At 41.9% G+C, this 72,089-nt stretch overlaps 1 protein-coding gene across 2 annotated transcripts; it reads left to right on the top strand.

The window, feature by feature from the left end:
* Positions 1-31,087: 31,087 nt before the first annotated feature.
* PTGFR (prostaglandin F receptor) lies at positions 31,088-65,650 on the top strand. Of its 2 annotated transcripts, none has more exons than XM_034779428.1 (3): positions 31,088-31,222; positions 34,100-34,938; positions 64,785-65,650. In XM_034779428.1, the coding sequence occupies exons 2-3, from the start codon at positions 34,159-34,161 to the stop codon at positions 65,088-65,090; spliced, it is 1,086 nt and encodes a 361-aa protein (XP_034635319.1). In that variant the 5' UTR covers positions 31,088-31,222; positions 34,100-34,158; the 3' UTR covers positions 65,091-65,650. The 2 variants fall into 2 exon arrangements, with proteins under 2 accessions (XP_034635319.1, XP_034635320.1); XM_034779429.1 differs by lacking the exon at positions 31,088-31,222 and adding an exon at positions 32,958-33,127.
* The last annotated feature ends 6,439 nt before the right edge of the window (positions 65,651-72,089 follow it).

Here is a 72,089-nt window from a genome sequence, read left to right as displayed (position 1 = left end):
AGAAAGCAGTCTGTGATAGTCTGTACTCCTATGTTCACTCCTTTCACAGGACTATGATACATTTTGTACAAAGTATGCCTTATGAGGTATCATTCAAAACCTCATAATTTGCTGACTATTATTGTCATGGTAAAAGTATGTAAAGTTATAACATTCTACATTCTAGTATGGTATTACTATGTTCCAAGCCTGTGGAGCAGCCACAAACCAGTTCCCCAGAGACAAAAGCAAGCTGATGCCTCAGCCAGGTGTCAACAAAATCAAATGGACCATCACCTGGTTAAGTGGCCATTCTTTGGCAGGAAAGAAGGTGTGGGTGAAAAATCTACATCTTGACAAAGAAACAGCGTGGGGTCCCATCCACACAGATTTCTGTCTCCTGAACCTCAGCTAGAGATGCTTCTTGAAGAAGACGGGAGCACAGATGCCCCAAATTATTTCTCTCTTTCTTTCTTCCCATGGTATCCACAACACCTGAAGAACAAAGGAAGCTGCATTGGACTGGGGGAGGGCTCCTGAAAGACAGTCAACAAGTAAGACATGGTGAGAGAGACTTTGTTTTGAATTCATTTAGCTTGTTAAGTTAGGCATTAGTTGCATTTTACTTTAATTTTCTTGTAACCAATTCTGACTTTTATGCCCCATTATTCATATTCACTTAAAATCTATCTTTTGTAATTAATAACTTTGTTTTATCTAATCCAGTGTGTTTGAACTGAAGTGTTTGGGAAACTCTATTTGAGATATTGTACATATCATTTTCTATTAATAAAATGACAGACTTTATATGATCTTGCATTGTCCAGGAGAAAGTTGGCTAGTACAAGACATAGATTTCTGGGGAAAGTCTGGGACTGGGAGTTTGCTAGTGTTGCTCTGCAGCGTAACTCAAGAGTGGTTGGTTGCAGCACTCATACGATAATTGGGAGTAACTTACCTGCTGGAGGCTGTGTGAGAGCAGACCAGAAGTGGGAAGTTCTCACAGTGAAGCAGTGTAAGAGGTATTCCAAGTTGGAGAATTGAGGGGACACAGCTGTTCATCAGTCCAGATTGTACTCTGGGTAATGTCACAATGATTTATCCCACGAGAACATATAGTTGCATTTCACATGGTAAAACTATATACAAAGGCTTTTAACATTGGAACTATTCTTCCAGTGTGGCAGACATTTTTGGATCACATACAATGCCTGTGACTGAAAAGATATAGAAAAGGCAGTAGAAGCAAAAGTTTAACACTGAAGATATAGAATAAATCTGCTCCACATCTCCATAGGGTTCACCCCCAGGTACTCTCTTAACTTTATTTTCAAATGAAATATGGGCATCTATTGATCTTCTGTAGGCAGCAACTCAAAAACAGTGACCTTTGTTGGCCTTGTGATGGTGCCATGGAGCATGCATTATTAGAATGCAGCTTCAGTATGTTCCTGATTTTTGTATTCAGGTCTGGAACTTTGTTAAAAAAATTGTTCACTATTGATCTTAATAAGATGCGAAGATATTTTTGTGAAATAAGCAGTTCCAGCAGATTAATATGGACCCAATTTGAAGAAGTTGCTTGATATTATCTACTGCCCTCAAATCAATACTGTGATGTTGGAAACAGTCTTCAGAATTAAATATCAAAAGCATAGCTTAATTCAGTGGTGAGCAACTTGTGGGCTGCACATGGCCCATCAGGGCAAGCCACTAGCGGGCCTCCAGACTGTTTGTTTACATTTGCATGGCCAGTGGACGTGGTTCACTGTTCCCAGCCAATGGAAGCTGCGCGTGGCTGTGCAAATGTAAACAAATGGTCTGGTGGTCTGCCAGCGGCTTGCTCTGATGGGCTGCATGCGGCCCGCAGGTTGCCCATCACTGCTCTATGCAATCAAAAAGGTACATGCTTGTAGGTCCCTGGCCTTGATGAGTACTAAATCTAATCTTTCTCCATAAACATGGACAGATCATACCCTGTTTGCATATAAAACTTCATTAAAGACTTAGCTCCAGCTTCTCAGATGGTGTAAATTGATCTCAATAGAGCATGGGTAGGCAACCTATGGCACGCGTGCCGAAGGCGGCACACGAGCTGATTTTCAGTGGCACTCACGCTGCCTGGGTCCTGGCCACTGGTCCGGGGGGCTCTGCATTTTAATTTAATTTTAAATGAAGCTTCTTAAAAATTTTAAAAACCTTATTTACTTTACATACAACAATAGTTTAGTTATATATTATAGACTTAGAGAAAGAGACCTTCTAAAAACTTTAAAATGTATTACTGGCACGCGAAACCTTAAATTAGAGTGAATGACTGAAGACTCGGCACCCCACTTCTGAAAGGTTGCTAACCCCTGCAATAGAGGTATGCAAATTTACACCAGCTGAGGCTCTAACCCTTAATAGAAACTGTAACAATACAGCCATCTAAAAAAAACTGAAAACAAACACTGATGGAACCTTGCACTGCAGAACAGATCTTTAGCTTACCATAAAGGAGCCATAAAACAAACTTAACCATCCTGCCCAGGATTCTACCACTTCCCTTGAGAGAACATTCCACAGTCCAACAGCTCTCACTAGCAGTACATTATTGTTCTGATATTCAACCTAAATTTTCCATTACTCAGTTTAGTTCAGTTAATCCTAATTATATTTCCTTGGCTCCACTCTAAACAATTTGTCTCCCACCTTGGTGTTTATACTCCAGAAATACTTGTAGAAGGTAATCACACACACCCTCCCCACTTATTTGCTGTTTTGCAAACCTAAACCAATCTAGTTCTTTTAATATTTCCTCAGATTTTATGTTAGTCACTCCAGGCCATTGGTCATTTTTGTGGCTCTAATCTTAATTCTTTCTAGTTTGTAGGTCATCCTTCTGTTAATGAGGTGCCCAAAACCCGATACAGTTTTGTAGGTGTGCTGTCATCAGTGGAGAACAGAGAGTGACTTTTATTTTCCTAAAATGTGACATGATTCCTTTTTCAACTAGCTCCCATTAAGCACACTGTGAGGTCTTAAAGGGACCTCTGAAGAGACTGAATTGGCAACAAACAAGCTAATGTAAACAAATGTTAGGGGAAGACTTATTCTCTTGAAAAACAAATCAAAGGGCAAAGAACCAGTCAAACTGGGAACAGGGAAATTCACTGACAGTATTTATTCCTTAAGCACAGCACAAGTACAATAAGACCCTAAGTGACAAAGCCAGATATTTGGCCTTCATCCTAAAGACTAAGTACTTCTCAGAAAGTAATAAATCTGACAACATATTGGCCAATTACCTAAAGGCAGAAAAGAAAATAACAGCGTCAAAGCCATTACACTGGGTAAGATAAAATATCCCTTAATAAAGGTCTCGATATTTGATCTAAATTTCAAGTTTCACCAGAAGTATTGCTCCTCCAAAGTGCTTAAGGAGACATCCAAATTCAACACCATCTTTCACTCTCACTTTGTCTCTTATCTCATTAGTGATGGTAATGTGTTTACATTATAGAGCCATATGATAAATTGTATTATCGTGACCCTTTGATGACCTGCACTTTTCTCATTAACCCATCTCTGAAGGACTACTTCTAATGAGTGAAGCGCTTGGGGGAAATGCATAGGGCACAGGACGACAAAGCAGGAGACTTGGATGATATACTTGGGTTTGCCATTGCCTTGCTATGCGACCATGGGAAAATCATTTAACCTCTGTGCCTGAGTTTTTCCACCTATGAAATGGGAATATTATTGCTTAATCACTTTTTATTAGAACTGTTGATTAATCACAGTTAACTCACATATTAACTCAAAAAATTATTTGTGATTAATTTTATTAATCATGATTAATCGCTGTTTTAATCACACTGTTAAACAATAGAATACCAATTGAAATTTATTAAATATTTTGGACATTTTTCTACATTTTTCAAATATATTGATTTCAGTTATAATACAGAATACAAAGTGTACAGTGCTCACTTGATATTATTTGTATTACAAATATTTGCATTGTAAAAATGATAAAAGAAATAGTATTTTTCAGTTCACCTCATACAAGTATCATAGTGCAATCTCTTTATCATAAAAGTGCAACTTATAAATGTAGATTTTTTTGTTATATATATAACTGCACTCAAAAACAAAATAATGTAAAGCTTTAGAACCTACAAGTCCACTCAGTCCTACTTCTTGTGCAGCCAATCGCTGAAAGTTTGTTTACATTTGCGGGAAATAATGCTGCCCACTTCTTATTTACAATGTCACTTGAAAGTGAGAACAGATGTTTGCATGGCACTTTTGTAGCTAACATTGCAAGGTATTTACGTGCCAGATAGGCTAAACATTTGTATGACCCTTCATGCTTTGGCCACCATTCCAGAGGACATGCTTCCATGCTGATGATGTTCATTAAAAAAATGTGTTAATTAAATTGGTGACTGAACTCCTTCGGGGAGAATTGTATGTCTCCTTCTTTGTGTTTTACCTGCATTCTGCCATATATTTCATGTTATAGAAGTCTCAGATTCTGACCCAGCATGTTGTTCATTTTAAGAACACTTTCACTGCAGATTTGACAAAATGCAAAGAAGGTACCAATGTGAGATTTCTAAAGATAGCTACAGTAATCAACCCAAGTTTTAAGAATCTGAAGTGCCTTCTAAAATCTGAGAGGGATGAGGTGTGGCGCATGCTTCAGAAGTCTTAAAAGAGCAACACTATGATGCGGAAACTAAGAAAATCAACCTTCTGCTGGTGACATCTGACTCAGATGATGAAAATGAACATGCATTGGTCTGTACTGCTTTGTATTGTTATCGAGCAGAACCCGTCATCAGCATGGACGCATGTCCTTAGGAATGGTGGTTGAAGCATGAAGGGACATATGAATCTTTAGAGGATCTGGCACGTAAATATCTTGCGATGCCAGCTACAACAGTGCCATGTGAATGCCTGTTCTCACTTTCAGGTGACATTGTAAACAAGAAGCGGGCAGCTTTATCTCCTGCAAATGTAAACAAACTTGTCTGTCTGAGCAATTGGCTGAACAAGAAGTAGGACTGAGTGGACTTGTAGGCTCTAAAGTTTTACATTGTTTTGTTTTTGAATGCAGTTCTTTTTGTACATAACTCTACATTTGTAAATTCAACTTTCATGATAAAGAGATTGCACTATGGTAAATTTAAAAATACTATTTCTTTTATTTTTACAGTGCAAATATTTATAATAAAAATAAATATAAAGTGAGCACTGTACACTTTGGATTCCATATTGTAATTGCAATCAATATATTTGAAAATGTGGAAAACATCCAAAAATATTTATATAAATGGTATTCTATTATTGTTTAACAGCACAATTAATTGTGATTAATTTTTTAAATCATGATTAATTGTTTTAATTGCTTGACAGCCCTACTTTTTATAAAGTTCTTTGAGCTCAACAGATTAAAAGAACAATATAAATGCTAAGTATTTAATAGTATTTCATCTGTATACATTCCAAACTTCTCAGCAGCTTAAACTTTTCTTTTTAAAATTTTCTTCAAAATTACATTGATTTCACAGCAAGACAAGCAGAATTCAATCCTGGACCAGTGACAAATTTACTGTCAATTATCTCACAACTCATAGGTCTAGAGATGGGTGACAGATACAGCTGGAAAGGGGAAGTTTTCAGCTTTCCACTGGACATTCAGCAATTACTTCTAGCCCTGGAAGATCAGAAGGTGTCAGGCTTTAAAACTACAGAATACTGTATTGGGAGAAGTCACTGTAGTCATTTGTAGAGGTTTTGAAAGTGCATTAGTTATAATTTTCCTTCTTTTCTAGAGCTTGTACAACTGATCTCATAGTACAAAGGCACTTTATGAACAGAAAGATGAGAAAATTAGCACCAATCCAATGTTTTAACATATTAAAATATTTGTAAAATATTTTTCTCTATAAAATATGTAGCAGTCACATGATTGTGTGGTGTTACTGGCACTCGTTTAAAATCATCTGCATAACTCACTCACGGTGAATGCAGTCATTCCATAGTGAGGCTGGGATAACCCTTATACCATACCATCAGGCATTCTATTTTTTCCAATTGTATAACACACATAGAATTTGGACTGAAGAAAGAGATCCCTAATGCTGCAAGCTAGAGAACACAACACTAATGAGCCTGTGTGATGAGCCCTTTCAATTCTGTTTGATCCCTCTCAACAAAACCAAGCCAACCAACCAAATAAAACTACTTGCAAGCCAAAAATGTGTAATAAACTGATGTCTGAAAAAAAATCATAATTCCCTTCTTGGAAAACTTGGAACAAATGACATTGTAAAACCAAAATTGTGTTCAAGGAGTTTTGCAGAAGTATATACATAGGGAAACTTTGTGATAAAAGTAAAATGTCAGATAGTATAGCAGGCTAATGAGACACAATGGAAAATTTAAATCTACCTATTTATTTTATAAAGATGAAACGTAGAGTTTCACTGATGTTCAAAGCAAAGCAACATTACAGAGAAATGATTACTGGCAATAATTATTACCAAGAGAATGTTAAAAGTCTTAAGATGGGCGTCAGCATATGTCTCAAAATTCTATTAAAAATCAAAATACAAAATGTAGTGGTTGTAGCACAAATGTATCACCCTTATATAATATGTTACTAAAGCCCCAGTGTAATAAATATATATATCTCAGAGAATTAAAACTGTACAGGAAAATTAAGAATTTTCTATAAGCTGTCCTGAACTCCAGCCTGCATTAATAGGTTTAGTTTGTGAGACAAAGTGGGGGCTATGGGGAGCAGTACCAAGGAAATGGCAGAACCCTTCTATTCCATGTAAAGAGGTTCCTCTCTAATGCTGCACATGGATTTAGGGAACAAAATTTGGGCCATTATAATTAATATTGGCTTTAGACCTTGATGCGATAGAATTAATAACATTGCAGACACAAAGATTAATTCATGTCTTGTGTGTTTTTAGATGTCACTTTTATGTGGATGATATTTTTGTTTTCTTTAACAAACTTTAGATTTTGGTCCAACATTTACTGAATGCTGTTGAATTTGGGTTAAATTTCATTGGGCCTCAACCTGGCCTCTATTTATGGGGATACAGTATTAATAATAGGAATTAGCAATCTACCCAATTTGCAGGTGGAATCAGGTAGCCAGAAGGCTATGTTTTATAATGTACACTTGCAAAAAATTATTGGACCACAAAATATGGGTCCAAATATTTCAGAGCATAAACATGTGTCTCAAAATGAGAGGTCACCTTTAAAATTGTCCTTTATCTTCAGTATCTGGTTGTAAGATAAATTAGTCAAAGGTGAGGCTTGCCCTTTAAATTAAGGTTGTTTCCAAACATTTTCAATCATTTTACATTTAATTAAACCTCAGGTGGCTTAATGTGCCCAGGAGTTTTTACCAATTACTCACACAGCTGGAGCAAACAATTGAATTAAATTCGGAACAGATTCTGATTGTAATCTGTAATGTCTCTTTAATGTGGTCTTTTCTCAACTTTACTTGCTGGGACAGGATGGGTTCAATACTAATGGTCCTCACCTAACACATCCTTGGTATTCTGAACACATTGTCATTTGGTTTTCCACTGCATTCTTCAGTGAAGTTTGTATCAGCATCAGCATGAACAGGTTCCATTGGCATGAAAAACCCCTGTGTTTTAAAAAAAAAAAACGAGGGAAAAGTTCTTCTTGATATATAAGAAATTAGGAGTAGTACAAAAAAAGGTCAAACTTTCTAACTTTTGTGCAGTCTGTGTATTCCCCCTTAGCCCCTGTCTAGCTGCTGTATGAAGACTAAAAAGCATTTTCCTTTCCTTTCTCATCCTTTTGCATTAGGCATTCATTCTGCTCTAGATGAAATACTGGTATTTATGTACTAAAATGTACGACTTGTCTTTTAGAACATCCCAATATGACTTATTTGGGGGCAAATTCTGTTTTGTATATTTAAAGTCAAATCCTTATGCCAAGCAGGAGTAAACAGGGGACTTGGATATAATCCTCCTGCTCCAGATCACGCAGAGACAGTGGAGCTTCTCTTTGGCCACTACTTCAACTTCATCTAGGTCAGTGACTACTGCGTCCCCTAATCTGGCTGGAGATTTGGCTGGTGAATTGAGGCAGTCAGAGATCTACAGTGCTCAGACCCCTTCCCTGGCCTGTTCCTAACCCAACGTTCTACTACTCTCAAGCAAATAGAACCTGGAGCTATGTGGAGTCCCCTGTGCCGGCTTCCTCAACCCTATGCTCTAGTGCTGGATGGCCCAATTCCACTCCAAATAACGCAAGCAAATGAACAAAATACAACCCCTCCACCTCCCCAAAGAAACCAAACAAAGCAAACCCCAAACAAGCTCTAGTAAGCATATTATTTGGAACTGTAGTTGTCCTTCGAATAGTATTGTAGATCATGATTAAATAGTACAATGACTTTTCTGGGGTAAATTAGCTACTTGGTTTACGGATATAGCTGTACAGATCTTGTTAATGTTAATGGGAGTTGCATGATTACATTGCTGCATACCTCATTGAAAACAAAGTCTCTTCTAATCAAGACAGCAAGTTTGTTTACCAGTTTTCCTCATTCGCAATTCTACTTTGTATATGTCAAAATTGTGACAATGACCTTAAACCATAGATCAGATAATTCTAAATGAAACACATTGGAATGTGTGAGTGAATTTTCTCTGATGTACAAAGAAAACAAAGCTGTCTGCCTTCTTTTATAGTGCTATAGCCAAGATTTTATTAATGAAGGTTACAGTGACAGGCTGTATAATTACAAGACAAAACAAATCTAATACATCAAAGTTCTGCCCCTGTACACAGTGCAGATATACACCAGAGCTCTATAACACAGCATTGACATTATAGTAACTAAGACCTCAAACTTATGAGTTCTCACTATTTAAAAATGATCCAGGTGTCAAAGTCTTTTAGAAAAAGATAGAAGAGAGAATAAAAACCCAAGGGCTATTGGCTAGATTTCTTCAGTAAGTCTGAGGGAAATTCAACCTTTGGCAACCTTTGGCAAGACTGCACAGTTGCTGCACCTAAAGGGAGTTCCCCTTTTCCCCCTGTTTATGAATGAATTACGAATAATATTAAATGAATATCAAACATTGATATTATATGATGTGCCAGATACAGTAGTAAAATGGGAGAATTTGATAGAATCTAATATGATAATTAAAATATGTATAAAAGGGAAGTCAGCTATAAGTGATACGGCTTTGGGCCAAATCTTGTTAACTTTTAATGCCTAGGTTTACCTCAGGGGCAATCTTGTTAGGGAAATAAGTGTTGCATTCATACTGATTTCTTTTAGTGTAGTGACAAAGTGAAGCAGTAAGGCTAATATTTACAATCAAGCATGCCTATGCTATCAAGTTAGTGAAATACACCTGGGTAGAAAGAGGCACTCAGTAAAAGGAACCGAAACCTTTGGTATTTGTGAAACCAAATAGTGTGTTTATAAGGGCACTTGCTCACAGAATGGAATAATAGAAATGTGGCTCTTTAATTAATGCTGCATTGAGTCTGTGCATTCATATATCCCAAAGGTTCCACCATTGTTAAAACAAGGTGAATGGGAATGGAAGATTTATACATCTGTTCCAGCCCGCTGGAGAACAATAGTTCTTAAAATGACTTTGCATTGTGTAATGGACTGTTAAAACAAGTTTAAAAAGTATCAAAAAATATGTGTAAATTATATGAACTTTAAACTGGACATTTCAGCAGCTAGCAGAGCATTGGTGGAGAAACTGAAACTTGAGCAAGCAGAACTGCAAAATTGGCCAAGGGATGCACCACAGAGGGGTGCACAGAAGGTAAGTTGCGGACCAGCTGATGTTCAAGGTATGCCTCAGATAGTTGTACCATCAATTATTGCCTAACTTGTCTTACACCAGTTGGTGTGACAAAATGTGTTACACAAAGAGCCTGGGAAATTCCAGTACCTGTTGCAAGAACTCAGAAGTTGAAGTCTTGTTCCATGATTGGATAATGAGAGAGGTCGACTGTCATTTTGGTTGGATAGTCAAAATCTTTGGAAGAAGTTTGGGTCACCATCTGATTGATCCACACCCGCACTTCCAGGAAGAATAACCAAGCGAGACCGCCTAGAAGAAATAGGATAAAATGGCTTGTCTTCTTCAGCATGTTGCTTCCTGAGACCTTCTGGTGACATCACATACCTATCTTGGATAGGCACATCTAGTGGTCTCTGTTTTCCAGCAATTCAGGTTACTTACTAATGACTTCAACAATTAATTTCTTTCCAATATTAGATGTCTGGGACTAAATCCTGATAACATGAGACCTCTTTTTTATTAATAAGTGGTAACAATTATTCAAGTAAAAATAATGCTACAAGTCAGATGTTCCCCATGTATCTTTACATTTGGTGCAGGCTACGTCTTTTAAATTGACCAATGGTGTATGATTTTTCTTTTTCACCTACATCTTTCAAAAGAGACATGATTGTTGTGTACATCTTCAGAGAAATACATTTATACTGAATTTGTAGAGTGAAAAATATAGGATAAAAAGATCTGTTCTGGTCCATTTTCGGTGGTGGGTATACTCTCGGGAATCCATGCAGAGATAGTATTATCATAGTATCACCAATAATAAATACTATTTCCATTTTTCTTTTGAGCCAACCTCCTTTTATTGAGGGCCATTACTCCCTGAGTGGGTATAATACATCTTCTTGAAGAAGATTGCTATTAGTGCTGCTTGTGTAGTAGCTCACAGACTCTTTCATGACTTGTCAGTACAGAACAGGATTTAGGAAACCACAGGTAGTGACGATAGAGCACAATTTTTGTTTAGTCAGCATGGATCCATTCCAAAACCCATTGACTTCAATGGGCTTTGGATCAGGTCCTTTGTGAGTTACAAAGCTGGAAAGGTTTGTAGGGGCTTGTCTATGTTCCACAGCCCAAATAATCACCTTCATATTCACTACAGCCAAGTCTTGTCTCTCTTCTATCACAAGGGACACTACATTGCCACTCCAGTAAAGAGTGGCAGAATGAAGTGAAGCTGGAGATCAAGCGTATTACTTTCCCAGTGTGCCTCATGTTAGCCTGTATGGACAGACTTGAGCTTTTGTCTAAAACTGCTGGGCATCTGCTCTAAGCTGGACCTAAAGGATGCTTTAAAGTTGTGCCAGAAAGTGCAGTTCATCATATGGCGATGCACAGGAAGTATTATGAAAAATGTTTACACCACCCGTGTTCGGAAACTTTAGAGTTTGATCCCCAGCCTGAGCACAAACATCTACACAACTATTTTTAGTGCTGTAGTGTGAGCCCAAGTCTGCAGACCAGGGCTCTGAGGCTCCCTGCTGCTTGCCACGTAGATGTACCCTTTGGTTTGTTTTTCTGTTTTGTATACGGGGGATTGAGAATAGTTCTTACCTACCTACCTCACAGGGTTGTATGACTTAGTCACATTTTCAAAATTTAATGCAATATAATTAGTCCGCTATTTCAAAATATAATGCAACTTTGGGCACAATCAAAGCCCTTTGAAGTTAAGGGACAGTGTCGTGTTGCTTTCAGGGGGCTTTGGGTATCTAATAACCAATAGTTGTATATAAAAGAGAATTTAGTGAGAACATATCCAAGTCTTTTGTACATCCACCTAAATCCTACCCTCAACTTGAAGTCTTTATTGAATTTTTGATGTTGGCATGACACAATACATGTCTAGTACAAAGTTGATCCATAGGCAATGACATACTACACAAATATTAGCTCTGATATCATGGCCCAGCATAAACAAAAATGAGGAAATGGTCCCACTTCAGATAGTGTTATTTTAAAATAAAACTACTGGTAAATTGTGTAGATTATTCTTAATTCATAGCACCCCATTAATATATTCTTAATGTGAAATTCTGTGTGCTTTTACACCAAAAAGAAATGGTTGCTGTTTTTTAAAAAAAGTAGCTGTGTTCTGTTTCCTGTCGCTTTCAGTAATCAGAGCAGCTATTATTCATCCAACCACCTTTCTGTCACAGAACCGGAATTTGGAAAAGCATGCTCTTTTTTTTTTTTTTTCAAACACAAGCAACATTAGTTACAGATTATTAAACCACAAAGAAGAATTTCACTCAGTCACAGCTCTGACAAACCTAGAGTTATGCTCTCATATGCAACACTAAAACCCATACTGACACTGAATCGCATTTTGCATTTTTCACACAGGCCACTTCCTTGAAGACTTATTCAGTTTAAAACCCACTCCCATTCATCTAAATCACAATACATGTTCCTGAATATAATGACTTGTATGTAGAAAACAAAAGAAATTATTAACATCGTACTTCTTCTTCATTTGTTTTAGAGTTTGAGAGGCAGTGAGGTTTAGTGCATGGGGCCCTGGACTGGGAGTCAAGAGACCTGGTTTCTCTTCCTGTCCTTATGCAACTCACATTACCACTCTTTCCCACTATTTTTATATTTAGATTGTAAACTCTTTGGGGAGGGGCTTTTTCTACTATGTGTCTATACAATGTAACCTGATCTTGATTGGGGCTCCTATGCATTGCTGTAATATAAATAATAAGACCATCATGTACACCTTCTTCCTTCTACCCTGGCCCTTCCCTCAATAAGGAACTTTGTGTGGGATGCTACATGAGTTGGAATGACTAGAATCCACCTAACCTAAAGATAATCTTTGGGAAATGAGGATCTAGGAAATGTTTTGAAAATGCCTTCCATGTGGTTAAATCTTGTTCTTTTCAAAAGCAGAAGACTTGTTTTTGAGATTAATTATTATATGCACCTCAGGAATAAGTCATCTGTGTCAGGGATGATCCAGAATCCAGAGAGGAATGAACTCCTGGAGACGCAGAGAAATGAAGCCAACCTTCTAGTTTGGTGGAAGAATTTTAACAAGAGGCTTGTGGGAACCACCAGGAGGCTTCTGGGACCTATTCCAGCATGTCACTACAAAAAAATTATTGGGCAATAAGATTGTCAAGAATTAACTTCTTCCTATAAAATCACAATATTGTTTTAAATATTGTCTCCTTTCTTAATGACTAGAAAAGCTCGCTGCATTAGTACCCGCCCTCATTTAGTAGTTGTCCCTTTACCAACAGACCAGCAAAGGAAAGCAATTATATTTAACAGAAGCCCCCATTGTTTTGAGTTCCCCTCCTTGATTTAAAGCTGCGGAGGGTTATAATTAAGTGTAACACATGGCGCATCCTCCAAAGCTATGTGGTATTACACAATTAAAAATAAGAAAGAGCTCACAGAAACAACTGATCATAGTTAAATGTATTTATATGTTAGTGTTTTATCCTCAGGCATATAATGAAAGAGTACAATTATAATATTGTTTCTTGAAGTGCTGAGAGAATCTTAATTTGTTGTAAAATTACTTAAGTGACAAAATCCTATAGGATAGTCTTCTATCTTCTGGATAAAGCTAGAAATTAAATTGTGTAATAATACAGGATTTTAATTAGATCTATAATGTATGGGCCATCAATTTTTAAGGAGAACTCTTCACTGAAATGACTGGGGAATTCTCGTTGAAAGTGACAGAACAATAGGGCCCTCTGCATTTATTTTAAAATACCATTTTTTAGTGTTTGAACCATATATTAAATCTTTGAAAATGCTGCAGTAGCCAAATAAATAATACCACATAACTTGATGAGGGCGTACAGCAGACATACACTAATGAGATTTATTCGCATAATAGACTTATTTTAGCAGTTATGTCACATGTCATAAACATAATATGTTAAGACAGTTTGAAGGAAATGATTTCTTTATTTAATTTCATCTAAGCAGAATGATTGAAGAGAATAATGGATGATTCCTTCTGGTTTAGACTTCCAAGAGAGCCTATTTCTTGCTATGTCTCCATTCTGGAAAAGAATTAATATGACACAGCATTTAATATCATGTTGCAGGTTTTTTGTTCTTATGCATCAGAATATTAAAGAGGTGATCCATAAGACCGAATATTTTGTACTGAATATTTAAAATGATCTCAACTATGTTATAGTGACACCATAGTTATAGATAGTATAGTACTTCCACCCTGATGTGGAGGGCTTACCCAATGATCAGAATAGGTAAGATTCAGACCTACAGCGTGCAGTGACAACTTCTCTATACATAAAAATGATTCAGCTCTGAAGTCTAATTTCTCATGGCCCCGCAGTGCTAAAAATAGGAACTTTATATAATTGGAAGGGGAGAGTCTTTGCTTCTATCCGTTGAGATTCCATCATATTGGACTTTAAAACCATACCTTTGAAGACATTTTGTGTCATTTCTGGAGATGTTTATGGCTCCCTGTGAGTCCTGTACAGTTGGGCTAAATGACCAAGATTTTCAAAAAGTAGGAGCTGGAAGTCAGGCTTATAAATCCACATGTAAATGTAATAAACAACAAATATTTTTAAAGTCCATTAGAATTTTCTATTGATTATGGCCAATAAGGTGCTTGGGGAGACAGGTATCAAATTATAGCATGAAAATCTCTAGAAATGTCCATAGGAAGTGCATAAATCCAAAGGTAATCAAGACTCCATTCAATCAACTTGAAATAGAGTTAATTAAAAAAAGTAGTTAAAAGAGGTACCTGGGACTATACCTGTTCCCCTGCCTATTTTTTATGATTTTATAATCACATTTTCTTATTTTTTTTAAATATTCCTCCCCTCCCCCTTCTTCTGTTTGAAAGATCCACATAAACAGCAAGGAACATTCACTGACAGCACAAGAAAAAAGTTAAATTCATTATATACAAGGGACTGGGTATCCTCTCACAAGTTTTGCAATGATGTAATAAAAAAAGAATCCGTTTCAACTTCCAAAGTGTTATTAAATATACAAACTAAGCAAACCCCAGAAAAAAAACCAAGATTTTTTTTTTCAACCCTTTTTGGTTATAGTAATTTTAGGTGTCCCCTGTAACTATAGTAGGTCAAACAATTTTGAGGAAAAGTATCATTATTAAATTGACCATGTCCCTATAAGTAGAAAGAAATGTCATTTTAAAAAACCTGATATAATGAAAGGCTTCAGTGGCCACCTCCGATATTTACTATTGGCTGCAGCACTCTGTTAGTTATTTTTGTTTGCAGTGGTTTGTAGCTATGTTGGGCCCAGGATATGAGAGAGAGAAAAAGTAGGTGAGATAATATATTTTATTGGACTAACTTCTGTTGGTTAAATGGACAAGCATTTGAGCTACACAGAGCTCTTCTTCAGGTCTGGGATATACTCCTTGTATTTAGCTGACACATGCTGATTACTATTCCAAGACCTTCAGAAGAGCTCTGTGTATCTCGAAAGCTTCTCTCCTTCATCAACAGATAATTGGTTGAATTAAAGTCAAGATATTACCTTACCCACTTAGGAAAGTTTCATCTCAGATGAGGTAAGAGGCTTTAACTACCCTTTGCTAAACCACTGTATAATGATAATATAATAATAATAACTTGGAGCCTCTCAGGCTCTCTCTTAAATGAGACATATTCTCTATAAATCACAGACACAATAGTTTATTGTCTTAGTGCAAAGTAACCAAATTTGTTTGAAAGGATTCATCACTGCATGCCTCATTGTTAATGTTTCTAGTTGTCTGTTGCAGATTTTTCTTAACTAGTGCCAGTGCATAGCGTTACTGACACCCCCACTCCCTTCTCTCTCTCTCTCTCTCAATTATCTACTACACCCACCATTATGGTATCTGAGAGCAGTATGTATCCCAACTGCTTACACATTCCTGGCTTTTTCTGGTCTCTATTCTGACAGTTCAGATGATGTCCAGCTCCTCATAGTCTCCAGACAATGCTGGTTTGAAGGGAAAAACTGAGGGCCCCCCATCTTTTTCACAATTCTCAAATGTCTTGAAAGGGCTGTCTCCCTCATCTCATCCATTCAGCATGGTTTGTACAAGTTGGGAGCAAAATAACTAAAGCTGGGATTTTCAAAGGTGCTCAACTCCCATTGGAATTTGATGGTAGCTAGGTGCCCAGCTCCCTTAAACAGCTATGAAAATCCCAGCCTAAAGGAATGAAAACAGGGTCTTGTCTTGCATGCCCCTGAAAAGACTTCTGGGTTGGTGCCTCTGCTTTGACAAGGTCAAGACTTAGGTTAAGACCCTTAATTTAATATAGTTTTCTGTTTGTAATATCAATAAAAAGTATTCTAGCATGGATGCCCCACCCTCCAGCAAAGAGAACCACACTGTTCTTTTTGTGATGACTCTAAAACTCACCATGTGTATTATACACATTTTTTTTCTTAGCTCTATAAAAGGCAGCGATTCTTTTGTTTTTCAGAAGACATACGTCACCACTGGAATGGTCAGACTAAACTTCTTAGCTGCGATACTTGGGAATGGAGGGAAGGAGAGGATGACAAAAACCTAGCAACCCCCGCAAAACTCCCACAGTTGTACTTCCAGTACAAACAAACATACCTTGCTCCTTTTCAGCAGATAGAGATTGCATCAGAAAGATGTATGTTTATTCAGACTATTTCTGATGACATTTTGTTTTTTATTCCAATTGGTAGGAAACGAACACTGGTGTGTTTTTACTTCCTGAGTTAATTTAGGGCTTGTTGTTACAAACTGCCAATTATTTATATTTAATTACCTAGGAATTTCCTCCACCAAGAACACAGGAAATATTCAGTCCAGGATTAGTGACCTGTATCTCAGAACCCACCGGGACCACTATGTACATGGTATATACAGAATACCCTGATGGTGTGGCATAAAAATTTGAGTGGCTTAGATAAAGGCTGGTCACATTACCTGAGTGGCAAAGCCAAGAATAAATTATTCAGGAAATCCCAAATGAGCGTATTCTGCTATGCAAACATATTTTACAGAAAAAGCATTTTTTAAAAATGTTAGCGAGGGCTTTAGAAATTGTTATTGATAGTATTTATTTTACCCTATTGCCTCTAAAACCAGGCAACCCTATTACCATGAGATCAGCTGTACAGACCGATGAAGGAGAAATTCCAACTCACTCTATGTACTAAGTATTTAATGCAGTATTTCTGACATGAGTGCACACAAGAAGTAACTTTGCTCTATTTACACAGCCCTACAGCCTTTATTTTCTAACTCAGGTAGGAACTTATAACTGTCAAACCAGCACAGAATTCACAAATGGTAATTGATCTTAAAAAGGGCTATCATGAATGGATAACTCTTTAAAGAATGGGGTTTTTTTGTTTGTTTTTGTTACAGTATTTTGTGCTTTTGAAGACTTACGGATTGGTGACATATTGTAGTAACAAGCTAAATACACTTGTTAGAGCAATATTATTATATACTTTGTCACCTGCCATATCACTGGCCTCATTTCCTGACAACATATTCCAGTCATGAGGTAAACTTAATTTTTTATGCAAATTCAGTCCAGTCTTAGGGCAGGTCTGCACTTAAAATGCTTCATTGGTGCAGCTGCACCAGTGTAGCTGCACCTCTGTAGCATTTTAATGAAGATGCTCTACTCTGACAGGGGAGAGCTCCCCGTCTGTGTAGTTAATCCACCTCCACGAGCAACAGCAGCAGCTATGTTAGTGGGAGAAGCTCTCCCGCTGACATAGCACTGTCTCCACTGGCTCTTAGGTCGGCATAATTATGTTGCTCAGGGGTATGGATTATTCATACCCCTGAGCAACGTAGTTATAGTGAAGTAATTTTGTAGTGTAGACCAGGGCTTGGTTGTTTCAGGAAATGATGATGTGAATTATCCTTCACTGGCAAATTATTTAAATTAAATTTCTCTTTTAAAATAGGATGAAAAGCCCAGATAAAGTAAGACATCCATGTATTGTAAAGCACATTTATCTTATTTTTTGCATACTATTAATAATTCTAAATGGATTAATTGTGCTTTTTGTTTTTCTTTTAATAATGAATCTATTCAATTTATAGTCCTCCATGAATGTAATTGCTCACCCCACCCATGTTTGTATGTCTGCCTACTACTAGCTCCAGAACATTGTGAGAGTTCAATATCTTGATCTTGCCTCCACTTACATTTCAATTCATGCATTAGTCACTGCCCATCTTGAATATTTCAGTTGTCTCTTTTAAGGGTCTTCCTGAAGTTGTAATTGCGCTCATGCAGACTCTCACTGAACCCAACCCTCTCTCTGAACCACTAAGAGTCAGATTTACAATGGTATTTAGGCACCTTAAGTTGCAGATAGGCACCTTATGGGATTCACAAGTGCCTAAGATTACTGGCAACAGTATGTGATCAGACAGGTAAAGCATATTCAAGTATTGGACAGGTGAGGCATGTTGAGCAGGATGTTATTTTCAGTGTCCTAACACATGAACCCAATTGGTACTGGTAATACATCAGAAAAGAGTCAATCTCTTCTTTCCTTTGGCTGCCACCTTTCTGACATGTGGTCTGTGGTGAGACAGTGTCCTCCCTCCAAACCTGATGGGGAGGGATGGCCCCATGCCCCCTAGTTGGCGGAGCCAGGCCAGTCCTGCCCCCCACGCTGGAAGAGAGGTGCAGGATAGGAAATATAAGAGGTGGGCCCTCCAGGTCAATTGGGCTGGAAACAGGGAAGGAGGCAGACATCTCTCCCTTATTGCAGAACTCCAGACCAGGCACAGAGCTGTGCATCACCCTACCCCGAGAGGAGACCAACTGCGGTAAGGAGTTGCTGGGACTGCAGTCCGCTGTTTACCCTGAGGAGATAGAGGACCCATAGATTATGTAGCCATGCCAAGGAAGGGTGGTAGGAAGTAGCCCAGGGGAACCAGGCATTAGTCTGGTTATAGTGGATCCCCAGTGACCCAGTGGTGGGACTACCTGCCACTGTTAGGGCCCTGGGCAGGACCCAATGTAGTAGAATGGGCCTGGGCCCCCCATCTCCTGCTGTGAACCCCACCCTGGGGTGGCATCCTACTCATCCTAGGCCGGAAGGCCTGTGCCTTATCTGTGGCTTGCCCCAGCCAGAAGTCTGTGAGCCCCAGACTCTCTTGTTTGCTGTCCGCAGTAGACAGGAGGCTTAGGCTATAGACTGCTCCCTGCTCTGCTCCACCCCAAGGGGCAGAATTCCAGACTGTAGTCCCTATCTGCCCTAGACAAGAGACTAGACTAAAGATGACTTGTTACTCTGCCCTGCCCCAAAGGGCCCAGGTGGTAGACTGTTGTTTGTTGTCTGCCTAGCCAAGAGTCTAGGTCAAAGACTGCTAATCTCCTGTAAATTCACTGTTTGATGGAGTGAGGCAGAGTGGCCTCCCTCTGAGCCTGACTGCTGGCCATGGAACACTGCATAGTCCAAAACTTAGTCCTGTGTTCAAGGTCACCCCCAGGATATTTCAAGTTCCTCTCAATCATATGGCAATACCTTCTCCATCCAACGTCAGTTTTAGACTGTAGTTGAATGTCCTGTGATTAGTGGTAAAATAGGTGGAATTTATTTTTGCTGGATTCAGCTGGAATTTATGTTCCTTTGCCCATCTAATTACAATTTCCAAGTCCTCATTCAATCATTTTCCAATACTTCTATTTCATAACCAGTGATGAAGCACAATAACACCTGCATACATGTACACAGTTTATTTCAAGCCACCTGACAGTCCAGAGGAGTATAGTAGGAAAAGAAGAAAACTTCAAACTGAGTCCTGAGGAACTCCCACCCTGAGTGGCCTAGTCTCCGAAAAAGTACTGTTTAATCTTTTTTATTTTCCTATATGGTAGGAAATCTCTTATCTAAAGGTACATTTTTACCACAGATCCCCATCTCACTGAGTTTCACTAAGAGCTTATCGTGTCAAACCTATCAAATGCCATACTGAGATCCAAAAAGACTCCTATTGATGACTGGTGGCTTTTGTTGGAATCCATCAATAATAGTCTGACAGAAGGCCAACTATAAGTCCATAGTTGAATGCAAGAGCCTGTATGCCTTTGGGTAGGTTCTATTTTCTTTTCTTTTAAAAGCCATCACAGAAGCTTTGTTTGAATCATTCTTTCCATTGTCTTTCAAAGGTGACTTGAAGATTCAGGCTGATAGCTGCCCGGAGAAGTGGCATCCTTGCCAGTCTTAAGAAGTGGGACAATAACTGCTAACTTTCACCATTTAGGTATCTTCCCTTTTAGCCATGATTTGTTTATGATGTTGTGATGGAAGGCACCCCTGTATTCACACCCTACACACTACTGTAATAATCTTTGTACAAGGCATGCCTTGAGACGTATCGTTTGAAAATTCATAACTTGCTGATCAGTAATATCGTGGTAAAATGCATGTAGGAACATTATATGTAAAGTTATGATCATGGGCTTAAATCATGACTGGCGTGTGTTTCCCAGATAAGTCTGGGGAATGGCTCAGTTTCTCCAAGACAAAGGGCAAACTGATGCCTCAACCAGGTGTCAACAAAGCTGATGAGCCATTACCTATCAAGTGGCCATTCTTTGGCAAGAAAGGAGGGCAGGGACAAAGAGATCTGCCTCTTAGTAAAGAAACAGCAAGAGGTCTCCTTCCTTCGCCAGACCCTGTCTCTTGGTTCTCAGCTGGTAATGCTTTTCAAAGTGGGACTGAAACTATAAAAAGGAGGGGCAAACACCCCAAGGAACTTCTTTCTTTCCCGTTCATCTTATTCTCCGCACCTGAGAAGACAAAGGAAACAGCTGCCAGACACAGAGGGAGGGGTCCTGACCTGAAAGTTTGGTCAGTAATGCTGTTGGAAGCACGTGGTGAGAAACTTTGCTTTGAATCTAATATAGTTTGTTAAGCAAGGCACTAGAAAGCATTTTTAATCTTTATTTTCTTGTAACTATTTCTAACTTTTATGCCGTATTGCTTGCACTCACTTAAAATCTGTCTTAGTAATTAATAAACTTGTTTTATTGTTTTATCTAATCTATTGTGTTTAAATTAAAATGTCTAGGTAACTCCATTTAAGATGGTGTATATTATTCCTTTAAGGAATGACAGATTTAATATATTTGGACTGTCCAGGAGAGGATTGGGCAATATAAAAAATATATTTCTGGGGGGAAATCCAGGACTGGGAGTGTATTGGGGTCACCCTGCAATATAGCCAACATTAGTGAGAGCTGGAGTGTAATCCAAGTGTGGCTAGCAGACTGAAGTTACGCACAGATACTCAGAGTGTGACTTGCATAGTGGAAGGCTGTTTGTGAGCGGCCCAAGCTGGGAGCTACTACCAGCAAGTAAGGCACCCAAGGTTGTAGGGCAAAGGTGACACAGTTCCTCACTGATCTGGATTGCACCTCGGTATTTCACAGATGTCCAACTACCTGGCTTCAACCTTCTTCCTAAAGTGGAACTATATGGCCAAACTGAAAGCTATTCTCACTGAATAATAAATAAATAGAGCAGAAATGGAGGCAGATGTGATTTTTTTTGACTTGTCAGTTTCTTTAGAAGAAACCAGAATGCTGTCAACAATGCAACTCATAAGGAGGCTTGAAGGATTGAAAACTGAAGCAATAAATTGATTTTTCAATGGATTACATCACACCATGGTAAATACAGTAGTGAATAGCTGATGACCTGTCTAAAAGTAGATGATCAGAAATTCAGGTTAGAATGAGAACAGTTGAGGATATTGATGCCCTATGATGGAAAATAAATGGTTCAAAGATGAAAGATCCACTGATTTGATATCAAAGTATCTTGGACAATAACATCCACTGTCATGAGATTGCAGACAGAGCACACTGCAGGAATGAAAATCAAAAGAGATGTGACCAAGATATAGCCACTCTTCAAGATGTGTTGGGCGTGGACTTTAACATATGCTTTTGAAAGTAGTGTAGTTTTAGCTGTGTTGGTCCCAGGATAGTGGAGATACAAGGTGGGTGAGGTAGTATCTTTTATTGGACCAACTTCTCTTGGTCCAGTAAAAGATATTATCTTCCCCACATTGTCGCTCATGCTTTTGAATGCAATATTGTAAGGAAAGTGAAACTTTTTGGATTGGTCACCTTGCAGCAAACCCTTAAAAAGGACTCTGTGCCAGTTGCCAAATTCATTCTTGAACTGCATAGTGTAGGCCAGCTTACCTCTATTATATTCACTGCTTTGCATTATTTTCTGTTTTATTATATTCAGCAGTAATGCAAGGAACATACAGGTGTGTATCCTGTAAGACATTGGCTTCAGCAGTTAGCATGAGGCTTGAGGCCTATGAACTTTGGCATAGATAAACTTAAGTAACTCATAAGTTTTGGGGAACTGGAAGCAGAGTGTAGGGGGGAATTTTGTCCATAATGACATCAGCCAACCACAGAACATGAACGGACATTAGCTTCTGGAAAGTTTTGGACAGAACATCCGACTGCAAAAGTGTCATGGCAACAAATTGATGTATATGGTAATGGGGTGAAATGATAAATACACTAACCTATAGAAGAAGAACACCTTAACATTGGTAAGGGGAGGAAATGCAAATAAGGAAGAGGGGAGAAACCCCTATTGAATATGTATTAGACATAGTAACATCAGCGTAAATATTATGAAAGTGGCATCCCAGAGCAGTAGGAGAGAGAGATGTAGCTCTTGGGAGGGGCCAGAATGATGGCCACTGGTAAAGATGAGGAAGGGGATGGTGACGAGGAAGATAATGGTTAACATTTCAGGTTGTTCTTCAAGGGATGGTGTGAGTATGGATGTTCAGATGTAATTTCTGTATTATCTCTATCTACCTTATTGAGTTAGAGAGTGTGTGACTTTGCTAAATGAATTAATAAATTATTTATTTGTAAATATAAAGGAGTTCCTATAGTGTGAGTATTGCACCTGTGCACATTGGGGTTCCCAACTATATAATAATTTTAATAATACTGGGCCTGATCTTGGGACAAGAACCTGCCAACCCTCAAAGTGATAACTGGGAATTTTTATTCATAATCTATAGATCAGGCTACAATAGTCTGCTATGATTATTACAGGACACACACCGACCACCACAAGGCTAGGTGCCTTACTCCCATTTTGTTTCAACTTCCTTTATTTTCTCACATAAATACCTTGCTTTTTCACATGAATTTATGATTCACACTGTAAAATATGATCCTTTATATAAATGACTCTACCTGGGTAACACTAGTTCTCAGGGTATGGGAGAGCCTGGAGAAAGCACTACTATCGAAAAGTTTGGTGACCCATCATGAAAACAGATACAGCCAGATTCATTCATGGTCTAGGAGACCTCAAGTCTTTTCTGTCTCAAATGTTTACAGGCCAAATTATGTGGTTCTCAATCAAAGAAATTTCAATGAGAGTTTGGTTCAGTTAAGGACTACAATATCTGACCACTGTTAATGTAACCCACACACCTCCTGGCTGTGCCGTTCTGTCTCAGTTAGTGGTACTGAGACCAGTTAGAGAGAGGGTAAGCAATTAATGAGTCTACTCTCCAGCCTTAACTAAGGCCTTGGCTACACTTGCAGATGTATAGCGCTGTGAGTTAAACCTGACTTCGTGCAGCTGAGTAGGGAAAGTGCTGCAGTCTGTCCACACTGACAGCTGCCCAGCACACTGTCGTGGCCACATATGCGGCAATTGCAGTGCTATTGGGAGCGGTGCATTATGGGCAGCTATCCCACAGAGCACCTCTTTCCATTCTGGTGCCATAGGTTGTGGGAAGGGGGCGTAAGTGCGGGGCATTCTGGGTCCTGTCCCAACGCCTCGTGATGCAAAGCTTCGCATCCCAGAAATCCCTTTGTTTCCGTCCACCTTTGGCACCATCTTTCAACGGTTTCTGTGCCGTGCGATCTGTCTGCAGGAAATGGAGCCCGAACTGCTGAGGCGTATGCTGACTTATGTCGCCAGCACGTCACGTTTGGCTGTCGAACTATTCCTTAAGATCCAAAGTGACAGTGAGAGTGAGGATGAGGAGTCCGACGATACTATCGAGCCGCGTAACGCGTACGACACGAAATTGCTTGTGGCATTCACAGACATGCTCAGCACTCTGGAACGCCGCTTTTGGGCTCGGGAAACAAGCACCGAGTGGTGGGATCACATTGTCATGGAAGTCTGGGATGACGAGCAGTGGCTGCAGAACTTTCGGATGAGAAAAGCCACTTTCATGGGACTGTATGAGGAGCTCGCCCCCACCCTGCGGCGCAAGGACACGAGATTGAGAGCTGCCCTGCCAGTGTAGAAGCACGTGGCTACTGCAATCTGGAAGCTGGCAACTCCAGACAGCTACCGGTCTGTCGCAAACCAGTTTGGAGTGGGAAAGTCAACCGTTGGATTCGTGTTGATGCAAGTTTGCAAGGCCATTAATCGCATCCTACTCAGAAGAACCATGACTCTGGGTAACGTGCAGGAAATAGTGGATGGCTTTGCACAAATGGGGCTCCCTAACTGTGGAGGGGTGATAGATGGGACGCACATTCCTATTCTGGCACCACCCCACCTAGGATCCGAGTACGTTAATCGGAAGGGGTATTTCTCTATGGTTCTCCAGTGGATCACCGTAGGCGTTTCATTGACATTAACACAGGCTGGCCCGGAAAGGTGCATGACGCACGCATCTTTTGGAACACTTGGCTGTTCAGGAAGATGCAGGTCGGGACTTTTTTCCCAGAGCGGAAGATCACAATAGGGGAAGTTGAAATGCCCATTGTGATCCTTGGAGATCCCGCTTACATGTTAATGCCGTGGCTCATGAAACCCTACACAGGAAGCCTTGATAGCAGCAAGGAACGGTTCAACTACAGGCTGAGCCGGTGCTGAATGATTGTGGAGTGTGCCTTTGGCCGTTTAAAGGGCCGCTGGTGGTCTCTGTATGGGAAGCTGGACTTGGCTGAAAAGAGCATCCCCGCGGTTATATCCGTGTGCTGTGCCCTCCATAATATTTGTGAAGGGAAGGGTGAAAGCTTCACTCAGGCATGGACCTCTGAGGTTCAACACCTGGAGGCTGAATTTGCACAGCCAGAGAGCAGGGCTATTACAGGGGCCCAGTGCAGGGCTGCAAGGATTAGGGATGCCTTGAGGGAGCAATTTGAGGCTGAAAACCAGCAGTGATATCTGGTGCCCTGCACGGGAGTGAAGTGCAGTAGTTCCAATCTTTGGGAATCAGTGTTTGCTAAGCAGACAAGCAGACTTGCAGTGCCTATTTATTTCCTGGGCTAAGGAGTCTTTTATTTTATGCAATAATAAAGAATGTTTTCAAAGCCAAAAAATCCATTTATTGAAAAGAAAAAAAAATATTTATTGAAAAGAAACAAGGGGGTGGAGTGGGGAATGGTACAATCACAGATTCGCGTATGTCCTGTCTGGTGTGCTATGCAGTGAGTGCTGCACTTCAGGATAGCTATACTGCATGGTGATGGGGGATGAGTGCAGAGGGTAAGGGTCGTGGTTTTCAGGGCTGGGTGGTGAAGATACTGGTGTTGGAGGCAGCAGGTGGCGTGAAGAACACAGAAGTTGGGGAAAGTGGGTTGGAGGTGACAGTAGGGCACAACGGAAAGAGTTTTGGGATAAGGGCTGTAGGGGGGGTGGCATTTGCGGTACTGCTCCTCTTTCTGCATGGCTACGAGCTCCTGGAAAGCGTCTGCTTGGTGCTCCAGGATGCTTATGAGCCGATCCGTGCTTTGCTGCCGGTGTGCTGCATTTTCCTGGCGGATCCTGCTTTCTCTCTTCCTCCAGTTTTGTGCTTTCTCATTCTCTTTAATAGATTGCCGCATCACTTCTTGCAGCATGTCTTCTTTGCTTTTTCGCGGTCTCTTCCTGAGTCTTTGCAGGTGATAAGAGGGATGGCTGAGGTCTCAAGGTTGATGCAGCTGTAAAGGCAAAATGCAACATTTAACAGAGACAGCATTGTTTATACCAGACAGAGTAATGATTCCCCTCGCACTTAAGGAGTAGAAAACACACATGGTCTACACAATAGCATAATTTTCCCGTCTGAAACAGAGCACACATATCCCATGGGAGCCTCAAAATGGTGAGTAAGGGGGACTGATTGTTTCAGGGCTGCCCTGTCCTCTGGGTTTCTGTGCCTTGGGGAGAGCCAACAGCTTCAGGGGACACCTATACTGAATACTGTCCCAACATTTTTCACAGGAGTTCATCCTGGACGATATCTCGCTGCTGATGGTGACCTGGGAATCAAGGGAGGGTCTTCTACTGCAATGCGGCTTCCGCCCTGGCCCATATGCAGCTTGCCTGTGTGCAGCAATGGTCCCCCCACTCCCCGCGGCACAGTGGCACGGACACATTATCCTGGCTGGGACAAGGACCACGGTGGCTCTCCCGATAAACCTGCGCAAGCGCATTGCACACGTTCTGGATGAGACATTCGAGGAGATTACCGAGGCCAATTACTGCGATGTGATAAACCACATCAATGCACCATTCTGCATCTAGGCATGCATGCCTAACCCTCCTCTCCCAAAGAGCCCGCACCAAAAAAATTCCTTCCCACAAAAAAAAAAAAACGCTTACCGGGAACCTGCTCTTCTGTTTGTCCTCCACCAAGTACCGGCCGCTGCGACTGGCTACCTTCCTTCAGGCTCCTCCTGATATATTCTAGTATCATCCCATGCAAAAAACAAAAGAGGTGCTTGGAATCTTGCAGAGAGTAAGGTTAAACATGGAGATAACAAAAATATAATAGTAAACTAACAGACCACACCAGAAATTTAACAGACGCATTGAAGGTAATTAATATACAAGAAAACATACATCTCGGCCCAGAAACAATCTTTTGTCCTATCCTTTCACTATCTGGATTTTGGATGCTTTGCTTGGTATTTGGTTAGTTGACAGAAATTATCTGAGTAAGTGGAGATGCAGGCTGTCATTTTATCACTACATATTTCTTATACCAACACCTCTCTATTTTTGTCTTGCCTCCAAGTATTCAAAGACGTTATATCATGCACGAAGCAGGGAACATTTAACCAAGGTTTCCAGCCTGGACCAGAAACCAGACAACTGCTGTGCACCTTCATCATTCTTGCACTGGCTCACAGCTTCAGGAGGTCAGGGATCTAAAATAAACAAATACAAAACAAACAACTAAGAAACAAACAAAAACAGTCTTTTTGGGGCAAATTTGCTCTCCAATTCACACAGAAATGCTGAAGTCAAGAGGAGTTAATGCATCCAAGGGCAGAATGTAGCATTTCTTTTTCTGGCTTTCACACAAACCAGAGCAATACTGGGACCCCATTAAGTCTCTCCACACAGCTCTTGCACCAAAGGCTTTTCTTGCAGTCCTATATCTGTGACTCTCTTTCAAATATAGGTATATGATGGCTGTTTGTCAAACTGCGTGCTGATAGAGTGGAGAGCCATCATCTGGTCCTTGGTGAATAAGAGGTTAATCTTGCCTCATTTTGCCTCTCTTCTTACACAGGTGACCATGGGAGCCTCATTAGATGCAGGGGCGGCTCCAGGCACCAGCGCACCAAGTGCGTGCTTGGGGCAGCAAGCCACAGGGGTCGGCCTGCCGGTCGCTCTGGGGGCGGCAGTTATGGGAGCCTTCGGCGGCAATTCAGCTTCAGCGGCAATTTGGCGGCAGGTACGCTGAAGCCACGGGACCAGCGGACCTCCTACAGGCATGCCGCCGAATCCGCATTACTAGCTGGACCTCCCGCAGGCATGCCCCGAAAGCCGCCTGACTGCCATGCTTGGGGTGGCAAAATACATAAAGCCGCCCCTGATTAGATGATTGCTTGGAAGATTGCCTCTTGGAAGACAAAGCTATAGGTTTACAGGTAAACTGAGAGTGTGAACATGTGCTGTTTCTCCTTGTTTTGCTGTTGAGTGTTTTGATTTCTGGTTGTAAACATAAAATGTCAGCTCGTCCCTCCGTTAGTGTAAATCATTGTAGTTTTGTTGACCTCAATGCCAATTAACACCAGCTGAGGATCTGGCCAACTATATCAGTTTATATGCTCCCTCTCACCCCAAACAATACCACCTTTTCCCTTGGACTCTACCACTTCAGTTTTTCCCTAATCTAGCATGATACATCACTTGCAATAGCCTATAGAGGAGGGCTGGGATGTAAATATGTCTTCCCCATTCACCTGTATGTCTCTTTACAAAGCCTACCTATCAGCAGTCCTGAATCATGCAAAGCTGCAATGTTGTGGTTTCTGTGGCTCAAGCCCTCAGAGGTACAGCACTTTCTCCAGCTGCTGTCTCTAGGGGATTGCTTCTAGTTGACGTTATTTTGCTTGCTTGCCTTCACTGATCCCATTTCTGTAAGAATTGAAATTTCACTCTTTCTGCCTTTGACTGAACATTGCCCTTTTCTGGATGAGCTCTATAAGCCCATACTTTTTTCCACCCTTGACTGTATTTTTGCAAGCAGTAAATGTCTCTGTCTTAGGGTTTTTCTTCTCCTCTCTTGAGGACTATGAGAGTATGTCTGCACTTCAACCTGGGGGTGCATGTAATTCCCACTTCGAGGAGACATGCTGGTGTCAGCTGTCATGGAGCTGGTGTGCTAAAAGTAGAGTGTAGAGGCAGCAGTGCAAGCAGCGGGAGGAGCTAGCTGCCCCGAATATGTTCCTAGGGTGTTGGACGGGCATGCACTCTGGTTGGCTAGCGTCTGGTACTGCCACAGCTACATTCTATTTTTAGTGTGCTACCTGGGAATCACATCCCTAACTCGAAGTGTAGACATACCCTCAAGGGGTTTATCCTCCTTAATAGAAGCCAGATCCTGAGAAATGTTGACTTCACTGGGAACTCTCAGTGCTCAGCACCTAAAGTACGATTCTTTACGGCTTATACACTTTAGAAGTATATTATATTCTGCAGTTGGTTGTGAATAAAAAACATATATCCGTGACAGAGGCAAATCAGCAATATATAAAGCCTGTCTTTACTACCTGCAGCTACCTTTCTTTTGAATTGTCTTTTCCTTCTTAAACTAGTTCTTTTTACTGGTGTCTTTGTTTTTGTGGGGAACAAGGCTTTAGATTTTAAAAGTGTTGGCAAAATTTGGTCCTGAACTAAATGAGAATGATTTTTTTAAAATTTTTCTTTCACAAAGAATGGGGCTATGCAGTGTCATCAACTTTTTTTCTTTTAAAGAGAACTTCCCACTCATTTCAAGGGGCGAGTTTTGCTTAAAAACGAATGACATGATACAGCTAACAGTTTGTAATTTCAGGTCTTCATCTCAGTTTACGACTTTGGAAAATGTTGAATCAACACTTTTTTTCTAAAGTAAATGGATAAAATTGAATATTTTATTATACTTTTAAAAAGAATTTCCAAGAATGTATTGGTCCCAATCAGATCAGAATCAAAATGAAATTATTTCTGTTGTGGTTGCAGTTTAGGTCACTTTAGCCCATCAGGGAGAAAGATGCCAAAATCTGAAAGATATTATAAGGATGAAAAAAACAGACATAGTGCTTTTAACTCTCTATGTATGTGACCAGAGATACAAATGGATTCAGCTGGCTTGCATGACATGGCTGGTGGATCGGGCCACATGGCAAATTGCTTTGCTAGCAGTGAGACTAAAAGCTTGATATTAGGGAAAAATTCCAATGGCTTTGTGAATTAATTTTTAAATAACTTTCTTCCTCTGTCAGGAGCACATACTGAGTTTGTTCCTCAATAAAAATACACAAACAAAAATATTACTGTATTCCTAATTGCCACAAACTGTAGAATTTTAAATTGTGATATTTTGGACCATTTCTGTAGTGAGGGGAAGACAGACCTCAAAAGTACTCTTCATCCTGTGTTTATACTCCCCTGACATAGTATATGCAAACTCAAAAGTGATCTAAGGCACCAGTGTCTAGTAGTCAGAGCATGTGATTGGAAGTAAGAAACTCTTGATTCCCAATTCTAGCTCTGTCATCCCATCAACTCATGGTCTGGTTGTGTTCAAGAAACTTATGTTTCAGCTTCACCACCTGTAAAAAAGCATTTATATGGGGGCACTGTGAGGATTACTTATAGTATTTGTTGGCAGGCTCAGATTAACCAATAGGCCTGTGTCTAGTTCGACATGGAGGTTAGCTCCAATAACACATGACAACATCATTGGAAGCTGCTCCTTCCTCTGGGCAGCTGTGGGAGGAGTGGGGACTCCAGTACACTGCCACTACCTCTTCTAGGTGGCTAAGGAAGGAGAAGGTTGATCTAACTGCCACTGCTACCTGTCCTCTGAGCTACCAGATGATGGGGACCTCCATCTGCTGTTGCCACATTTCACTGGGTCACCCCTCATCTTGCCTGGACCAAGCTGCACTTACGAGGGAGACTGTGCTGCGTGGGCCTCTGGATGTGTAGACACCATCCTGCCCAGTGGAGGGCTCTGTGTTGCCACCCCACCCACCTTAGAGACTATGCTGCAGTTTTAAGAGGTGCATCCATTGACAGGACCCTCTTATGAGGTGGCAGGAGGGCAGCCTTTGCCCCTCAGACTCCTCTGTTTGGAGGGGGAGGGCTGAGGCCTCCCTGCTCCTGCAGGAATCCTATTCCCCCCCCCCCCAAGCCAAGGAGCACTGGGCTCAGGAAGAGAGGCCCCAGTTCTCCAATAAGAAGTCCCAGCGGTGGGCCAGAGCATCCCCCTGCCTGAAGCCGGCTCTTGGCAGACCCAGCTGAGGGCTCCTGACAGACCCAGCCCGCGCGGATGGGCGGCTGAGAAGGGTGGGTGCCCTGGGCGGCTGCAGTCCTGCCCTGTGTATCCGGGGCTTTGAAGATGTCAAGTGCTACATATTGGTCTGTGATCTCATTAAATCAGCTGCCAGCAGAAATAAACAAGCAACATCTTGCTCATTATTAGTGCCAAGCTCCATGGAAACGGACCAGATGTATCCATGAGACACCCCCCGTCCCTCCCACTATCTCTGCGGGAAAAGGCGGGCGGGCGCTTTTATTTCACACTTCGCCAGGTGCGTGGCCGGCTCCGCCCGCGGAGACGCAACACAGGAGCGGCCCTAAGACACCCCCCCACCCGGAGGACTGTTGGGGGGGGGGGGGGGGGGGCAGACAGCGTGACGTTAGCGCCTGCCCCGAGGGAGGGACCGCGCGCGAGGCTCGGGGTCGGCGGGACAGGCGCCTCCACACCCCGTGCGGGGCGAGAGAGCAGCATGCGGCCAGCGGGGCGCGCCGCGGAGCAACGGGCTGCCGCAGCCCCCACCGCCATGCAGCGGGAGACTGGAGCTGGGGTGGGTGACCGGCGCCGCGTGCCACTGGAGACATTAAAGGTAAATGTGCGGCCCGGCTTCGCTTTCCCCACAGCGCCGCTGTTCCGCGTGGCAAACTTTCCCCGGCTAGCGCCGGAGCTTCCCGCCGCCGCTCAGCCCGGGGCGCGAGCGGCTCCGCTGGGAGGCTTGCTGGGAAGCCTGGCCCGCCGCTGACAAGTTGGCGACTTCTCCTCCGTTCCAGCCCAGCCCAGGCGCTACTGGGCTGCCAGGAATCCCCCAGCAGAACCGCGCTGGGGTGGGAGGGGTAGGAAATGAAACAGAAGCTGCTGCCAGGCAGCTGCACAACCAGGCTCAGCTCCCCGCCAGCAGCGGGAGACGCACGTGTCTGCCGGGCTGTTCTGAAAGCCCTGCATGTAAATCCGGCCTCTTTAAACGAGCAGTTGTTGCAACTTCTCTGTCTGCTGAATGCAGCTTCTGCCAGGCTCTCTCCCCAGAGAAGCCCATCTCTGCCTGCTGCTTGAGCAATGCTCATGGAAAGTTCAGAAAGTTGGAGGGCAGCGCTGTGTGTTGCAAGGAATGCGGGGGAAAGCGTCGAGCACCTGGGCTGAGCAGTAAGAGACGACTAGTCTTGCCCTAAGTGATTTTTCACTCTGGGATAGTCGCTCTCCCCTTGCGAAGGTGGCTGGCCAGGCAAAGGCTGGACTCCCACCATGGGAGTTACATGCCATGGGGATCCCTGTGACTAGGCTTGCCAACCCTCCAGGATTCTCCTGGAGGCTCCAGCAATTAAAGCTTAATTTTTAATTAAAGATGATGTCCTAAAGCTCCAGGAATTCGTCCAAACAAAGTTGGCAACCCTACGGTGTGACTCACTCCAGCATGTCCCGCAGTACTGTAAACATCAGTTTAAATATAGATGAAACGAAGCGATAGCTCGACGTGGCGGCGTGTACCCAACCTGAGATGCAGGCTGTTTTTCAGGCGCTGGATGCGGGGCAGTCACTCGTGCACACTTCTGAATAGGAACAACTTTAACAAACTCGAGGGAGCAAAAGGCTGGGCTGGTTACCCGGGAGGCACTCTTTAAAATGATACTTTGCATTCGCTTTTCCCCTTGGTGTTTTCAAACATTCGGATTCACCGGGATTTAGAACTTATTTCTGCCGCACGTAGCGCTTCATAGACAGAGGGCAGCAGACTCCTGCTCCCGTTGGTTTCTACTGCCTCATCTAGCCCATCTTTAGCTATCGGTGTAGTGTATGGGAGACTTCACAGGGTCGTTGTATTATGTCCAGTTGCTGGCCTGAGCCTGCCTTGCGTGAGTGGTTCCTGCACACCTGACTTCAACAGGGCTCTTCAGCGTGGGAGGTCAAGTAAGCGCTCAAGGGTTGGCAGGGCTGGCCCTGCCTGGCGATAATGCAGAGAGGCGGCGAAGGCTGCAGGGTCTTGCGGCTGAAGGGATCCAGGGCAGAGCGACGCTCCCGCACTTCGGAAGTCAGGCAAAGAGGCGTGAGGACTTGCGGGGTGGGTTGTGCGTGACTCTCCGCCTGGACTGACGGGCGGGAGGGGGGCGGGCGGTCTCAGTGCGGGGAAGAGGAAGATACCCAGTGGGCTCTGCTCTCGGTAGGCTGCGCCGTGATCAGAGCTGCGGGTGGGCTCGCCCTCTCGCCTGGGGAAGGGCACAGCGGCGGCTGGCTCCCCTGTTCATGGGTACCCGACACCGAAGGCAGAGTGGGAAGCCCTGGAGCTGATCCAGCTGGCGGGAGGGTGGTGAGGAGGAGTGGGATGTTGGTCGATCTCTTTGCGGAGCCGGCTGCAGGGAGGGAGGGTCTGGGGAGCGCGTAGAAACTTTCCACCTTTTGCAAACTTGCCGGTATGCGCACAGCCCGAGCTGCTGTTCGCGTGAGAGGCAGAGGAAGGCGCCCAGCCGCTCTATCAGTGCACGATCCCGGGCACTCAGCGCAGGTAGGAGTTGACAAGGTCCCAAACTCATTTAATATCAGGGTCTGTTTCTGTAATGCAACTCTCCCCCCACCCCCACTTTAACAAAAGGCAGCATTTAGGCAAATGTAAATTGCTGCCCCGTCTCTCTCGGTTTGTTTGATCTTTAGCTGTATTTAAATGGCTTTGCGAGACTCGCTTTTGCAACGAGGAGAGGGACGTAGACCCCTCAGTTTGCACTGAAAGGCGCACTGAACTCCTGCCGCTGCCAGCGTGTTCTGTCGTGCTTTGCACGGGGTTGCATCGCAATCGGAGCGCGGAGCTCTTCGGAGCGCGGCTGCTGCTGTCGAGCTGCAGTTGATGGATAGTGGCCAGGCCCATCGCGGACGGTGCCTGGCGGAGGCTTGCTGCCTCTTGTAGCGGGACGTTGCAAGCAGGGAAGGGGGTGCGAATTTGCAGGGGGATTTGCTTTACACAGTCCCGCCTTCTCGCAGGAAGATTACTGTGCTGCGGTTTGCATGGGTCTGTCTGTGGCTAGGGCGCAGAGGGGTTTCCCCTAGAGATGTGAGTTAGCTGCTGCCCCAGCTGGAGTGAGAGAATGGCTCGACTCCTTCCCTGGATGGGATCGTGGACTCTGCCCACTGCAGGTAGCAAAGGGTGGGAATAGAGAATGCTGCTGGTGGTGGTTGTGAGATAAAGTTGCCTGGTACAATGTTAGGTTTTGAATATGGGTGCCTGATCTTATGGTGGACTTCCACACAAGATAGATTTGGGAGACTGTCTCAGGTGTGACAGAATTTACTAATTTGAGATAATTTCTGCAGGGCTCCAGCATTATTAAACCTAGCACTTATACCTGATGTAAATGCTCAAAGATGTTATGCCACATGATAGGTCAGGGAAATTAGATTTCCATCACAAACTACCTAGAGTATCTGTTTCAAATATCAAATGCGTGATGTGCCTTTTATAATGTTTTTCTTTTAAATTTTACAGTTGCCTTTTGATTGTACAACTGCTGAAATGTATTGAGTGCTCCAGCTACTTTTCCAACAATGAACAGTTCAAAATCACCAGTGCTGGACGGATTAGGAAACACAACCTGCAACGCACACAATAAGATTTCGGTATTCTTTTCAATAATATTCATGACGGTGGGAATTTTATCCAACAGTCTTGCAATAGCAATTCTCATGAAGGCATATCAGAGATTTAGACAGAAATCAAAAGCATCCTTTTTGCTTTTTGCTAGTGGTTTGGTTGTCACAGATCTTTTTGGCCATCTCATCAATGGAACTATTGCCGTGTTTGTGTATGCCTCTGACAAAGACTGGATTCGATTTAATCAATCAAACATTCTCTGCAGTGTTTTTGGCATATGTATGGTATTCTTTGGTCTGTGCCCTCTCTTTCTGGGCAGTGTGATGGCTGTTGAACGTTGCATTGGAGTCACTAAACCAATATTTCATTCTACAAAAATGACTTCTAAACATGTAAAAATGATTTTGACTACGGTATGTCTCTTTGCTGTTTTTATAGCTTCGCTGCCTATTCTTAGCTTTAGAGCATATCAAATTCAAGCATCGAGGACCTGGTGCTTCTATAAAACAGAACATATTGAGGACTGGGAAGACAGATTTTATCTATTACTTTTTTCTTGCCTTGGGTTACTAGCCCTTGCTGTTTCGTTCTTGTGCAATGCTGTCACAGGAATTACTCTCTTAAGAGTCAAATTTAAAAGTCAACAAAGACAAGGCCGATCTCATCATTTTGAAATGATCATTCAGCTATTGGCTATAATGTGTGTCTCTTGCATTTGCTGGAGTCCATTTCTGGTAAGAGCCTAATATGTTTGCCAATTTTTAATGCACATCTGTGTCTGAAGCTTGTCTTTTTTATCTGCAGGTTTTTGACAGTGGCTAGCCGTGGTGAACACCACAGTTCACATTTTTAATATCCATGTGTTATGCTTACAAGCATCTTATTATTTTAATTTCATATTGCATGTGGCAGTCTGACCTATGCATCTGTAACAAAGATGGTATTTGTTTTCATTTCTGACTAGAACTGAAATAGATTTAGCAGTAAGCAGAATATGATGATCATAAAAGCCTGTTTGCAGTATCATGATGCAGTGCTAAAGCACTGGTCTCCAGTCTAAACTAAGGTTAACATGGGTGTTAGTGCAACAACAGGAGATTCCCAAAAATTGTCCATGTAGACCTGTCTGAAAATACTGTGTTATAACACTGTTAGGTCCCAAACTGTGTTTCACAACTCTTTATGTGTAGTTATGTTTGTAGTGAGGATGGTGTGAGTCTTGCATGGGGTACCCAGAATTATGAGCCCCTGTGATATCCATCTCAGCTTCAGCAAGTGAGAGTTGGCTGCTGCTAAGAGGTGTGTGAGCTCCCTGACACAGCAGCTTGTCTGCCTTGCCAGCAAACTCTTGAGGACACTACCAATTTAAACTTTGCTGCAGGTAACAATCGATGAACCCGAGTTCCCCAGAGACATCTCTCTGCAGTGTCCAGTCTCTCCCACTGGACACGCCCAGAAATTAAGTTCACTGCCTTTAAAGAGACAGAGCACACACCAATCTGTTGGCTAGTTGCGAATTCACTCTCTATTTTAATACATAGCACTGAGATGGTTTTATAATAAAACAAGAATAAGTTTATTAACAAAGAACAGAGATTTCAGTGATACTAAGTGAGTACAAAAAATAGGTCTGGTTACAAACAAAACAAAACATGCTTCTAAGGCTACCTCTACACTACACAACTTTTATCAACACAGCTGTGTTTGTTGCCACAGCCGTGCTACTAAAAGACATACCACGTAGCCGCTGTTTGTCGTCCTGCCGACAAAAAACTTCCACCCCCCAATGAGCGGCGTTTGCGTTGTCAGCAGGAGGGTGCTCCTGCCGACAAAGCACTGTTCACGCTGGCGCTTGTCATCTGCAAAACTTTTCTTTCCGGGAGGGAGGGGAATTAACACCTCTGAAAGACAAAAGTTTTGCTGTTCAATTGCCAGGGTAGACATAGCCCTAGTGATTAAAACTCAATTTCAGCATGTTGCAATCTTTGTCTAAGCAGGTTTCTCACTTACATTAAGTCTCCAGCAACTCTTGCCTTTCAGTTCAAGAGGATCCAGCTTTCCTAGGCTCAAAGGCAGCTGTATGCTCTCATTCCCTAAGTGAAGGATAATTAAAATGTCTCCTCAGCCCTCTCCCCCCTTATATTATCCAAGGTCTATTGTCTCTGTTTCAAGAGCCAGGAAAACTTTTTAGGGATGTGGAGTCTGTTGTCCCCCTCCCCCAATGTGATTAAGTGTCTTCTCCTCTGTTCATTTAGCTTGATGGCTTTATTTACCTTATATGTAAATATGCTTTCAATGAGTCAAGCTTTGTAAGCCAGAGGACAAATAGGTGAATCCACAGTCCTTTGTCCAAGCCAAACTTGTTTATCAAGTTTGCCCTCAAAATATATTTTAGGAACACGTTTTCAGCACACAGGCACAATTCTTTACACCCCAGCTGTATGTACATCATGCAATGATACTCATGACCTGCATGTCACCAGTTTACATAAAATACCTTATGTGACACCTTTGAGTTATATCTTATGACAACAATGAGTGTGCCAGGCTTGATGTGAGTTATGTTATGTGGGGGGCGGGGGGCTCTGCCAGTTGTTAGTGGTGGGCACCATGGTCACAGATGGGGCCTATAAAGCCCACTTCATACTACAAGTTATAAACCATCTTAAGGAAGGTAAAGTTTAGAAATAGTTAATGATGTCATGTCACTTTTATAGAGCAACTTTCCTCATTAGATCTCAAAGCACTTTACAAAGGGAAGTTTTATTATCCCCATTTTACAGATGGGGAAACACGCATAGAGGTGAAGTGATTTGTCCAGGGTATCCCAGGAGATCAATGGTAGAGCTGGAATAGAGTTCAAGTCAGTACTTTGCCCACTTGGCCACATTGCCTAATATGTTGGTGCAACCCATAGGTTTTAAAATCCATTTCAGAAATGTGTTAAAGAACAGTGGTTGAGCTGTACTTGATGTTTTTGGTAATGGCTTAATTTCAAGTGCGGTTTAAATATAAGTAACCTGGTTTAGTTGTAGTCTAAACAGAGCTTTAGCAAAGTTTGTTGCAGATCAGCATTAGGAGTTGGTGCTCCCAGGCAATCCCTCAAAACACAGCACAGAACCTAGTGCCTGCATGTTACTGGCTGCAGTGGTTCTTCCAAACTGCTTAATGCAGGTCAGGTCAGTATAAACCAGTGGTGGGCAACCTGCGGCCCATCAGGGTAATCTGATTGTGGGCCGTGAGACATTTTGCTGATGTTGACCATCAGGCACAGCCCCTCACAGCTGCGGTTCGCCACTCCTGGCCAGTGGGCGTTGTGGGAAGCGGTGGGCTGTAGGGCTGCGAATGGCGAACCGTGGCCACTGGGAGCTGCAGGAGGCCGTGCCTGCGGACAGTCAACGTCTGCGGGCCGGGAGACATTTTGCTATCAGATTACCCTGATGGGCTGCATGGTATAAACTGTAAACCACTGGTATAAACTGTGCCAGAAATCAGAGTTGGAATACACTTGATTATCATATAGAAAAGAATCCTAAAGTTTCTTACTCTGTCCTATGATGGCATTATAAAGCACATCTGAACTGGGTCCCAGAGGATAGTGTTCATGTTCACACACTTATGAAAATGGTTTAACATAACCATGTAAACTGTTTTGAAAGAGTTTAACTTTGTACTAGTGTGAGGGAGGTTAAGACATGAGCAACACTGAATCTTAATTCTTCTTTTAGAAAGAGGGCTCTATACCATAGGTGCTGACTCCGTGGATGCTCCAGGGCTGGAGCACCCACAGAGAAAAATTAGTGGGTGCACCGCAACCAAGCTCTCACTGCCCCCCAGCGCCTCTCCCCCGCTGATCACTCCCTTCCCCTTCCTCCCAGCGCCTCCCACCTGCCACGAACAGCTGTTTTGCAGCATGCAGGTCGGCTCTGGTGGGGATGGGGCACGGTCAGGAGAGGGGGTGGGAAGAGGCGGGGCAGGGACTTGGGGGAAAGGGTGGAGTGGGGGCGGAGCAGTGGCGGGAAGAGGCAGGGCAGGGTGGGGGCGAGGGCTTGGGGGAAGGGGTGGAGTGGGGTCTGGGCCTGGATGGGGGGGGGTCGAGGGGAAGTCGGCGCCTATGCTCCTCTTACACTGGTGGAAAACGGGTGTGTGATCAGAACAAGAGTATCTGCTATAATAGAGACAGTGAAGACATGGGGTGAAATCCTGGCCCTATTGAAATCAAAGGGAGTTTTGCCATTGACTTCAAAAGGGTCAAAAGAATTTCACCTCTGCTTTTTTATTGTTTTCTCTCGACTTGCACTACAATACCGTTTTAACTAAGCTTAGCTTTTTGTAACATTATTGTCAGTCTCATGTCTCTCATACGTACTTTGTGGACGAAGTCTTCAGGATAATAATGTAGGCTTTTTTTAGTGAACTATTACTTCCAGTGACGTCCTGAAATAAACTTGAGGCAAGCACAGATTGACTATCCAGAAAAGTAATTGAAGTGATCAGTTTACTTGTCAAAAAACCCCAATATATTACCCAGTTCCAATATTTATTTTCAGATAAAATATTTGTCCTTAAAGATTGCAGTTGATTTAATTCCAGAAGGACTTTGAATGTCAAAAGAACTATTAACCTGCCTTTTCATTCAAAAGAGATGTTCTGTTTATGCAATATATGATGAAACACTGAATTACAACTACTCTAATTGTTTTTCATTATCACTCATTCTTTTCCTTACTGTGCCCTTTCTGCTGCCTCCTTTCTAGAGGAAAAAATGCTGAACTTTCAATCTCCTAAGTACATACACATATTTTTTCTAAAGCTTGTAGATGGATGAGTGCTCCCATAAATATTTTGAAATCATTGCACTCTTGATAAAATATTTTGCATCATATAGATTGTAGTTAAATATGATTGACTGTTATCTTGATAAGCTTTACTCCGAATCCTGCTGTTTAGATCTCTCTTCTGTTTGTGATTTATACTGACAAATGACTTAATGCTTAATTTTTGTAATTGAAAATTTATATAAATATGTTCCTGTTACAGCTCTGGTCAGAGTTGGGTAGTACTGGCAGGTACTATCGAAATCTTTCTCACAGCTCTGCCAGTGTACCGCATTGTGCATGTTCAGCACTCCTGAAATTCTAGCTCTGGATGTCTCAAGTCCGGGCTTGCCAGATTGTCATCAAATATTGTGCTGGCTTTTGCAGGGTGGACAGATGTTCTTTGGGGATGAGAATAAAATCACAAACTCACTTTCACATTTGATTTAGAAACCCAAGTGTTGAGGTGAAAGACTAGTCCTTTAACCCAAAGATTGTTGCAATTCCCAAATTGCTAGTAAAATGAGTACTTAAGGGTGTATTAAATTGCCATTTTTGGCTAAACTTCAGCATAAACATTTTTTTAACAACCTGATGTCTTCTATTGTGGGATTAAGCCATGTTCTTGCAGAGGAATGGACTTGATGGTCTAGGCCCTGGCCCTAGAGTGACTTCTATGTGGCTATTCGTAAAGTTAAGCATATTTGTAAGTCTTTGCAGGATTGGGGATTTACTGCCTTTAACTATTTTGATTCTACTGAGGATATAAAAGTTAATTTCCTGAACTGTCAGCACTTATGCATTTTTGTTTTATTTTAAAAATTATTCAGTTCAGAGAAGATAAACACATCATTATAAGGTATATACAGTACTATTGCATTTTATTAGAGCGTAGTGGAGCATACATAGGTAGTGAAAATAAAATATCGTCAAGAACATGTTGTTATAAACTGGAGACATCTGCAACATGAGACTGGAGCATATCCAGAATTCAGCAGTAAGTATTATTTCTCATGGTAGTACTGAGCTGAAGGGGCATTTTAGGGATGATTCCAAAGACTATTAAGTCGGGCAAAGAAAATCGTCTGGGATAAATGAGAATATGAATTCGAAAGACACTTTCAGCATTGAACTGAATAATATAATAGAGTGAACGTTCTCTTAGCCTTATTCAAGCCATAAACAGATAAACTAATTTCGAACTGAATATATAGTTACTTTTTTCTGGTCAAAACAGGCATAATTTTAGTTAACTTCAGCAGGAGTTGAGGGCACTCAGCACTTGGTAGGATTGGGTTCTTAATTCTATGTTTTCCATCTAAGCTCAAATTTTGGCTTCAGTTATGTGCATGCGTATGTGTTGGGCTAGTCTGGGCTGTTCTGCTACCCACCGGTTCTTTGAATGGAATTGAATAGCTATGATGGAGCACATATCATTTTATTAGTCCATTGGTGGAGTTTTGCTTTCATAAATCAGAACACAAGCATCATGCATATATGTATATACAGTAGATAATAAAATCCATTTATCTAGACTCCATCCCTTCTAAATTTGTGTTGCCTGGTGCACATCACTTTCTCAGTTCCTTGTCCTGTATTTGAAAGCCAAATAGTCAAATATTTTTGACCTTCTCCTAAACACTTTTGACAAATGGGGTTTGTAAATAGATCAGACAGATTTTTGCCATCTACAAATTCCCATTTGACAGCCCCAAAAGATTTTGGATAAATGATTTGTTTTAGATTATATAATATAATATGCACCTGAATGAATAAGATAAGGCATCAAATCAGACATATTATTTACCAAAATATTAAATTAATATTTGTATCACGCTTATCCACCAGTATAGGGGATTCTTACTGATATTTCAAGTAAAAATACCTTTTAAATAAGCAAGTGTCTAAAATATAGTCCTAGCTTTCCAAATGGGCTTTCCATCCATTTATCATTAATTATTATTTGCTGTTCATTCCTTGAGTAGCCAAAAGTATGCTACACTTCATATTAAAGAAAAGGTAATGGTAGTCTTTCTCATTGAAGTCAATGGACTGGGGTTCTACTCTCTATCTTGAAGAACTAGTACACTAGAGAGCTTGATGTGAGTGGGAGTTGTGCTGACATGAGTTAGGTTGAGGTGTGACAAAGTCTGGGAAGGCAAAATGATGGAGGTAAAGGTGGTGGGGGATAAGGATTACAAATACAAGGGCATGAGTTACCTCCGTAGAACTGCACATCTTGTTTTTAGTTTCTAATCGAGTTTGTTATTGTTAACTGCTATGTGCACACTGCTATGTGTAACTTTCTCCTCTGGTTCAGTAATATCTGTAATACTGAATGGCACCTACTTTCTAAATGAAGATACTCAGTTTTCATTATAAAATCAATGTTCCCAAATATTGCACATTATCCATTGATTTATACCCACTGTTAAATATTTAAATGCAATATAACTTTTTTTCTCTTTGTAGTTAATACTTTTACATATATGATTTAAATACTAAGTCTTTCTTCTGTGCCAAAGTATTCTGTTTAGATGGCAAGCTCTTTGGGCAGGGACTGTCTGTTTCCGTGTGTAAGTACATCTGGGACAATAGATCTCAATCTTTGTTGGAGCTTCTAGGGGCTCATGAAGTACAAATATGTGCATAATAATAAAAATACCCATGACTCTTACCTAACATACATTGAGACAGTGACTTTCTTATGCTTCCCAGCCAGAAATGAGCAGGTCACTGATGAGCAGGGCTGTGAGGATGTGCTTTCTGCCCTCCTGCGGGAGCCTTGCTGGAAGGGAGCAGGAGAGAGTGCAGACGCAGTCTAGAGCACAGTTTCCATGGTCTCCCTTAGAGTAATGCAGCTCTTGGGGGATCTGCCAGTTTGGGGGAACTGAACACCCTGCTTATTCCATTCCTCTTTCATCATGATGGGAGAATTCATAGGAAACTCCAGAAGAGGAAACTCACATATTTTACTGTTCCCTGTATGGGCATGACCCACGTGTGGGATGAATGGTCCCAATGACTCTATGCTTGTTGTGGATTGCCTGATAATCTGAAAGACTGTTTCATGATAATATTTTCCAAAAATGTTAACACACAACTTCGGTGCTGAACCAGATTGTGTCAAATCATGTTTTGTGTTGCCAAAGGGCAATTCCTGCTCATCCTTATTCATCAAAGAAAATGGGGAATTTTTTTAAGAGCAAGGTCAGCATGATTTGGCCCCAAGAGGTTGGATTCCCAAAGAAAGCAGAAGGGGTTGCAGCATTTTGTGGCATGCATGTCAGTGACAATATATGCTGTTACACAGAGCTGCTCTTTTGACAGTGACATGCTGCCTAGCCTATTTCTTAAACTGCTTGTTTTTGGAGCTACATTCATCTGAAGAGATTCTGACTTTATCACATAAATTCTCTGTGGCTGAAGAGGTAATTGCAGTTCTCAATATTTTGCTATTTGGAGTAGTAAAATGTACTTCCTGTAATTCCACATGAGATGGGTCTGAGAGTAAAATTTTGTACAGGATCACATTCCAGCTATGGAGAAACATCTTTTCCATTTATTTTAATTGCAGTTCTCTGAACTTACTCTAACTCTTCATTGTCTTTTTATTATCTTTATTGAAATGCAAGAGTGGTACAATAGTTACAATAGGGAGCTGGGTTTCAGTCCGGTGTCCCAATTCCAGTTAGCTCCTTTCCCCTCTTCCCCTCCACAGTTTAGCTAGTTTAAAGGGACCCTAAGCTGCCTGGAACTGGCCACCTTTGGAATAACACATGTAGGGAAAGTTCCTTGGGTAGAGTACAGCTGGCAAAATGGCTCTTCTGCATGCCCTTGTGCCTCTTGTTATGAGGTGAGAAGGGAAGGGCATGTTAGTGAAGGAGGCTGTATGGTTGGAGTACAATTTGCTGCCTCTGTTCTGGGCTGCTGCATGTAGAATTCCATCACTGGGGCCAGATTCTCAGCTGATGTAAATCGGCAAAGGTTCTTGGAGGTCAGTGGTGCTCACTGATTATCATCAGCTGAGGATCTGGCCCTTAATTATTACTAGTATAGAGGAAAGCATTCTTACCGCCTTTGTTTTACAAGAACTTCTATACATATCACTTTAATACTTGTGTGAACATACGTGTTTTAATACACTGGTATTACCCTGCAAGTTTATATCCAATGTATTTCTCATGCTAACCCTGAAGTCTGTCTCTGCATTACTGCTTTGTATATCACACTTTTGTATCTTGGCTGATTAAATCTCCATATTACCTTACTCTGATGTGTATGAAATCTCATCATATTTATATCTGCTCATTGCTTTCTTTCTGCAGTTTATCTCAAAAAAAAAAAAAAATGCTGAATCTCCTTTTATTTCCTGACAAAATAAAATAGCTTTAAAGTACAGTAGATTCTCTCTTATGGTCTCTGGCAGTTGATTTTTTTGGTAGCTGAATCATACATTTGAGAGGACAAGTATTTCCGAATGGAAAATTTCATAAAGAAGGGATATCAGTGTTTATTTCATGATTTTCAGGCTAACTTTCTGGAGGATGCTGCATCCCAATGAAAAAGAATTAACATTTTATTTGAATAAGGATAAATTAGTCTTTGAATTAGTACAAATATGTTTCTGAAGATCGCTGGTGGTTATGTTAAATCTCTTCACTCATCTGGCCAAGCAGCTATTTAAAAGTTGTAACTACATAAAAAAACAGTGCCATAAATGGCGCCCTTAGTATTTCTGTTCAGCAAATTCGAGAGTTTAAAATAGAACTGGTTGAAACTATTCCACTTTTTTTTATCCTTACTTTTGTTAGTTTGAGATGTTTGAAAACTAGTAGGTTGATATACATGGTTCTTTTTTCTGCTGCAAAGGGAAAGAAAAAGACGAAATGTCTCGATAGGAAAAAGATGATAAATTTAGTGCCAGACCTTGCTAACACTACAACCTGGCTCTGCAGCAGGCTGACCCATCCGAGGACAATGCTGACCTGGTGCACAAGCTTAAAAAGAAATAGCCATTCCTCTCGCAAATCCAGCACATGGTCCCAATTCAAGCCCATTTCAAGAGCTTACTTCTTTCACCTCATCTAAAAGAAGTGAACTAATTTTATAGGGGAAAAAAAAGAGAGGTTTCTGCCTGGAAAAGGTCTGCAGGATCTGGCTCTTTATCTTTACTCATAGAATCAATATTATAAAGATTACTGTCCTCTAGAGATTATTTCTTCTTCAGACCTGCTATTTAGCCCAAGTAGGAGGATCTGAGACTGAAAACAGTCTTTTCTGAGTCCTTATGGAAAAATAAATCTTCTGTTGTGCGTTGATCAGGCTTGCAAGCTTCATTGGGAGAAACAGCCTCTTTCTTCCTGATCTGGTGGGCTCTGGATAGTCAGACAGCTTTTGAGTATGTCCTTCAACATAGGGAGAATTCAGTTATCGTTCCTGTTTGATTTCCTCTGAATGAACTGCTAATGTACTAAATGGTTTTATTACTGGAACATTGCTATGAACCTTTTTATGAGCCCATGTTTTTAGGTGTTTATAAATTCAGGAAATTGGCTGTTTTGGCTGAAATTTCAGCTGCTTATTGTCAGTACAAAGGAATTGTTGTATAGAAAGAATTTTTGTTTTGGGTTTGTTTGGAGGAATCTCTGGTAAATTTATATCAAGTTTGCTTGTTTCAATTTACAAACTAACATCAGGAAATTCGAAGCTCTGATTTCTGCAGCAGCCACAATTAAACCATGGTACTACATATACTTACACACAAACCTCATATAGTACCATATTTAAATAATTATTGTTGCTGTGGGAATCAGAGCTTTGAATTTCCTGATGCTTGCACACAAGTATAAAATGAATTTACAATGCTTTATTTAAAGAGCGGTAGCTACGTGAACCATTGGGCAGATCCTAAATTCATGTAAATCTGCATAGCTCCATTGATTTTACTGGAGTTACACTAGTTTATGCCACGTTCGGGACTGATACAGCCTTTAATTTAATGATTTCCCACCCTACCCTCAGAAATATAGTTTCTTTGAATAAAATAAAATATATCTGTGGTGGAACCATAACTATACCATATCTTTCTCAGTCATAGCAACACATTACATAGAATTGACTATAAATAGCTGTATATTTTTTGCACTGTATAGAATTAAATCATGGGTTTATGCTCTATTATATATATATACCTAGGGTAATGCTGGATTTTCACAAATGTTTGTCTTCATAAGTGATCTGTTTTTTCTCAAGTTTGGTAAAATTCCAGTTGGCCTCAGCCTTTCAGAGCAATAATTCGCTGTATGGGACTAATCTGGATTGCAAAGATTAGACTAGCTATGGTATACAGAGGAGGAGAAATATTTTCAACTTATTTATGTGAGTTTATGTAGAGTTCATGTCAGTTTTCAAACGAGGTATCTTTGAATGCTTTCTAAAAGTAGTCATGGTATAGTTTACTCACAGACTATTTAGAAATTGTTCTTCTCCAGATTTGGCAGTACAACACTCAGGAGATTGGGAGGAGAAGAAAGCCAGATGAAGACCGTCATCACAGTAGTAAAAAGGGTCTAGTAGAAGAGTAGAATAGTAGAGAATCTCTTCTCTTGCAGCAGCCATGAGCTCCGGAAGGGGAGAGGAGCTTTTGGTTTTATCAGATACAGTACTTACCAGACTGAGACTAATATTTAAGACAGAGCCCTAAAATAGTGACATCACCCACACTTACCAGCAGCTGACATGGGAATGGGTTTTGCCAGAGCATTACTTCTGGGTCTCACCCTCATTGTTCATATTTACTAGAACTAGTTGAAAAAACTTCAGTGGAACAGTTTTCATTTGGAAAATGCAGTTCCATCAAAATGGAAATGCTTTGCAAAATAACGATGATTTTAACAAAATTTTATTTTGGGAACGGCAGGGTAGGAGAAAGGAAAGAATTCTTTCCTATGTTAAAACAGCCCATTTTTGCCATTTTTGGAACAAAATGTGTTGATTTTTTTTCCCTTTCAAAATGATGGTTTGATTTGATTTTTAAATTTGGTGGTATTATAAAATAAAAATTAACTGAAATTGAAGTGTTTTTCATTTTTGTCAAAACAAAATGTTTCAAAACATTTTTTTTTTTCAGAAATTCTTTCCTGGAGAGTTTGGGTTTTATTCTGAATCAGAATGAAAGCAAACTACAAAATCTTGAAATCCTCCACAAAAGAGTATTTCTATTCTCCATCCAGATTTAATATCTATCTCTGACTTGCATGCCTGCAATTAGTAAACTTTTCAAGACCTGCTCATTTCATTAAAGACTTTTAATTTGCTACTTGATCCAAAATAGGAAGCATTCCAATTTGGGCTCAGTTACTGTAGAATTGATTATGTTCTTTGGCTAAGATAGTTGTGTACTCAGGTCTTTTTTGCTTGAAAAATCATATACCGAATAATCAATTTTGGATAGCTGCCTAGACTGAGATTGGATCTTTGTCCTGTGGGTTGATAAATTCTTTAAATGGTAAATATGTGACCTAAACCTTCTTTGCCAAAATAAGTTCACATGGAACATTTCCAGCAATTCTTCCATATTGGCCAGTTTTAATCTGATAAATTCATGCCTTATACCATTTCTGTAATATCGATACTCCAAGCTGTCCAAAGTATCATTATGGATATTTAATTTTGGTATTAATGTGAAATCCTGATTCTCCCTCTCCCCCACAGGTGATTATAGATTAGTTATTTCCTTCTTTAAACAGCCATTAAAGCTATGTCAAACAGTACTGCAGGATCAGCTCATATTTGGAAGAGATCGTCATTTAAATCCTCTTCTTGGCTTCTCACTTTGCTCTAGCTAACTTCTCTTATCTACCTCTGTGTTTCTGCTTGCTGAATATCATAGTGATAGGAGACCAAGTGCTAGCTATGAAACTTACTTATTGCAGATTCTTCTCCAGCTTTTAACACTCTTTTAAACTACTTTAATAATGACATCATATATTTACATAACAGTATTCACTCACCGTTGAAGTGCAGCCAGTTACTTATCTTGTAAGCTCTCTGGGGCAGAGACTGTCTTTGCTCTCTGGCTATGTCTACACAGCCTGAGGAAGTGAGCCTCCCAGCATTGGTCAACAGACTCAGGCTAACAGGGCTCCCATTTGTGCTCTAAAAATAGCTGTGCAGATAGTGCTTTGAAGTTTTGATTTGGGCTGGAGCTCAAGCTCTGAAGCCTGGGGAGGGGGGAGAAAAATAAATCATCCTTAAATGAAGATTAGATCTTTTTTCCTCTTCTCTCTTTAATAATAAAAGATAAAACAGTTTCATGACCATCCTTATTAGGATTTATAGTGTGATTAATTTGTTTGTCAACAGTTAAAAAATAAAACTTACTTAGTTGTAATTTATTTCTTCCAACTAAGTAAATGTAATTGCGATTCACTCTCCCTGCTTTTTCAGTGCACAGCCTTTAACAAACACTTCTGTAAAGCTATTTGTATAAAAGTGAGCCAGTTTTTTTTATAGAGCTTTGAGAATATTTTACAACACTAAAAAAAGTCACATTCACTTTTGCTTAGGCCCAGATCTGTAGATGTTCTAAATCGCCATCGATCCACTGGCTTAAATGAATATACATGAGGATTTGGCCCCTAGTGTTTAAAATATATTTTTGTTTTCTCAACCCTACAAGACACATGTACTATAAACAAATAACTATGAATAAATGTCCATTTCTGTCTTTCTAATGACCACCGCTATGGGTTACAACCAGAGATCAAACCCATGATTGTCAGAGCTAAAAGCAGTAGCCTGCCTTTTGAGCTAAGGGAATAATTCTTCTAGCAGGCAGCCAACCCATTAACACTGTGGACTAGTCATTAGATGGGGATGTACAACACAGTGAACAGTGGGTTTCACTGGTTCACAAATCAGTTGACTGCTTGAAGTCCTTGTGAGACCTGTGCATCAAGGGCTTGCAAGATTGGGCCCCACATCAATGCATACAGTGTTTTTGCACTCTAGAGGACAGGGAGGGGAAAAGGCCTTCATTATGTAATTATGATCTTTTTTCTCCCTCTTTGTATGCTCCTTCTGAGCATAGGTCTGATTTTTGTGGCATCCTTTAAGTCAGTAGGAGCAAGGAACACTTACGGAATTCAGCCCTATATTGAATTCTTACCTAATATAGACACAAATAATGGACTTGAAACCTAAGGACCATATGATATTTATAAAAAATACTACACATAACAACCTCATTCTTCATACCTTACAAACAGCCTTACAAGGGCAGTTTCTTTAGCTGGCATCCTTTTAGGCACTATGTGCCTTTGCATTGTATGTGGAGCCATCTACTATTTTCAGCTCCAAAATTTCTTAGCTTTCCACTCAAATAACCCAAGAACATTGAGACTGTAACTGATTCTGGGCTTGTCTACACAAACATATAGTTTGTGGCAAGCCATGGTGTAAATCTACCCTGCACTAGCTTGCCGTGCACTAAGGCTACATCTACACTTGTAACTAGGGGTGTGAGTCCCAGCTTGCAAGAACCTACTCTTGCTAGTTCTCATTGAGTAGTGTAGCCATGGAAGCACAGGCAGCAGCAAGTGGTGGCACAGGCTAGCTGCCTCGAGTACGTACCCACAGGGTCAAGGTGGGTTTGTACTCAAGTGGCTAGCCACTGCCCTGTGCTTACTAGCCATTTCCGGGGTGTATGAGGGGATAACATGCAGAAGACATATTTGTGCCCCATTATGAAATGCTCCAGGAGTGGCCCATCATTGGTTTTCAAAAGAGCCAAGATTGGGGTGGACAGTTTCCTTCTTGTGGTCTCTTGCTGGGCATAGTTTGGTACCCATGTATAGGTCCTAGACCAGGGATTGGCAACCTTTGGCATGCGGCCTGTCAGGGAAATCCGCTGGTGGGCCAGGATGGTTTGTTTACTTGCAGCGTCCGCAGGTGCGTCGGCAGGTTCAGCCGATTGCAGCTCCCACTGGCTGTTTCAGGCCATCGGGGGCTGTGGGAAGCAGTGTGGGCCAAGGGTTGTGCTGGCCAACTCAACAACTGCACCAAGAACTGCTTACACCTCTAGGTCGGAAGTAGCTGGATTGTCAGCAAATTACCAGGGAGCCTTATTTTAATCAAAATTATGGTGATGTAAAGCTGGAATAATTTCTTTGACATTACAACAGTATAACATTTGTGTGAGATCAGAATCTGTCCTGTCCCATGAACTTTACAGGATGATCAGTGACACCACCTCTAATTCTCTGATCTGAGCTGAGAAACTATACAAATGTGATACTTGAACAGTGGTATGTGCATACAGCAGTATTCTCTGTCCTAAGACTTTTGAATGTGTCAACTGACTCACTAATAATAAAAGTGACCTTTTATTATTTGATTGGAAATCTATTAATATAGCTGTAGGCTTTTCCTCTGGCATTTCTCACCACACTGGTGTATCTGAGCACCTCACAAACATTAATGATTTTAGCTTCACAATACTCCTGTGAGTTATGTTGAACTCTGTTTTACAGATGGGGAAAACTGAGGCTCAGAGATTAAATGAATTATCCAAAGTGACACAGGAAGGCCATGGCAGGGCCAGGAATGGAACCCAGATCTCCAGCCAAGTTACGTTAACCATAAGACCTCCGTAGTTTGGGTATCCTCAGTCAAACCTGGACACCAGAATCTTTTCTGAACTTTGGATATTTGATTTTCGTAATTGATAGCACTAGCTATCTAGGACTTTGCACTTCCCTTCACCATATATTTTCCCAGGATAGCGTCCTTCACATCTACATAGTGCATGACTGCTCTCTCAAGGTAACTGTGTTCAGAAGGATAATCAGTGAATTGATGTATGTAGGTGAGTACATATTAGCAGCAAACAGACATGGACTTGAATGTACACATATTGGGCCAGACTCCTACCTGGAGTAGATTTGGTATACCATCAGACAGATTTATGCTAGTTTATACCAACTGAGAATCTGCCCCCTTGCATCTCATTTGCCTCTAATACAGTGGTTCCCAAACTTTAACAACCTGTGAACCCCTTTCACTAAATTGTGAAATCTCATGAACCTCCTCCTAAAAATGAATATTTCCAGGGATTTAAGTTTAAATTTCCTCAGTGTGCTGGATGCGCTTGCTTTGCTCTGCATAGCTCTTGGAAGTCCAGAACCACTGGAGAAAGATAAAGTCTCAGACCTGGTTTGGCATCAAGTGTGGTTCTGTATTTGGTTTTCAGATGTGCATATGAGGAAAACGCTTTCTCGCACAAGTATGTTGTTGAAAATGATGATAAAACTGTAGTAGCTTTTTCTGCCAGAAGGGGGTACTCGTTTCTTAAACTCAGCCAAAAGTTGATCAATGACAGATTTCTGAAACTCCTTTTCAGTTTGTAATCACGGGAGATCTCAATCAATTTCTTTTTTTCCTCGGTGTTCAATATCTGCATTGAGAAAGTGGTATCATCCAAAAGGTTGTGAATCCAGTCGTCATTGCCTGACATAGCTGGAAAGTATTCCCTGAAAGTTGTGCAAAGTCCTTTTTAGGTGTGCAGGTATATTGGTTTTAGTGCACTGATCCAACTGAAGTTTGTTCTGCCAGGAAGTCATGAAGATTACTGAAACACTCAGTTTGATTGTTTTCCAAACAACTTTCCCAGAACTGCCACTTCTTTATCATGGATTCAACTCGCTCTTGCACATTGAAAACTGTTACATTGAGGCCTGAAGAGATAAATTTAGGTCATTAATTCTTGAGAAAACATCTGCTAAATAAGCTAGGCTCTGGAGCCAGACATTATTTTCCATACAGCTGGCAAGATGGAAAGGGTGGCTGTTGAGGGGGAAAAAAAAAAAAACCCTAGGATTTCCGTTCTAAGCTCAAACAAGTACACAAGGATTTTGCCCCGTGAGAGCCATCTAACTTCGGTATGGGTCAACAGATAATTGTGTATACTACCCATTTCTTCACAAAGTATGTGAAATATTCTGGAATTTGTTGGCCATGATTTTTTTAAATTCACCATTTTCACAGCATGGTCCAGCACTTCCTTCAGTCCCTCAGGCATGCATTTTGTTGAGAGGGCTTGTCTATGGATACTGCAGTGAGTCGGAGAGACTTTTGATACAACCTTTTTTTGTTCGAGCTACAAATCCAGTATACTTCTCCTCATTGATGTGGCCCCATCAGTGCAAACGCCTAGGCAACGAGACCAATCTATTTCCTTTTCTTGAAAATATGCATTAGTCAGATTGAAGATATCTTCTCCACTTATATGTTCTTCCAGTGGTCTGCAAAACAACAAGCCTTCTTCAACCATACCTTCATTCACATAATGTATAAGCAGTAGCAAAATAGCTAGATTAGCTACATCAGTTGATTCATCCAACTGTATAGCATAATATGAACTATTTTTCACTCTATGTAGTTTCTACATTATTTGACAACGGTACCATGTTAGTCCTTTTTGCAGCCTTTTCTCCGAGCATGCAATGAACTACGTCTTTTATACATGGACCAATCGAGCTCTCTGCTATGGTATGGGCTCCTGATGCTTTTGCTACTCGGTAGTTCACGCGGTATGACGCTTCAAGTGCATTTTCATTATCAGAACTTGCTTTGGATATAAAACTGGGTAATGTCACTTTTCCTCTCAGCTAATTTTCTTGAAAAAAATCAACAGGCTTGTTGAGTTGTGTAGGATGCCTAGTTTCTAAATGGCGCTGAAGTAGAGAAGGTTTGAGGCTGCAGTTTTCTAGAACATCACCACAAATTACATACAGTGGTTTTGGACGTTCTTGATGACCAATGCGTGTAAAGCCATATTTTATATAATCGTCATATTTTCTTTTCTTTGTAATTGACTCTCCAGGGCCATCATGATCATTAGACTTAGATTTTCCATAGTGTGGACTTGAGGAAACACTAGCTGATTCTTGCATCACCTTTTCTTCTGCCACCAGGGCTGTCCCTAGGGGGGGTGCCCCGTGAGGGACAAATTAGCCTCGACCACCCCCCATGTATAGCCCGGCCCCTGCTCACGCCGCCCTTCATGCCGCCCAACTTCCCCTGTCTGCCAAGGACAGGGGTCCGAGCTGCCACCTGTGCGCCTGGGGTCCCAGCTGCTGCCCTACCCACAATGGGGCTCAGACTGCTGGCCCCGTGCTGGGGTTTGGGCTGCCGGCTCCGCACTCTGTGGGGCTCGGGCTGCTGGACCCTGTTGACCGGGGCTCAGGCTGCCCGCTCAGCACTCCACTGAGCTCGGGCTACCGGTCCCCGCTGACCGCCAGGGCTTGGGCTGCCTGGCCCCAACTGTCCAGCCCCATGCTCCAGGGGGCTTGGGCTGCCGACCCCCCGCTGACTGCTTGGGCTCGGGCTGCTGACACCAACTGCCACAAGCTTGGGCTCCATTGCCTGCTCAGCGCCCCATGGGGCTCGGGCTGTCTGCCCTGCAGCCGGGTCCTATCTGCCGCCTTCCATGCCCGGGGTCCTTTGGCCGCCATTAGGAAATTTTTCTGGCGAACCCCCTGTAATATGCGAACCCGCAGGGGTTCACGAACCCCAGTTTGGGAAGCACTGCTCTAGTACAAGTGTTATATGGTTAACTTTATGACATTATTCCTGATTTACCTCCATGGAAAAGAAAGGAGAATCAGGCCATTTATTTTTCACTTGTTAAGATTTGTTCTTGCAGCCCTTACTCCTGTGAGTAATCTTTACTCATACAAATAGTTCTACTGACTTCACTTTCACTTTTTAAAAACAAACAAACAATAAAACAGGTGCAACATTTTCTTTTCTCCTATTAGTTTTCTTATCCACAGCTCTATAGAAAAGCCACACACTTGGCTTTAATTTAACTACAAGGGCCACATCCACAGTTAGTGTAAAAAAGCACATCCCATCTACACTATATGAGGATATGGCCCATAGTTTTTAAAATAGAGAGGAAGAGATCATTAGGGAAAAACAGAAACTTTAGACCAAATATTGTTGTAAATAGTGCAGTGTAAAACTAAGTGTGTGTATTTGAGTGGCAGCAGAAGTACATGCACCATGTGATGTTATTCTGGGAACTCCTTGCTTTTTAATTGACTAATATAAAATAAGAAATCAAATAAAAATGTAATTATTGCATGGACTCTGTTTTGGCTCAACAGTAACTTACATTCTCCATTTACAAGCTGTGACACTTTTATAGCAGTGCTATAGGTAAGTTGGTGTCAGCACTTCTTTGATAACTCCTAGGTTTCAGAGAATATAAAATTGTAGATAAAAGATGTATACGACTTCTTTAAAATTCCATTGTTGATAAAATGCTACAAAATTGAATCTTCTAGTCAGCTTGTACTGACTGTTGCAGCTTTATGTACAGTACATGGCCTCTTATAAATGTCAGTTGTTGAGACTTCGGAAGAGCAAAATTTTTAAATAACTTTTTGCAGGAATAAAATGCAGACTGATTATTTTTCCACAAGTTTTTGGGGAGATATGCATCACTACATTGTCACCGCCGTGTGTGATTTAATGATAATATGTAATTCGGCCACAACTCTCTTAGCTATATTAAAGCTTGTCAGACCATGCATTTCTACAGATAGGATCTTATACCGGTCTGTGGTGAAACTTATGGGAGGGGGAAGAGAATTCTGCAAACTCTGTAAGATATATGAAGACTCCCCTCAAGGGGACTGAGGGGCACATATAAAACCCGTGGAACCTAACAATCTGTTTGGGGGGGAAAGGTTGCTTCAACCCATAAGATTCTTATATTTCCATATAGAAAGTGGGATCCTAAGCCAGTGCTGGTGCTAGCCCAGTGGGGGCCCTAAGCAGGAATATTTTTGTGTGCCCCCCCCAACATATGCTAATAATTAATAGGGGCAACAAAGAGTCTGGTGGCACCTTAAAGACTAACAGATTTATTTGGGCATAAGCTTTCGTGAGTAAAAACCTCACTTCTTCGGATGCATCCGAAGAAGTGAGGTTTTTACTCACGAAAGCTTATGCCCAAATAAATCTGTTAGTCTTTAAGGTGCCACCAGACTCTTTGTTGTTTTTGTAGATACAGACTAACACGGCTACCCCCTGATAATTAATAGGGGGGCTTTCTTGACCTGCTTGGGCCCTAAGCAATTGCTTAGTCTGCTTATGCCTAGTGCCAGCTCTGCTTTCTAGATCCATCCTCTTGGTGGCCTGCTTTTATGCAGTTTCTTGCAGCACAGGAGGGAGCAGTGTGGGAGAGATGGGTTTGGAGTGTTTAGGCTTAATGTACAAAAGCCAGTAACACAGTATGTCCTGTTTCGTAACTAGCTGTGAAATGTGCTTTTTGTTTTGACTTGTTGGTTTGTAGGTCTCTAAATAGGAACAGGAAAGCGACTAGCTGCTGTGCCATTTAGCCTATTAGTTCTCATGCCATCGAGATCCAACTGGAAGTGAAACACAAGTTATGTGATATTTATATTTGGAGCGTGATGTGGAATCTTGGCACCTTCTAATTTTAGTTGCATTGGGGGAAGGCCTCTATGGGGGTACTAACCTTCTGCAGAGATCTGAAGGATGTCAAGTTGAAATGAGGGGGGATTTATAGCTGTTGAGGGAAATGTTTTAAACTTTTTTCACCAAGCATGTTGGGTGTTGAAAAATGAGGCTGCGTTTTGTGAAACCTAACATAGGAAGAAGAGGTGGAGCTGCTACTCACTATAGATTATCCCCTTGCTCTGCAGTATTAAGTTCCTTAGTTCCACATATTCTTAGTTTCATGGGCAGGGAATTCTCAGGTTGTTCATCTGTGCCAACCTCCTCCAACAGAACCTGGGTTCTCCCTTCTCACCTTTGTTTTCTGAGGTTAGGGATCGGGGATGAGTATGCAAGTGACCTCCCCCAGTTATCTGGCTCTTCCTGCACCTTTTCTCTGAGGATCTAACAAAGTGGCCCCCTGCCTCTCACCATAACGGAGGCTGTTCTGGGGCAGGAAGCAACAACATGACGGAGACACACTTCTCCCAGGCTTGCTGCTCTGGCTGTTTAAATACTATGGGGCTGAAATACTTACGGTAATGCCACCTATGATAGGATTTGTGGATGGTTTGCTTCAGTTAGCCCAGTGCAAGATGGCTGCCTCATAGTGCTTAAGAGGCTGGAATAGCAGGTATAGAAGGAGTGTTTTCCTGGGCCCACTTAGCTCAGACTGTGGATGGGCTAGCCACCAGAAGGGCCTTACTTGGATTTGGAAGGTGGCATTGGCTTTCACTGCTGGCTTCCTGATAAAAGAAGATGGGAGAAAACAACTTGCTTCTCAAAGAGCAGTGGTAGTTAGTAGGCAATTGTGCCTCTTCAGAGATAACCATAGTTAAGTATGGGGATAGCCTGCACAATTGGAAGTGGTCTAATGGAGAAAGAGGCTGGGAAGATTTCCCCTCCTCCCCATCCTCAAGCTTCAATTGGGGTACGTGGCCGAGGATCTTGGACTTGTCAAAAAAGAAAGAAAAGGTCTCCATTGGGTTGGTTGCTGGTTGGAGGAGGTGAGACAACCAAGTCTGAAGCAGTAAATTATTGGAATATTACATTTATCTTTAGGGAATCTGTTTCTGCTTATGATAACCCCACAAATCATCATGAACTCTTCATGTAATAAATGTACATGATGCTTACTGATTAGCAAATCAAGTTCTCTTCCTAATACTGAAATGATAAAGTTCTAGTGGGTTTGGAAATACATTTGCGCATGTCTAGTGCAAATACTACCAAGGAGGGGAAGGGATTATTTAACATGATCAAGGAGTAATGGGCATAGCTGTGGTATTTAACATGTTATGTCTGTCAACTGTATAGTACAAATTATTTGCAAATACAAATTTCCACTATCTAGTAATGAGATAAAGTAAGAGGCACTATGGTAATACAAATAAAAAATAAATATTTTGAAAGAGAAAAGAAAAATTTAGGCTAAGTATCAAAGATCCTTTCCTTTTGGTGAGATCTATGAAATTGAAATAATCTTCCAAGGAAAGTAATGGGAGCTCTGTTACCGGGCACATTTAAAATGAGACTTAGGGTGACCAGATGTCCCAATTTTTATAGGGACAGTCCTGATATTTGGGGCTTTTTTTTATATGGGCTCTTATTACCCCCCACCCCCGTCCCAATTTTTCACACTTGCTATCTGGTCACCCTAACTAGACTGGACAAAGCACCAAAAGCATATCTAATTTATCATGTACTTATCATAATAGTGTCTAGGCACCCAGTTCAGTTAATAAAATGAATCCTGAATTATTGTGTCTGAACAGACTATTAACTCTTATCCTCCCATACAGCGGAGGGTATCTTATAGAACATTATATGTAGGTGTTTAGAGGTCAGAACAGAGTCTTTTTCTTCTTCTTCCCCAAACAGATTGTAGAATAATTTGGTATTGGTAAGAGAATAGACTTAATTACCTGCTAGGCATTTTCCATCACTGGTTTCTGTGAACCTGATTTCCAGAATCTTTGGTAGTCTTGCATTTGGCAGTAGCAATTTGCATGCTTGCATGGTTAGATTCTGATCTGACTGGTTTTATGTCAGTGTTACTCCAATGATTTCAATGGAGTTATTCCTCTCTTATACTACTTTTAAGTGGGATCAGAGTCCAAACATATGACTAAGGGTATGTCTACACTACGAAATTAGGTCGAATTTATAAAAGCCGGTTTTATAGATATCGGTTTTATACAGTCGATTGTGTGTGTCCCCACATAAAATGTTCTAAGTGCATTAAGTCGGCGGACCGCGTCCACAGTACCGAGGCTAGTGTCGACTTCTGGAGCGTTGCACTGTGGGTAGCTATCCCGCAGTCTCCGCCGCCCATCGGAATTCTGGGTTGAGATCCCAATGCCTGATGATGCAAAAACAGTGTCGCGGGGGGTTCTGGGTACATGTCGTCAAGCCCCTCCCCCGCCATCAGAGCAAGGCAGACAATCGATTCGTGTCTTTTTACCTGGGTTACCTGTGCAGACAACATACCACGGCAAGCATGGAGCCTGCTCAGCTCAGCTCACAGTCACCATATGTCATCTGGGTGCCAGCAGACGTGGTACTGCATTGCTACACACAGCAGCTAATTGCCTTTTGGCAGTAGACGGTGCAGTATGACTAGTAGCCTTCATTGGTGATCTGGGTGCTGGCAGACGTGGGGCTGCATTGCTACACAGCAGCAGCTCCTTGCCTTTTGGCAGTGGATGGTGTATTACGATTAGTATCCGTCGTTGTCGTCCTCCTCAGTGAGTTCAATCAGAGGCACCCGGGAAAGTTCTTCAGCAGATTCCTCTAAGAAATACTGCACCAAACTTTCCACTCTGGGCATCTGATTCTTGATGATGATGGCTATCAATCGTAGTACATCATTTTCTGCCAAGCACCCAGAAGATGCCGATGGCTATCAGTCATGCTGCACCGTCTGCTGCCAGCTTAAGATGTAAAAAATAGATGGACCAGATTTGTTCTGTATTCATTTGCTTCCCTCTCCCTCCGTGAAATCAATGGCCTCCTAAACCCAGGGTTTTGAGTTCAATCTTTGGGGGGGCCATTCTGTGTGACAGTTGTTTGTGTTTCTCCCTGATGCACAGCCACCTTTGTTGATTTTAATTCCCTGTACCTGTACACCATGTCGTCAGTTGCCCCTCCCTCCCTCAGTCAGTTTCGCGCCTTTTTTCAGACCAGACGCCATAGCACTGGGATCATGGAGCCCACTCAGATCACCATGGCAATTATGAGTACTATGAACACCACGCGCATTGTCCTGGAGTATATGCAGAGCCAGGACATGCCAAAGCAAAACCAGGACCAGTTTTTGCAATTGCAGTGCGGCGATGAGAGTGATGAGGAAATTGACATGGACATAGACCGCTCACAAAGTACGGGCCCCAGCAATGTGCAAATCATGGTGTTACTGGGGCAGGTTCATGGCGTGGAACGCCGATTCTGGGCCTGGGAAACAAGCACAGACTGGTGGGACCGCATCGTGCTGCAGGTATGGGATGATTCCCAGTGGCTGCGGAACTTTCTCATGCGTAAGGGCACGTTCATAGAACTTTGTGACTTGCTTTCCCCTGCCCTGAAGCGCCAGGATACCAAGATGAGAGCAGCCCTCACAGTTGAGAAGCGAGTGGCGATAGCCCTGTGGAAGCTTGCAACACCAGACAGCTACTGGTCAGTCGGGAATCAATTTGGAGTGGGCAAATCTACTGTGGGGGCTGCTGTGATCCAAGTTGCCAGGGCAATCAAAGACCTGGTGATATCAAGGGTAGTGACTCTGGGAAATGTGCAGGCCATAGTGGGTAGCTTTGCTGCAATGGGATTCCCAAACTGTGGTGGGGTGATAGATGGAACCCATATCCCTATTTTGCCACCGAGTACATAAACCGCAAGGGGTACTTTTCAATGCTGCTGCAAGCCCTGGTGGATCACAAGGGACGTTTCACCAACATCAACGTGGGATGGCCGGGAAAGGTACATGATGCTTACGTCTTCAGGCACTCTGGTCTGTTTCGAAAGCTGGAGGAAGGGACTTTCTTCCTGGACCAGAAAATAACCGTTGGGGGTGTTGAAATGCTTATCGTGATCCTTGGGGACCCAGCCTACCCCTTAATGCCATGGCTCATGAAGCTGTACACAGGCAGCCTGGACAGTAGTCAGGACCTGTTCAACTACAGGCTGAGCAAGTGCCGAATGGTGGTGAAATGTGCATTTGGACGTTTAAAAGTGCGCTGGCGCAGCTTACTGACTCGCTCAGACCTCAGCGAAAAGAATATCCCCATTGTTATTGCTGCTTGCTGTGTGCTCCACAATATCTGTGAGAGTAAGGGGGAGACATTTATGGGGGGGTCGGAGGTTGAGGCAAATCGCCTGGCCGCTGATTACACGCAGCCAGACACCAGGGCGGTTAGAAGAGTACAGCAGGGCACGGTGAGCATCAGAGAAGCTTTGAAAATCAGTTTTGTGACTGGCCAGGCTACGGTGTGAAACTTCTGTTTGTTTCTCCTTGATGAACCCTCCGCCCCGCCCTTCCCCCGGTTCACTCTACTTCCCTGTAAACCAACCACCCTCCGCTCCCCCCCTTCGAGCATCCTTCGAGGCAATAAAGTCATTGTTACTTCTCATTCATGCATTCTTTATTAATTCCTCACACAACTAGGGGGATAATTGCCAAGGTAGCCTGGGATGGGTGGGGGAGGAGGGAAGGAAAAGGACACACTGCAGTTTAAAACTTTAAAAATTTAACACTTATTGAAGGCCAGCCTTCCGATGCTCAGGCAATCATCTGGGGTTGGAGTGACTGGGTGGCCGGAGGCCCCCCCACCGTGTTCTTGAGCGTCTGGGTGAGGAGGCAATGGGACTTGGGGAGGAGGGCTGTTGGTTACACAGGGGCTGTAGCGGCGGTCTCTGCTCCTGCTGCCTTTCCTGCAGTTCAACCATACGCTGGAGCATATCAGTGTGATGCTCCAGCAGCTGAAGCATCGACTCTTGCCTTGTGTCTGCAAGCTGACGCCACCTATCATCTTCAGCCCGCCACTTTTCTGTTCAGCCCGCGATTCATCCCGCCACCTCTCCTCTCGTTCATATTGTGCTTTTTTGCACTCTGACATTGACTGCCTGCACGCATTCTGCTGTGCTCTTTCAACGTGGGAGGACATCTAGAGCTCCATGAACATATCATCCCGAGTCCGCCATTTTCTCCTTCTAATCTTCACTAGCCTCTGCGAAGGAGAAACATTTGTAGCTGGTGAAGGAGAAGGGAGAGGTGGTTAAAAAAGACACATTTTAGAGAACAATGGGTACACTTTTTCACGTTAAATTTTGCTGTTCACATTACACAGCACATGTGCTTTCGTTACAAGGTCGCATTTTTCCTCTTATATTGAGGGCCTGCCGGTTTGGTGTGAGAGATCACTCACGCAGAGCCAGACAACAGAATTCGGCTTGCAGGCAGCCATGGTAAGCCACAGTCTTTTGGCTTTTTTAACCTTCATAACATGGAATGGTTTCAAACAGCAGCGCCCTCATTTCCCATACCAAGGACCCGTTGGGTTGGCCATTTAAAATGGGTTTGCAATGTAAAAGGAGGGGCTGAGGTTTCCGGGTTAACATGCAGCACAAACCTAACTACCCCCCGCCCACACACACACCCAATTCTCTGGGATGATCACTTCACCCCTCCCCTGTACCGCGTGGCTAACAGCGGGGAACATTTCTTTTCAGCCGAGCAGGAACGGGCACCTCTGAATGTCCCCTTAATAAAATCACCCCATTTCAACCAGGTGACCGTGAATGATATCACTCTTCTGAGGATAACAAAGAGAGATAAGGAATGGATGTTGTCTGCATGCCAGCAAACACCGGGACCATATGTTGCCATGCTTTGTTATGCAATGATTCCAGACTACGTGCTACTGGCCTGGCATGGTAAAGTGGCCTACCATGGCGGACGAGATAAGGCAGCCCTCCCCAGAAACCTTTTGCAAAGGCTTTGGGAGTACATGAAGGAGAGCTTTCCGGAGATGTCCCTGGAGGATTTCCGCTCCATCCCCATACACGTTAACAGACTTTTCCAGTAGCTGTACTGGCTGCGATTGCCAGGGCAAATTAATCATTAAACACGCTTGCTTTTAAACCATGTGTAATATTTACAAAGGTACACTCACCAGAGGTCCCTTGTGTGCCCTCAGGGTCTGGGAGCACGCCTTGGGTGAGTTTGGGGGTTACTGGCTCCAGGTCCAGGGTGATAAACATATCCTGGCTGTTGGGGAAACTGGTTTCTCCGCTTCCTTGCTGAGAGCTCTCTTCATTGTCTTCATCATCATCTTCCTCGTACCCTGAACCCGCTTCCCTGTTGTGTGTTTCTCCATTGATGGAGTCAAAGCACACGGTTGGGGTAGTGGTGGCTGTACCCCCTAGAATGGCATGCAGCTCCGCGTAGAAGCGGCATGTTTGTGGCTCTGTCCCGGACCTTCCGTTTGCCTCTCTGGCTTTGTGGTAGGCTTGCCTTAGCTCCTTAATTTTCATGCGGCACTGCTGTGCGTCCCTGTTATGGCCTCTATCCTTCATGGCCTTTGAGACCTTTTCTAATATTTTGCTATTTTGTTTACTGCTACGGAGTTCAGCTAGCACTGATTCGTCTACCCATATGGCGAGCAGATCCCGTACCTCCCGTTCTGTCCATGCTGGAGCTCTTTTGCGATCCTCGGACTCCGTCATGGTTACCTGTGCTGATGAGCTCTGCGTGGTCACCTGTGCTCTCCACACTGGACAAACAGGAAATGAAATTCAAAAGTTTGCCGGGCTTTTCCTGTCTACCTGGTCAGTGCATCTGAGTTGAGAGTGCTGTCCAGAGCGGTCACAATGAAGCACTGTGGGATAGCTCCCGGAGGCCAATAACGTCGAATTCTGTCCACACTACCCCAAATCCAACCCTCAAAGGCCGATTTTAGTGCTAATCCCCTCAGAGGTGGAGTAAAGAAAGCGGTTTAAAGGGCCCTTTAAGTCGAAAAAAAAGGGCTTCGTCGTGTGGACATGTCCAGGCTTAATTCGATTTAACTCTGCTAAAGTCAACCTAAACTCGTAATGTAGACCAATCAGAAAATGTTATTTTCTCTTTCATTCACTGAACATAAGCTGGAACGCTATGTAGAAAGTATTTTAAATAACATGGTTGTGAAGCAAAGTTTTATAGTTATGAAAATTTTTGGATATCTCTTTATCTCGACATGTTCTATGTAAGGATTCCAAAGCTTTCAGCACTTTGTGGAATATATACATAACAATTTTTATTTGAGAGTTTGCATATGTCCATTTTTTGCACAGCCCAAACTTGTAGATTAACTGTCCTAGCAGTTACACCTTACCAAATAATGTAAACCATAAAAATTATGTATCCAAATTAGATATCTTTTTCTGATCTTAAAATGATACAAAGGAATAAATCCACTATTAAAGTAAATATTATTTCCCTATTTCAGCACTATAAATAATGGAAAATTGATCCTCCTTAAAAGTGATTAACACTAGAATGGAAAAGAATCATAGAAGTTTTATAGAGTAATATTCTAAAATTCACTATGTGCTTGGAAGAAAAAAATAATACACAGCTTTAATAAAAATCAAAATAGAGAAATTCTGTTTCTTGGAAAGCTATGCAATCCCTTTCCCCAAAATGTACAGAATTCCAATTTGGATTGCTTAAAATTGCAGAATCCAAATTTGAACAATAACAGATGGATTTTTAGAAAGTACGTGTAAATAAGAGACCTCGAAGTATGTTTGAAAACTATAAATCTGTATTTAAAAATCATATAGTGAATAAAATAGACACACTTATATGATTTCTGCTTTTTCAATTATTTATACCATTGTTTTAGCTCTAATTCTGCTACTTTTTCTTGTGCTTCCTTTTGCTGTAGACTAGTTTTATGGAATGAGTAAGTGGTGTGTGTGTCAAGTATCAGAGGGGTAGCTGTGTTAGGCTGAATCTGTAAAAAGCAACAGAGGGTCCTGTGGCACCTTTAAGACTAACAGAAGTATTGGGAGCATAAGCTTTTCGTGGTGTGTGTGTGTGTGTGTGTGTGTGTGGTTTGCAGAATTATGCTTCTAATAAATAAAATGAAAAGCTTTCATGAGAATAGATCCCATGCAGAAGCCATAAGAGTCCTCCAAGTTTCAATGGACTGTTGATGTCAGAGAGGAATGTGCCCAATGACTGTAGAGTGGAAAGCAGGTTCAGAGAAGCTGTCTTAAAGCTGTTTATACTGGCATGGCACTCAGACATTCCTCACTTTCATACCAATTCCCAGCCATCTTCCTGCCAAGCTTACCAGCTTTTTTTCAGACAGTCTCTATGGGTCCTCCAGGTCTCTCTTTCACATGCTCATGCAGAAACATTCATACAAATAGATGCAGTCACAGTTCAAGTTCTTCTCTGTTGCACCCTTCAACTTGTAGTCAGATGCATTGCTCTACCTCTTTGCAGCAAACCAGGTTCAGGAGTCGGGAATACAACAGGTTATTTTAAAAAGGTCAAATAAACAATTTGGCTTCTTCAACAGTAGTTTTCTTTCCTCACTCACTCTTCTTTTTTTCCTTTTCTTTTTTTATATTCCCTGTTTGTACAAATGCCAGACTAGCACTTGAACAGACTGACCTATCCTTACAACACCTAATAGATCAATGTAGTCGCAGTGTCAGTTATAAAGTATCTTGTTTCCTAATTACTTTTCTAACTCACTTTATGGGCTTTGGAACTGGTACCCAATAGTGCTGCATCCTTTTTGAGTCTTATAGAATTTGGACCTTGTACTCCTACTAAAAATGTCTGATGCTTTTAATGTTATTAATCTAAAGAGACAATTTAACATTCCCCAGCAGACTCACTCAGCCAGAGGAACCCAGGTTGCAAGTCCCTGGTGGCAGAGAGCCTACATGGAGAGACAGATGTCTCAGTGGCACAAGACTCTGTCAGCCTTTGCTTATTGAGTGGTGTGTCAAAGCTACCCACAGCAGTCCAGAAAGTGGGTGAGGCCAGCCATGAAGAGGGCCTGGTCATGGTGCCTTTCAGATGCATTGAATCTGTGTCTCTCCCAGGCTTCCCCTGTCAGAAATGTTCCTGTTGAATGGCATCTGGAAATGAAAGCTGCCTTCCTGTGAGGGAACTACAAGGGCAGGCAGTAGCAGTAACGCTGGAATACAGGTGTAATTTACTCCCAGTGCTTCTGAGAATGAATGAAATCCTCTGAGTGTTCGTTAGCAAGAGGGGATGGATTATTGGCCTAAGCATCAGGTTTGCAATATATATAGGCTCTTAGGATCCGCTGGTTTGAATCTTGGCAGAGGCAGCTCAACCCTTTGTCTTTGAGTTAGTTTAGTTGCATTCCATTGCAGTTTAATGTTTAGAAAACAAAGGTCTTGTGCTCTCTAGACAGATTTATATTTTCAAAATGTGAGAGGCTAGGTCTATGTGTAAAAATTTCCCAAGTGAAAATAGCCAATATCCGTATAAATGAAAATCTACATCTAGAGAACCCATGGCATATTTTGTATGACCAAAGATTTACCTCGGTATCATTGGCCACTATATCTACTCCTCCCTATTTTGCAGCTAGCTGCCAGCCAGCCCCCATTGCAGGGGTGGTTGCATTTTAGTAGCTAACCATTAGAACTGTGCAGAGAAAGGTAAGTCTATTTTATAGAGGATTTTGGTTGTTTGAAATCTAGTTCCATTCCAATTGGGAATGAAAACCAGAAATTCTGAAATTCTCTGCAAAAGGGAATGGAGTTCCAGGGCAGTTCTCGGGGAGGTGGGAGGGGCGGGGGAGGAGGCGGGGGTTGCCAAGAAGCCAGGTGGCCTCACTGGCAGAAAGCTAGCCAAGGTACTGAACCTTGCCTGGGTTCTGTTGGAACTTCAGCAAAATTGGGCTGTCTTTGCAAAATGATCTGATTTTTGCCGAATTAGCAAATTTTATTGAAACAGTGCTCTGCTGGAAATTTTCTGATTACCTCCATTAAATATAGATATTGTTTATAAGATCATTTTGGGATTTTTCTGGATTGAAATGTGCTATATTCATACAAAGCATTATTTTGTTATTCAGCATTAATCTGTGGGAGGATTATCAGATAATGCTTAGAGAGAGTAATTTGAAATAATCACTTCAGTCACATGCATGCTGTTTTAAAATGGTTTTCTAATATTTAATTAAAAATATTCAATTTTCCAGGTGACAATGGCCAATATTGGAATAAATGCAGATCGTTCAATGGAAACCTGTGAAACAATACTTGTTGTTCTCCGAATGGCAACGTGGAATCAAATATTAGATCCCTGGGTATACATTCTTCTAAGGAAAGCTGTCCTGAAAACCCTCTACAAGATTGCTAGGAGATGCTGTGGAATGCACATCATGAACTTACATATGTGGGAACTTAGCTCCATCAAGAATTCTTTAAAGGTTGCAGCAATTTCTGAGTCACCAGTTAGTTCCAAACAAATAAATCAACAGCCACTCAGCTCGACAGGGCAATAAAATCAAACACGGCGTATGAAGAAATAATGGGAGTGTAATGATCATACCCTGGGAACACCTTCAAATTTGTTAGTCTTTGTGGTAATATGAGGGTAAGTGGTTTGGTATTTGTTTCAGATTGTGAGTGGTTTGGTCTTATTGTTTACCAGTTTGATATTGCTATTCCAAGATGTGCACTTGAGTAACTGTGATCACGTTCAAAACACTTTTGGGTGAAAGAAGTGTCTTTCAGAAATGGGGTTTAATCAGACAAGACAGATTTCAGAATGGAGTTAGCGCCACATCACCGTGCCTGCAGCAGCAAAAACACAATCATCCGCTGACTACAGAGCACAATGGCAGAAACTGTTAAGCTGGGTGTCGTGAGTACAGATGGTCACCAATACTAGGCTCAAGGAATACGTGAGGAGAGGAAAGAACTTGTTGGTTGGTAATAGAGAAAGTAATCTTTTGTTATATAGTGGCACCTCGGTAGTTAAGTGTCTTCATAGCTTTTTAAGGTCAGAAGCAGGGCCGGCTCTAGGCACCAGCAAGCAGTTGCTTGGGGCGGCAAATTTGCAGGGGCACAAGAATCCAGCATGGGAGCTGAGAACCAACAGGGGGCCCTGGGAGCTGTAGTTCCGTGATTAGCTCCCTGCCTATAGAGCCAGCCCTGGAGCAGGGAAAGAACTACATTTCCCGGCATTTCCACGGCCGCAATTAACAGGAAAGGGTGGGGGAAGGAGTGTGGAACTGAAACCTCATGCTGCAGCTTGCTGTGAATGGTAGGGACAAAGCCAGCTCTAGGTTTTTTGCCGCCCCCATCCCAGCCCTAGGCTCTCCCCGCACCCCGTGTTGCCCCAGCCCTGGACTCTCCCCTGCCCACACCCCCGCTGCCCCAGCTCTGGCCCCCACCTGCACCCCACTGCTACCCCAGCCCTGGGCTCTCCCCCCACCCGAATCTCCTGCCGCCCCAGCCCTGGGCTTCCCCCTGTCCCCCCCCCCCCGCACCTCCTGCTGCCCCAGCCCTGGGCTCTCCCCCAAAGGAAGAATTGGGTGGACTAAATGGACAGTGCACCTCTCTATCTGAAGCCTAGCAAGGGAGGTACGTGGATCCCACTAGAATTTAAAATGAAAAGTAAGCGAGGGGAGGCTCTACTAGGACCTGGGCAGCTTTAGATACAGTACCAGGCACGTAGGAGGATTTACACTTCTGAGCCATGGAAGCAGAAATTGACTTTTCTTTTCCAGAGTTAGCTAATATTCAGAAAGGGAATCTAGCACCTGCCTTCCAGATTTGAACACCCTCAAAATTCAGGAGTGCTCAAGCTCAATTTGGGCAGCTGTTACTTCATTTCTCCCAAATCAAAGATACTGATCCACTGTAACTTGCTGTAGAAAAAGTAGAATAAATTGAGCAACAAATGCTTCCCAGTGGTTATTCGGACTGGAATTGCTATTTTCAACAGCCATTGCTTTTTTTTTTTTTTTAGTTTTATTTGTTTAAAAGGAAGACAGTGATATTGCATTGGCAAATTCCCCATAGAGAGAAAGAGTGGAACAAAAGAATAATAAAGGCACCTCAACTTTTCCTCATTTATGTAGGACAGTCTTATAATATGCATCCAGATATCCTCCAATCACACAAGCTGAAAATTGTTCCACTTTACTGCAGTTCTGCAACCATATGGGAGCCAATCCTGTCAGTGTTCTGTGCACATCCAAAATTCCTGCTGAATGACTCGCCCTGGGAGTGAGTTACCAGTGACCCAGGGCTGGGGTGGCAGGAGGGTGCAGTTGGGGGGGAGAGAGAGCCCAGGGCTGGCGGGGGTGGGCAGCCAAAATTTTTTTTGCTTGGGGCAGCAAAAAACCTAGAGCCGGCCCTGGTCGGAAGGGATAACTATGATCATCTAGTCTGACCTCATACATAACATAGGACTCCTCTGAATTAATTCCTGCTTCAAATCCAATAGCTATGGTTAAACAAGAACATATCTTTTAAAAAAAACATACAATCTTGATTTAAAAATGTGCAGTAATAGAGAATCCACCACAACTCTTGGTAAGTTATTCTGATAGCTAATTACCATTAGTATATAATTTCTAGTCTAAATTTGTTCTAGTTTCAACTTTCAGACATTGGATCTTCTTATACTTTTGTATGACAGATTGAAGAGCCCTCTGTATCATCCTGTCCCTTCTCTTTGATTAGCTCCTACAGTCATTTACTATAAGGCATGTTTTCCAATCCGTTAATCATCCTCCTGGCTTTTCTTTGAACCCTCTCAAATATTTCAACAGCCTTCTTGAAATGTGGACACCAAACTGGATACAGTAGCGATTGCACCAGTGCCAAATACAGAGGTAATATAACCTCTCTACTTGATGTTCCTCTGCTTATACTTTTAAGGATCTCATTAGCACTTGTGGCAACAGTGTTGCCCTGGGAGTTTGTGTTCAGCTGATTATCTGCTATGACCCCTCAGTCCTTTTCAGATTCACTGCTTCCCCAGATAGTCCCCCATCTTGTAAGTATGGCCTATGTTCTTTGTTCTGAGATGTACTGTATGACTTTACACTTTGCCATGTTAAAATGCCTGTTTGCTTGCACCGGTTTATCAAGTGATCCCGATCACTCTGTATCAGTGACCTGTCCTCTTCATTATTTACCACGCTCCCAATCTTTATGTCGTCTGCAAATTTGATCAGTAATGATTTTGTTTTCTTCCAGGTCATTGATAAAAATGTTAAGTAGCATAGGGTCAAGAATGGATCCCTCAATGACTGTTTCTGTTTACAATTACATTATCAGACCTGTCAGGCAGTTTTAAACTCATGTAGGTTTATAATTAGTCTGTTTATACCACACTCAAACTCGGCATGTAGTTTCTCAGGACAGATGAAAAGTATGGGCCCAATCCTGTAACTCTTACTCATATGAGTACTCCCATTGAGGTCAGTAGCAAACAAATTTAGACCTAAACCCATGTGAGCCTACGTAAAGAATAGAGTTGATCAAAAAACAGTAACATTTCTGGAAAAGTGCCACAGATGCATCTGCAAAAATACATATACAGTATGCCTGTTTTATCTGCAGAGGCCTATGCTGGTGCATGCAAACAAGAATTTGCATGAACAAAATGAGCACCTATGTGAGCAAATGTAGGTGTGGTTTGTGGGAGCAAGGAGTACTCTCAATTTTTGCAGGTGTATCTGTGCCTTTCTTTGCAAACTTAGGATCCAAGGCTGAAGTGCTGAATGCCTACAGTGGAAGTTGAGTACCCCAGCACCTTGCGAAAGGGCCCTTCACAATTAATTTTACCATCCCATTTTTATATATAGCCTGTATGTTTATTGTTGATCACTCATTTGATATCAAAGTACAATGTAAATTTCAGTTCCAATTGTCTGAATGTCATTTGTTCAATATTATGAAAATAAAAAGTACAGTAATCTACATTCCTATGTCATTTAAGTAATGCTTCTAGTTGCAAATTATTACGTGCCAAGTATCAGTTGAGTATTTTGGAAGTCATTGTACTAACACTAGTTAGACATTCATTTTATACTCTTAAGGGTATCATCCTCCCCACATTGAAGTCAGTGGCAAAATTCCCCTTGACTTCAATGAGAATAGGATCAGGCCTGTGGAGACTGTGGGAATTCACACAGGATTGTGCAGTCAACCTGTGACATTATTATGTAATAGGCAGGCTTTCTTGACGAGATTGACATGAATGGTAGCATTGCTATGCAGTATCTACTGAATATGATCCATAGGAGAAGAATCTACAACTACAGTCCCCAGTGTTATCCTAGGTTGGATGAAACACGTTGTAAGAAGTGGTTGAGTGTAGTGCAAAAATAATAAACTCTGCCAGGTGATTGAAAGGTGTATCCTTTCTCACATTTTTCAGCAAAAGACATGTGACTGTCATGGATACAGAGAGGATTACTAACCAATGCACATAATCCATCAAAGACAAAAAAGCACTTAATAAGCACTTATTAGTCTATCATTGTAACATAACTGATCATGCTTATTCATTTCCTTCTACAAACAAGAGAAGAGTAAGGGAGAAGAAGCTTTGATTTTGTGACTGTACTGTGTTAATACCAAAATGGTGGTAGAGTTTCTAAGCAGGAAAGAGTTGCTTCTGTGTGGAAAACAATAGTGTTAACTTCATCTACTTCACTTCATATAACTGTTCTACTTTGGCAAATTGTTGGTCCAGAATCAGTGCTGACCCTCCCCATGTGGTTGCATTGAAATGAATGTAAGTATGATTTAGTGTTGAATGTGGCCTCCTTACTGTACCTGTTGTAAATGTGTCTAGTAACATAAATAAGTTGTTAATCCTTTTGGGGTGGGAATTTTGCTTCATTGGCTGCAGAATAATGTTAGACTGAGATACTTGACAAGTGAATGAAGCATAGTTGCAGTCCATGTGTTGTGAATAAATATATCTTGTGTACTTTCATACTGGCTGAATTGTAAAAAAGTTTAACTTTATATGTATATGTGTTTTCATATATTCTGTGTATTGCTATCTATTGAATGTAAATTGTAGAGCCTCATTAAACTTATTAAAACAATGTCTTGAGAGTAATGATATTTTACAATGATAATAAAAAACCTAAAATACTGACAAATAATTGATTACAGCTTTTAATCATACCCCTTCATCACGAGAGGCATATTGGGTTCTTGACAGTCAGTAAATTTCAGTTTTGGTAGCAGTGTGCTTTGAATAATTAAAGCTGAATCCTTGTTTATGTTAATTTCACAACTAGCCCCATAGAAGTAAGTGGGGGAATTGCTGTAAGTAAGGCAGGCAGGATCTGGCTCTGATGTCCTAGTCTTGCAAGATGCAATTCTCCCTGGAGTTGATAGGGTTCAGCATATTTCCGGAAGCACCCAGCTATCGCCCCACAGAATTGGGCCTTCTACGGGGCAGAGCTTGGACCTTCAAGGAAATTCATCTTCGGAGGAGACAGGCAGAATAAGTGGGATTTTTATTCAAGCACCTGTAATTAAACGTCTGCAGACTGTATAGCCTAAAATATAGTCCAACCTCTGCAAGCTCCACTAACTGAGGTTTTTGACTTAAATACATCTTTTACTGTTACTGTTTTGTTTTGTCCAGGATGGAATAGGGTGGGAGGACATGGTAAGACCCATTTTATTTAAACTCCATCAATCTGACAACAACAGCAGCAAAAAAAAGAACAAAGCTCTCTGTTCTCACTTTGGTAAGATCTTCCAACTCCCAGTTGTGCGACTGTGGCTGGGAGGAACAGTCCTTTCGTTTGGAACAGAACGGTGTTACTGCCCAAGAATGGAATATTTGAGACTTGGCCAATCTTAAATACTGGCATTGCAAAGTTCTGAAGTGGTATGCATGAAGATTCCTTATTCTACAGGGATGGAAATAAGGGACTGGTGCAAATAAATGTTAGCAGCAGCATTTCATATTCTTGAGAGAGTCCTTAACTATTACTCCTGTGGAGGATAATAAAGTGATAACATTGCAATACACACTTGCAATAAGAATTTGAATGTATACTTCAGATGCCAGAATTGCACAGTAGTAATACATTGATATGTCAGTTAAAAAACAAAATGCAGTTAATCCTACCTTTGTGGTAACAATTTTCAATGGTAGCACACAGTGTGTGCTGAGTTAAGCATGCATATGGACAGCCCATTAGCAGTGATCAGGGTTATGCAAGTGCCTCAAATGAGAGACTATATTGTATCTACCGAAGCATGGATAGATAGCGCTAGCCAGCTTTCTATATGAGGAGGAAAGGGTACATATTTCTAGTTTGCAGGAGTCATAATACAGATGGGGAGGAAAGCTATGTTGCAAAAAAAAAAAAAAAAAAAAAAACAAGTGGAATGGGGTAGTGGTGGTTACTTGAAGGGTAAAGGTAAATATGCTGTAACATCCTTTCACTGCATACCTGCCTCTGGAGCTCAAGTCTGTGCAATTTAGTGGCCAGGCCCAGAGTGTTGGAGGGGAAAGGAAGCTGGGAGAGAGCTGCTAAGCATAAAATATTCCCCTCTCAAGGAGTTTACAAGACACTGCTTCATAGGTTAGTGCATGCCCACCAATGCCATAAATGTCTGCTCCAGCTAAGTCTTCCCCCCTCTCCTGCAATCTTTTTGATTACCAGAACACCTTTTGGAGGGGGGAGGGTGTTAGTCCTTTAAATCTGTCAGAGGCAAACAGCTGGAGCCCTACGGTGGTCATTTAGCAACTGGCTGCTGTTTGCTGCATCTTCCTGTCAGTTGAGTATTTTTAATTCCTGTTATATTTTCCTCCTACTTTTTCATTTTATGCCTGAGATTCCACATTCTCACTTCATTAAAAGGCTTTATTTTCTTTTTCATAATTAAGAGATCACTCAGGTCCTACCTAAGTCTGCTATATTTGGGATAAATGAGTTACATTCTAAATTGCAATTACTTTTAAATAAAAGGGAATGTTGTAAAATCTAATAGCACAGCTGTATATCTTGAAGTACCACACTCCAAAATACTCTCATTTGATATTTTCATCCAAAAGTAATTTATTTTAGAACAATCGCAGTTTATAAACTTCCCTTTTCTAGGTCTGAGGCTTAGACTCCTGAGATTAACTCAAAACAGGATTTAGGATCTTGAATCTTTTAGCCGCTTTTGGAAAATTTTACCCCCAGGCACATCCTTGGCAGGGTCTGGGTGTGTCTCACTTAATCAATTCCCTGCTTTTGCAGGGGCCTGGGGCACTGATGCACCTCCGTCCCTCCTATTTTCTGACTGTGGGACATAATATTCTGGTCTCCTGTGGGTTACATACTTTAGTCTAATTTCAGTTGTTGAGTTTAGTGTGCAGGTGCTGGCTGGTGCTGATGGCCTGTACGATACCGAGGTCAGACTAGATGATTTGGTGGTCCCTTCTGACCTTAAACTTCATGACTCTAAATCAGTCTTGACTTATCAATATTAACTCAAACTTAAATATTTGGGTCAGT

This window comes from Trachemys scripta, chromosome 8 (genome assembly GCF_013100865.1).
Source record: "Trachemys scripta elegans isolate TJP31775 chromosome 8, CAS_Tse_1.0, whole genome shotgun sequence".
Taxonomy (NCBI): Eukaryota; Metazoa; Chordata; order Testudines; family Emydidae; genus Trachemys; species Trachemys scripta.
The sequence above is the reverse complement of the archived record's forward strand: the minus strand, read 5'-3'. Positions and strand labels throughout refer to the sequence as shown.

Excerpts from the sequence above, each read along its gene's own strand:
- PTGFR (XM_034779428.1), top strand. The coding sequence starts at position 34,159 with ATGAACAGTTCAAAATCACCAGTGCTGGACGGATTAGGAAACACAACC. Across the intron at positions 34,939-64,784 it reads TTTGCTGGAGTCCATTTCTG|GTGACAATGGCCAATATTGG; the intron begins GTAAGAGCCTAA and ends TCAATTTTCCAG.